The sequence below is a fragment of the Equus caballus genome, chromosome 20, assembly GCF_041296265.1.
Source record: "Equus caballus isolate H_3958 breed thoroughbred chromosome 20, TB-T2T, whole genome shotgun sequence".
Lineage (NCBI taxonomy): Eukaryota > Metazoa > Chordata > Mammalia > Perissodactyla > Equidae > Equus > Equus caballus.
This window is the reverse complement of record NC_091703.1, coordinates 27818090-27888193: the sequence shown is the minus strand read 5'-3', so window position 1 is coordinate 27888193 and position 70104 is coordinate 27818090. Positions and strand designations below refer to the sequence as shown.

The window sequence follows — 70104 nt, the reverse complement described above, 5'->3', positions numbered from 1 at the left end:
GCACTAGGAATTATAATCTGGAAATGTAGAATAATTCCCTACACGTGTTTGAGAGAGGTGAATCTCCCATGTTCTAAGTTTATTTTATTCTAGAAAAAAACCCTTAAATATTCCTAATTTTTAGCAAAACCTCCGACTAAAATACAGACCCATATATCACTAAATTTTTATGTAGTTTACTCCTATCTTTTTTATATCTCATCCCTCCCCAACCCCCAAGATAGGAATTTATATTTTACCTGAGTCAGTTCATTTTTTAACAATTAATTTAGAAATTGCAGTTGTCAGTATGAATCTCATCAAGAGCAACTGTGTCCAGTTGCATTTTGTTGTCAAATATTGCCATTTTGGTTGGAATATATTCCTTATATTAAAAAAATTTGCTTTAATATCATGTTTCTGGTGCAACTATGATAGAAAGAGCATGGGATCTAAGAGTGGGATGACTTATGATCTTGTCTTGATTCTTGTAGTAGCTGTAAGTATGGGCAATAAAACAATAGAACAAAGTTACCATGATTCTATAAGGAAGTCTTATTCCTAGACTCTGAGTTCCTTGAGAGCAAAGACTATGTCTTTCTGCATTTGCATTCTGTGCCAGAGACAGCAGTGTTCTCTAAATATTTCGTCTGCTCCCCTATATTTCTTAGAAGCCTGGTAGTTAGATAGAGTCACATGACTACTTCCAGTCAATTGTCTGCAAAGGAAGTGAGGAGACTGGCAGAAAGTGCTGATGGTTTCCGACAGTCTCCTGAGCTCAGGCCATTTAATTCTGCTTCCCAAAAAGTCATTTTCTGTCACCTAGAGATGAGCATCAGGGCACACTGCACGGACAGAGAAACGGGTGCAGACAGCATGCGGAGGTCTTGGAATCAAATTCTCCAGTTGTAATCATTTCACAATATATGTAAGTCAAACACACCTTAAACTTATACAGTGCTGTATGTCAATTATATCTCAATAAAACTGGAAAACAATTAAAACAATATATCATTAATTCACCCAAAAAAAAAAAATATCCAGAATGTTGTCTTAGCTTTCCACGCCAGGAATTTGTGCAAGAATTAGTGCCCTGGGAGAAGGCTTTGCTTGCTTATGAGGTTTTTTTTTTAATCTTTAGAAATAGAAAAAAGGGAGAGAAATGTACCGCTACAATGAACATTTCCCCAACAGGCCTGTAGTAAATAAACCTGGGCCCTGCAGGCAAAATTTTTTCGATCATACATGGGTGGGCCAGGGTTTTGCGACAGGGTGTTTCCGTAGTGTAGTGGTTATCACGTTCGCCTCACACGCGAAAGGTCCCCGGTTCGAAACCGGGCGGAAACAGGCCTTGTTTTTTTTCCCCCTGAAAAACATTTGCTTTCAGAGATTTCAACTTGATTTGTACCTACAAATAACAAAACTCACAAATCGTCGCACTTGCTCTTTAAAAGCAGGAGTTATCCTGAGAGACCCTCGCTGCTGCATCACTTCGCTGTTCACAAGGAAACAGCTCTTCCTCTTCTTTCTCCCCTCTGCCAGGTTCCCGCAGGACCTGTGAGGGTCCCCGGAAAAGCAGCAGGGGATAGAGATGAGCCGGCGCCGCGGGAATGGTTGCGCTCTTTGGAATCTGGATTTCTACACAAGACACGGCTTCACCTTGAAACCGGGCGGCAATGGCTACCCGGTGTCCGGTAAGGACATCAGCCGCCACCCCCAATTTATTTCTTGCCAGATAAGTATTTCCAACCCAAATCTACTGATCCCCCTCAATCGTGGGAAGATACGTTGCAGTGGCCTGTGTGGATAATGCGAAGCCCCGGGTCTCTGACGCGCGCCATTTCCCGGAGGCTCTCAGGCCGAGCTCCGCCTGGAACATGGTGCCGGGACACCGGTGGCGGCAGGTTTCGATCTGAGCCTCTGCGCTCTGGGAGACCTGGCCCCCGGACCGCGTGGGTCCCGACCTGCCCCGCGGGCCCGCGCGTCCCAGCTCCGGGCGCTCGCTCGTTCCTTCCGGGGCCGCCGCAGGCCCGGCGTCTGCCAGCGGCCGGGCGCGGTTCTCTGTTTACCCGCACGGCTCTCCCGGGTGGAGGAGCGGGGCGGGCCAGCAGTGTGGTGGGTGAGAATCGGCAGGAGGCCTAAACCGGGCTCTTGAAATAAACTTTGGCGGTTCTTTCTGCCGGACATTTCCAGCTATCGGTGTCCAGCTCAGCCGGAGGGGTGCCCGGCAGGCCAAGACCGTCCTGGGTGGGAGGAGGGGCGCGAGCTCGCTCTAGGTCTCCGGGAGCCCTTGTCCTGTCTAACTTTCAACACTGGGAGTTGCGTGCTAGGATGACCAACTTTTTAGCGAGCCAACCCGGCACGGAGCCATACCAGGCCAAACTAGCAAACAATCATATAACATAAAATGAATAATTACACACATACGTATTATTACTTTAACATAAAAATATGAAAAACAGGTGTTTATTTGAAATTATATTATTCTGTTTGCTATTCTGTTACATAAATGCTATTCTTTGATCCAAACAATAGGACTATTTAAAAGTGGCAATTAGTAATTAATAGTGGGACTAATTAAACAACTAATATAGGTCAGAAAAATATAGTAACATTTTTATAGTGTTTCTTTCTGTTTTCTGACAGAGAAACTTTTAAACTTTTTATTGGATATTTAAGTTTTCTAGATTATATTATTGTATATTCGGAAGATACATGCATGTAACATTTTTAAACAGGATGATAAATACAATAGGACAAATTAAACAAATTACCTATATTTAATAAAAAGTAACAATGACTTTTTTCTGCCAGATGATACAGTACTCTTTTTACTCGTCGTTTCCTTTTCCAGTGATATTTCTGTCAACTGCCTGCAGCTTTTAGAACATTTTTCTTTTCTTTAATGTAGTAGTACAACCAAATACAGTTAAAGTTCACTTTGACGTGCAGCTTTGCTGTTCTTGGTGTCAGTTCAGTGTGATGACATCAAATTAAATATCCTCTCAACAAAAGTGTTTGAGCATGAAATCCTCAGGATTTTACTTAAAAGCAACAGTAAGTTCTTAGATTGGTAGAATGACTCTCTAACTCTCCAGAAGTGTCCATCTACTTTACATCTTGTTTGGGTAAACCTGCTGTTTGTCAATCAGATCCTTTGCATCTATAAATTCATCATATCATGTTCATATCAAAAATGCACGTCATTTAAAAATATTCTATATTCCATAGCATATTGTATACTATTGTAGTTAAACCTCTTTTTCTGGGAAAAATGGTTTTAAAGCACAGAGGTAATTTAAACTTGTAAAATAAAAGTTGGATTCCAAATAAGTTACAGCTTTAGTAAAGAAATGAGAGAGTCCTATTTAACTTGATTGTTCTTTTCTGGTGATGTTTTTAAAAATATCAGTGGTGCCTGGTAGACTATTTGAAAATAGTCTTATTTCCAAAAATCGAGCCATTTTTTTCAGTGTACGATTCTTTTTGGCAATCTACACATAACTTGGAACAATTCTGGTGTAGTCAGTTCATCCTTTCCTAGTCTCCTAATGGCCTCTTCAGGGATCACCAGTTTTGGAAAAGGAGCATATTAATTTCTAGTTTACTGTAATTCTTTTCTACTTCTCTACTTTCTAATTCTCATCCTCAATGTATTTCTAAATTAGGGGAGGGCATTCTTCTTGTCCCATAATTTGAAAATATGATTTTATAGCAGGCCAACATTTTAAGGTCTTTCCTCTGGCCAATAGCAATGATAGCTATCCTGTAAGCACATGTTTAAAGAGGCCGTAGCCTTCTATTTCTATACAGTCAAAAAATCTCATTGTTTCTGTATATTTTGAGGAAACTGAAAAGTGACTCAAATCTTGAATTATGAAAGCTTCAATCATGGGTGAGTAAACCACACCCCTTTTTAGCATTGTTGTGTGCAAGATGTGCAGGACATTTAGCAGGTAGAATTTTTCATTTTCTTTGGTAAGAAATTTGTTATCTGAATTTACCAAAGTTTATATTTGTGCTGTCAGCTGAATATGCAGATAGATGAACAAAGTCTTGTTTTTATTTGGGCAAAAGATCATGAGATTAAAAGTGATGTAGGCCATTCTGACTAGTAAATCAGATAACTGATGACCTTTAACAGGGCTTGAAGGATGAGGAAAAATTTTTCTTGAGGAAAAAATTACTGAGGCCAGAAGGAGAAACACTTTAGCAAAGGTATACATCTTTGAATGTCTTGGCCTTATCTAGAAACTGTTTGGTAGGCTAAATATATTTACCAGCTATGATGGTTAATCTTATGTGTCACCTTGGATGGGCCATGGTGCCCAGATATTTGGTCAAACAGTATTCTAGTTGTTTCTGTGAGAGTGTTTTTGGGTGAGATTTGCATTTAAATTGGCGGATTGCCCTCCATAATGTGGGTGGGCCTGATACAATCAGTTGAAGGCTTGAATAGGAAAAAGGCTGATCTCCACTGAACAAGAAGGAATTCTGGCAGCGCACTGCCTTCACACTTCATCTGCAACATTAGTTCTTCCTAGTTCACCAGCATGCTGCCTTTGGACTCAAATAGCAAATTTTTCCTGAGGCACCAGTCTGCCAGCCTCTGCCATCAGAATTTGGACTCACCAAGCTGTTATAACTGCATAAGCCAGTTTGTTAAAATAAATCTCTTTCTGTATATAAACATCCTATTGGTTCTGTTTCTCTTGAGAAGGCTGACTAATGCACCAGTTATTATTTTAAAGTATTTAACTCTTCGAGAGTTAGTAAATAGCATCTACTGCAGTTTCAACAACAACGTTCTAGTCCAAGTGGTCTTTTAAAAAGCAGCCTTGATCCCCTTGTACATGCAAATAAGGGGTGTCCTTGGCAGCACATCACAGTTACCAATTAAGGGCACCCATCACTGAGCAACAGCATGTCTGGTATTGAGTGGTGGCAGCAACCTCTGTCACTGCGTCTGGGAGTTGGAAGTGGTTGTCCTTGCCCTGGTGGCCTTTGTAGAAAGCAGCATGGGAAAGGGTCCATAGAATATTCATATTCTTTTTTATTTATTGCAGTAACATTGGATTATAACATTATATAGCTTTCAGATGTACATTGTAATATATTTTGAATTCTGTGTAGATTACATCATGTTCACCACCCAAAAACTAATTATATTCCATCACCACACATGTGAGCCTAATCACCCCTTTTTCCCTATTCATATTCTTAAAGAGATCTAAGATCCAGAAAATCTAAGACATAAAGGAGGAAAAGACCAAGGGATTATTGCTGTTAGTAACTCTAATCTTTGCTCTAGAAACCTCATGTTTGCTTTCACAGGATATATACAAACAAATATAAATAAATATAGGATAATATGAACAGAATATATTTATAATATAAATATTAACATAATTTTGTATTAGAATATATATAATTTATATAAATATCCTTATTGAAGTCCAGTAATACAAATAATATAAATAATAAATGTAATATAATTAATATAAGTTTAAAAAATTATCAGAGTTTCTGGGAAGATGGAGTAAATGTCCTTATCCTTAGCCTTTCACTAAGTGCAACTAAAACCCCTGGACATTATATATAAAACAAACATAAAAGAATCTGAAAGGTGGAGTAAAGAAGGCAGACTGTCAGGGACCTTGGGACCAGAGGAATGACATGGTGGCAAGTTCCCTAGGTTTTTTTTTTGCCTCATATATCCTAGACTTGGAGCTAAATAAGCTAGAAAACTGAAACGCCAATGGAGGCACACAAAAATTCCCTAGGAAGAGCCACTGTGTACCAAAAGACCACCAAAGGGACAGCCTAGCAAGTCAGAAAAATTTTAGACAATAACTCCTCTCCTCCAGCCAAACACCACAGAAAAACTGTAGCACCCCCCACCGCCACCCCAGGCTAGCAGAGTCCAAGTGGGGAGCCAAGACTTCCACCCTCAGGAGGCTGTAACAACCAGGAGACCCAACACCCTTGTCTGGGAGGTGTCAGAGAAGGCCAAGTAGGAAGCCAGGACTTGTACCCCCATCCAGAATTGCCTCTCCCTCTGCTTTGCTGCTGGGTGGTGTTAGAGGAGGCCCTAGTGAAGAAGCAGGACTTTTGTCATGGCCTAGTGGTAACTGGGTCCTGCCTCCACCCATCTCTGTGTCAATGGAGACCACATAGAGAGCCGGAGTTCTCACCATCTTCCAGCAGCAATAAGGAGCTCCTCACCTCTTGTGTCCTGGAGGCTGAGTGGGGGATCCTGGACTTCTAACTCTACCTGGCAATTATGAGGAGATGCCTCCACTTCCCCTGGTGTTAGAGAAGGCCAGTTAAAACAGAGTTTAAATAAGAGCCAGAGTCTCATAAGACACAGGTTTCAAATGAAAATCACTTGTCAAATCGAAACTAGGAAAATCTCAAACCGAATAAAAAACAAATTCAACAGAGCCCAAGAGCAAGATGAAAGAGATGGTAGGATTATCTGACAAAGATTTTGAAGTAGCCATCACACAAATGCTTCAGTGAACAACTCTGAACGTGCTCAAAACAAAGGAAAAATAGACAGCCAAAGCAAAGAAACAGAATCAGAAAAAAAAGAAAGAAAAGAAAATGCAAAAGAGAACAAAATGAAAATTTTAGAATTGAAAAATTCAATAACCAAAATAAAATCTCAGAGCATGGACTCAACATCAGAATGGAGGGGAGAGAGGAAAGAATCAGTGAACAGGATGACAGAACAATAGAAATTACCCTTATGGCAGCCATAGCAAAGTAACACCTTCATACATTGCTGGTGGGAATGTAGCACAGCCACTCTGGAAAAGTTTGGCGTTTTCTTAAAAAAACTAAGCAGGAAGTCACCATGCAACCAGCAATTGGTCTCCTTGGCATTTATCTCTGATAAATGAAGTCTCATGTTCACATGAATAACTGGGTAGAGGAGGAAAAATAATTTCCCTCTACCCTTCTAGGTTCTTAGCTGAGACTCTTCTGTAATGAAGAGACGATTAAGAAAAGACATTAGCAAGAGAAGAATAATAAAAGATTAGCAAGATAAAAACAAAGAGAATTTTAATAACACGTATACCTCCTGTATACATGACAGATACCCAGGAAAACCGAGTAATACCCATGTATACAGGAGTTATACAAACAAAAGTTTAATAATACATATACCTCCTACATACATGGGAGTTACTGTGTTTTCCTGGGTATCTCCTACATATCTCTCTGGATTTTCTGTTTCTACTTCAGGTCTCAAAAACAAATTTATACAGTATCGTTGTTTCAATTGCTGTTAGCCTTTTATGGTGTTTTTTCCTCCTGTTTGTCTGTTTGGTATTGCCAAATGATCTCTATTCCTTAAAGATAGCACCTGGCTACTCCCTGTGCAAAACTTTCATAATAATCTAAATCTAAAATGCAGAAATTTTCACAACTGGGTCATATTCGATTCCACCTTTACTCTTTGATATCCTCTTTTGAATTCCTTACCTCATTCTTCTGCACTAGAATGGGGTTGGGGGAACCTGGGTTGCTCTGTCTTCATTCACAATCAACCTATTAGTCCTCTTTCCCTCTTTCTTTCAAAGTCACTACACTTTGTAGTGTTAAGGGAACCAGATCTAGTTACTGATGGCACATTTCATGTCTAGGTGCCAGGATTGCGTATCAAGTAAATGGGACATGAGTATTCATTTGCTATTCTGAATGATCATTTTTAGATTCAGATGTCTTGGACCTTTTGGGCCAAACACTTTTACCTAATTTTTTGTGAGCTTTGGATGAATGAGAGGAAGCAGCACGGCACTTTCAATTTCTGTTAAAGACGACAAGTTTTCCCCACCCCTGGGGCTTCAGAGAATTGAGTTCACAGGAGAGAATCCTAACGGGAATAGTAAATTTATATAAATTATAACAGACTTGTTCATTTTTCTTATTTTTTTCATGTTCTTTGGAAGTTAATGCTTAAATCTGTAGGAATTTGATCTAAGCCATCTGAAATTGTAAAGACACACTGGAAACCCTGTATAAAACCAATGTGAATTCATGTTATACTTTCTATTTTGAGATTGAAAGAAGAAATTGGCTATTCATTGTTGCATTTTCAAAAACTGGTTAAATGTCAAGTAACTTCAGAAGCAACAAAGAGGAGAAAAGTAGAAAAGAAATGGGAGGGTTGTAGGGTCCAACGGGAGAAAGAGCAAGCAGAGGGTGACAAGCAGAACGTGACTCAGGAATTAGCTGCTCTACGGGCCCCTGCCAGCACTGACACCTGCCTGCTGGAGGATCAGGCCGAGGCTGGAAGGAGCGCACCTCCGAGAGGCATGGTTTCCCACCTCCTTCTTCTCAGTGGTCCCACCTGGGTCTCAGCTCCTCTGCTCCTCTCCGATCCCGGCGTTTCTCCCGGTCCAGATAATGGCCCTGATTCCGGACTCGCCCTGGTGTTGACTTCCCTTCTCATTGATTTGGGGAAGTCTTGGTTCTTTTGGGATGCAGATGGGTCAGAGGGTCTCGAGAGGCGCTGGCCCCAGAGTCCTTTTGTCTCCGCAGACCCCAGCCCCGCACTCGGGTGCCACCACGTGTCCGATGACCGGCACTGCAGCTCCAGATCCGTAACTTTGCCGCGCGCGGAGGCTCGGGACGCGCAGCTGCAAACGCAGAGCCACGGTGACCGCGGAACCACCTCGAGCTCAGGCGGCGAGACGGTGCAAGTTCCTGGGTCCCCAGGACCCCGGGAAGAGCTGAGCAGCCCGGAGTGGTCTCCAGGAGCAGAGAATCCGCGTGCTGCGAGCGGAAGCCGAGTCTTCCGAGCCTTGCACTGTGGCAGCACCGTTTTCAGTTCCTTGATCCGCCCGCCGCCATCTCAAGCTTGGAGCAGCCTCGCGTTAGCCCCGGGCCCTTCTGGGAGTATTTGGAAAAAAATCCCGCTAGGGGACATTTATGAGTCTTCTTCCATGAGTTTGAGAAAGACTAAGTTTTCACAGGAAGAAACACGGTTCATCCATGGCAGCAGCTGGGATTTATCTTTTCCTTTTCTTTATAGAAAAAATATTTCTTGACTCTTTGCTAAGCCGAACACCAGCCAAATTTACTTGGTATAATTTTAAAAGCGGTAAGTAAAGCGGCCTTATTCATGTGGTGGCCGGTTAGCTCAGTTGGTTAGAGCGTGGTGCTAATAACGCCAAGGTCGCGGGTTCGATCCCCGTACGGGCCAGGGCTAACGATTTTGTTTCCTCTTTTCGAACACATCGCCTGTGGATACTGCTGTCTTGTATCCGGTTACAGATAGTCATTAAATCACAGAGCAGAGAGATTTGACTTGTAATTTTCTTTCTTTAAAAGAACGCACGAGAGTTAGGATGGAGAGCTTAAAAGAATAAATGAGGTAAGGTGGGTACATTTAGGGAAGGGGAAGTAAAATTAAAGACTGTCTTGCATCAGTCTGGAAAAAGCTTTAGGCAATGCTGTTTTCCTGTAATTTAAGCTTTTGAAAGAGAAATCAGTACTCTTGGTCATGGTAAATGGCTCAATTGGTCAGGGCGTTGCTTTTATAAAGTGTTAAGGTCGCAGATTCGATCCACTTACGGTGTACGCAAGGTGGTATTTAGTTTTTCTTTTTCTCGATGTGGGAATGTCTGAGGCCTGTGGTGTTGCCTCCCGCCAAACTTCAGACCAGCAACCGCGAATGCTCCACGGTAAAATGGAGCAATGGTCGGCCTTTGGGTTATATTTGACCGTTACCGTGGCACTGCCACTTACAAGTCATTTACAACTCGTCTAAATTTTTTTGAACTTGTATCATAAAAGTGTCGGATTTGAGATTTGAATGATGCAGGCGGGGTGCACGGTGGGATATAGGAGGGCAAGAGACCCTGGGGCCGCTCTCAGTCTAAGCGCCTCGCTCGCCCTGTCCTGTTCTTTTCTTGAAGTCCGGCCACTGGGTCTCCGTGTCCTAGCTCGAGCCTCCTAAACCTGTTTCTCTCCTCGCCCCTTGCGCTGTCCCTCAGGCTCCCAACATGGTTTTACTCTTTCTCTTGTTTGAAAGTACTGTTTTAGGTTACTATGAAAATGACATTAACGATATTGATTAAATAATTACGTCAGCGATGTCTCAAGCACAGTGCCAGGGACATAGTGGATGCTCACTAAATCCAAGAAGGTGGTACCCTCCTCTGTTTTGGTCAGTTCTGCATCCTTCACGTCAAGAACAGTGACTGGCTGAAAGTCAGCACCTAAATTTTTTTTTAATTAATAAAGGGAACCTGCTACTTCATTTTGTATTAAATAATATGCTTACGGATTTGAAGTACAAGAAGGACTCGACAGCCCGTTGCTGAAGATGAAGGGGGCCACCAGCCAGCGAATGCTGACATCCATTAGAAACTGAGAGTGACTCTGGCTGACAGCCTGCAAGGAAATGGAGACCTCAGTCCCACAACTGCATGGAACTGAATCTTGTGACAACCTGAATGAGTTTGGAAGCGAGTTCTCTCCTAGGGCCTCTAGTGAGGAGCCTGGCCCTGCCACACCTTCATGTCAGCCTGATGAGACTCGTTTCTTTGTTTGTGTTTGTTTTTTCTTGGGTAAGGTAATACATTCACATGGTCAGTAACCAAATGGGAATACAGTGAAGTTTCCCTCTCGCTCACATCCCCCATCTGTCCAGTTTTCAGCACTACCTCCTTTTCTGCCAGTTCTCAGCACCGTCTCCCGCATATAACTGCTATTCTTAGTTTTATATATATTCTCCCTGATTTTCTTTATGCATATAGATGAAAATACGAATATAAATTTTTTTCTTTCTAGTTACGTAAAATGTTACATTGTACACACTATTTTGTATCCTGTGTTTTTCGCTTTTTTTTTTTTGATGTATCTTGGAGATATCTAGTTTATCAGCACTTACAGAGTTTTCAAACAGCGTGTTTAATGTTATATTTATTATCTATACAGAAACAGAGCTTATTTTCAATTGAGTTGGTCCAGCTAGTGAGAAGTTGAAACTGAACTTTTAAATCCATCCCACCACTGAAGACAGAAAATATACAAGTAGGACCAGAGAGAGGGCAGGAAGATGGCAGCTTTAATTTTCTGTTATAGTGCGAATAAAACTTTTTTTTGTAAAACCGTATGACATTTCAAATAGTCCTAAAGTAGGGGCTCCAAAGTACATTGTTGATCAAAGGAAATTTGTATAGATTTGTTCAAAGATAATTTTCAGAAAAAGGTAGAACCATCACTCTCATGCAGATATTAAACTGAGCACATTGTTAGACAATAAGATATTTACAAAGGTTTCAGTTTACAAAAGTGAAATCTACTAAATTATTATGAGTAGGATCATAACATGGATCACTTAAGAGGAAAGAGAGCTTCTTTGTAGATCCAGAAAATAGAACACTGAAACAACATCAACAATTTTTCAAACAAAACCCACAGTCATCCCTCTGCAATTCATTCAGTCGTATGTAGTTAATTCTTGATCTGCTAGATCTTGGGTTAACAGCTGTAAGGGTAAATGAAAGTGATTTTCTCTATTTATACAGGGAAAACTGCTCCCCCCACCTCCCCCATTTTCCGTAGTGTTTCCTTGGATACATAGTGAATCTGAGTCCTTACATGAACTTTAGAACAGAGGTAAATATTTCTAGGGGTTAAGCCTAGTCTTCAGTTTCTACAAAACTGAAGTATTTCTAAGGTCATAGACCAAATAATCTCTAGATATGTAAATATTTACCTCCTGAATTAGCTCAGGGGTCTCTCATGAGAAGTACGGGAGGCTGTCATGAGGTACAGCCCTTTGCTTCTCGAGGAGATAAGAGAATGTTCTTTCTTCAGCTTTGCTGTAAAAAGTGACATTTTGTCATAATTTTGTCATCACTTTTATGCTACCTTATATACATGTAAATCTGTTAGTACTTACTTAATAAAGTGTGTTCTCTCTCTCTTCTATTGATAAGGAGGAATCTTTTTGATGGAAGAATTGATGGGAGAACTTAAAGCCATGCCATCAAGAGCCTGTTCCCGAGAGAACCTGGCATGGTAGTCTTTGTCTATGAAGCCCTGAGACAGTCTTCTTTGTTGAAGATGATGCACTCTGGCCCATAGCTGATTGCAAGTGCTTTCAGGGAAGCAGCAAAAGTAAAGCAAAATAAGTGTATATAGATGACAAAAGATTTAAAATAGCTGTGATTAATTTATTATAATTTTCAAAAGCGAAATATCTGATGCAAGTTCATACGAGGAATAATGCCATTAACAGGGAATTTTGGCTGTTTCTGTGGCATGCAAAACAAGATAACAAAGCCAATCCAAAATAAGTTTAGACAAAATAGCTATAGACATAATGATCAACTATATTTTCAAAGGAGACTGGTGGGGACCTGGAAATGGCCACCCCAAGATATGTCTCTTTGGCATCAGGATTATTTGAGGCTGATTGCTTTTGATAAACTGGGACAGGGAAGGAGGCTCTGAGGAGTGGAACTTGCTTGCTCTTTGTTAGGAGACATTTACATTGTAAAGGAAATCTCTATCTGTAAAGGTACCTCCCTCTCTGTAGCAGGAAGAAGAAAGGGGATGACCTTCTCTCTAGAAACTCTTAATCAATGCCAAAGGCAAGGACTTAAATCTGCATTTTGTTTACTTTACTTGTGTTTACATGATCGACTCCCCCTCCCAACGTTGGCATTTCTTTAAGGATTAAGCATCTTTCCTCAGGCTAGGAACTGATTGCTGCACTCACCTGTGACCACCCAGCTTGAGACAATAGAATTGCCTCCTGCTATGCCCTCTTGTGACTATTGTGGGAGGGACATTTCAATCACATGTGAAACACCCTGTTTGGGGGTATATAACCACTCTGTGCACCCCACTTCTTCGGTGCTCTTTCTTCCTTCAGGAAGTTTAGACAAAATAGCTATAGACATAATGACCATGTCTCCTCATAAAGCTTTGTTTAATTTTCTCTTGCTATTCTGTCTCATGTGAATTTAATTCATTCTCCGGCCAGACGAACCCACATTAGGTAGAGGAAAAGTCTTCCTCCCCTACACAGTGAACACTGCATCTAATTAATAAAAGTGGAGGAGCATAATTTTTACAGAGAAAAAATATCTTAAGACATAACATATAATAATCCTGAGACATAACATGCCTCAATTATGCAAACCATATAGTAAGAATACATCAAGAATATACTAATATGGAGCAGAAAGTTTCGGTAAGTCTGGAGTAGGTCCTACACATTTATATATTAATGAGACCCTGTAGGCAAGTGATGTAAATCCCTAGTTGAAATTCAGTGGCCCAGAAAACTCTAGCTTCAAATTAGTGAAGTAGAGTTGCAACCAAGTTAACATTTAAAAAAATAACTGAAATTATGACTGATACACGCTACTGCTGTCTAATATCAGGTAAAACATCCCCAGGAGTCATAAATAGGAAAATATTATGTGATGCGGGGTCGGTGAGCCGAGGAGTCGAAAGAAAGATTTCTTGGACTCTCAAGATCTGGCAGTAGTGCTCTTTTATTTAGAAAATAGTGTGGAATAGCATGCGGACAGCGCCCATGGGCAGTCAGAGCTGCTGCTGCTGCGTGGGGACAGGGCCCACGGGCAGGAGGAGCCACTGCTGCTGCCGTGGGCATGGGGATAGGACCCATGGGCAGGCAGAGCTGGTGCGTGGGGACAGGGCTCACGGGCAGTAAGAGCTGCTGCTGCTGCTGCTGCTGCGAGTTGAGGGTTAGGGCTAATTTTATAAGGCATGGGTATGTGAGTCATTTCTTTACAAGACAAAGGAAAGAACATGAAAAAAAGTTAAAATGGTATCAGTGCAGGTGGGGTCTGGTCATTGGGTGATCCCATGACTTTTAGACAAGAATCAAATTGGATTAAGTAACGGTCAGAAGCCACCACCCTAAATCAGTTACATGAGATTGCCAGACAGCAACCAACTTAAGTTCTTGCCTTCCCCATTAAGAGTTTCTAGGGACAAGGTCATCTCTCTTCTTCCTGGTACAGAGAGGGAGCCACCTTTTACAGATAGAGATTTACCTTACAATTGTAAATGTGTCCCAACAAGGGCAAGTTCCATTCCCCAGAGCCTCCTTCCCTGTCCCAGTTTATCGAAAGCAATCAGCCCCAAACAATCCTGATGCCAAAGAGACACATCCTGGGGTGGCCAATTTCAGGTCCCTACAAGGTCATCCCCCCTTCCTTCACAAATGCAAATGTCTCTCAAAAGGGCAAGCAAATTGCCATCCTCGGAGCCTGCTTCTCATCTGCAGTTTTCCTCATCATTATGGACAGTAAGAACAATGATAAATTTTTAGGGATTTCCCATTTGGTATGCAATTTCTGAAATATTTACATTAATAACATTGTATCCATGCAAGCAGATTTGACCTAGGGAAGACTAAGCTCTTCTGCTTTCCCTCCTCCTCCCTCTGCTTCCCTTTGCTTCTTTTTCTTCTTCCCCTTCTTTCCCTCCTTCTCTACCTTCTCCTTCTCCTTCTCCTCAGTTGTCTTCTGGTATCACTTCTGATTTGACAACTTTTCCTATGCAGCCCATCAACAGTAACATATCAAATAACCCTAATTCTTGCCAGCATCTCTCTTTTTGCAAGGTGAAAGAACAAATATTTATGATTTCCAGGGGCCTTCTGGGAAGTCTGAAGGACAGTTTTAGGTGCAAAATATATCTTGAAAGTTTTATTTTCCATTTAGGATTTGATTTGGGGTAGCCAAAAATTAAAAGTTGTCAGGACATTTGAATACTTAAGGTAGGACTTGGATCGTGATTTCTTGAGAAAACACTTGGCTACTTGTTTCAAAGTGACAATAAAATATTTTAAAACAAACATAGAAAGTAACATGATTGTAATGAACTTTAGCTCATTCCTGGTTGAGAAGCCTTTCCTTCAATAATTAGAGATGACAAGAGATTTTCACGTATTGAGGCACATGGGGTAACTCTTTGGGTTCAAAATTGATTTGGCTTGAACTAAAAAAGCCTGACTTATGGCCTATGAAACATACATTGTACATCTGCTTTAACCATTAGAGTAAAGAATGCACTCTCTTAAGATAAGAATGCATACTTCGCCTCCTACTCCAGACGGGTAAGGCTGTGATTAGTCCCTTTCTGGACATCAAGATCATGTTGACCTGCTATTGCAACTGAATACCTCTTTGAAACTTTGATGAAAATGTATCCTGAGTGTGTTTAATGTATGTTCTTTGTTCTAAAAATATATAAGACTGTACTGAAAACCATGCTTCTCTGGAACACTTTCTTAGGCTTTCCTGGGTTATAATCCTCACTCTGGCTCAAGTAAACTCACCTTATTTCTCTCATCTATAGAATGGTTACTGGTGAAATAAAACCCTGTCATACTGTAGGTATGTTTATAATGAAACAAGCATTCCAAGTTTGTATTTCTAGATATTAAAATCTTCAAGACATAGTCTAACCAACTGTTTATAATGTTTCTCAACAGCAGCATTCCAATTGAAAGAGCCATTTAAATACTAGTCTTCTGACAAGTGACTGCACTCCCACGTGAAATGATCGGCCCACTGGAGAATTAAAACAAGGAACAGCAGGCTCTTCAGATGTAATCCTGTGTTTCAGAAATGTTCTGCCAGTTCTGGAATGTAAATAAATAGATAAAGAAATAAGTACATCATTAAAAAATCATATTTCAGAATCTGATTTATAAATCCGTCTTTTTAAAAACCAAGGCAACTGCTAGTAAATGATCAGATAATCTTATTTTCAAATGTTTTTCCTTTTGCTTGAAGCCTTTTTGTTTGTTTGTTTTGGTCTATCTGTCTTGCTTTTTTGAATGTGTTTTAATCATTAACTTTCTGAGATTTCATGTGACTCCTCTATAAAAAACTTCACTGAATCTATGGTCTTGCAAAACTTTAAATGATGTTGGCACCATGTTCTGTCTCATCTTCTGTCATTCCTCCTTCCTTCCTTCCTTCCTCCTTCTTTCCTAAATATAACAGAAATAAAGGAGACAGTGTTCAACTTCCTTGTCCTTCAGCCATGCTGCGAGGGTAGCCCGGGGATGTATTAATAATGGAGGAAGCCTCCCTTCAATGTGTAGGCTGAGTTTGGAGCAACTGACAGGTGTTAGGCAGTCAGAGTTTGGCTCTGGATTTGTGTGGTCCACTTAATATTTCAGACAAGGGTTGTTTGGGGTGTCGATGAAAATAATCCACAACCAATCTATAAATGAAAATTTCGGTGAGTTTATTCTGAGCTGAAATATGAGGACCATGGCCCAGGGCCTTTCTTCCCAAAGGAAGAAAGGGCACCAAGGAAATGAGGTATACAGAGTGGTTAAATACCCCCATACAGGACGTTTCACATATGATTGAAATGTCCCTCCCACAATAGTCACAAGATTGCCCTGTCGGCACAGCGCTTGATGGACACAGCAGGTAGTGGGTCCACTATCTCAGAGGGCGTAGCAGGAGGCAAGCCTATTGTCTCAAGCTGGGTGGTCACAGGTGAGCTCAGCAATCAGTTCCTAACCTAAGGAAAGATGCTTAATCCTTAAGGGAATGCCAACGTTGGGAGGGGGAGGGAAGTTGCACCTTTATCTCAAGGGCCTTTGCTCTTGCCATAGGGAATATCTAAAGCAGATATACAATGCATGCTCAAGGGCCTCGGTCAGGCCCTTTTGGAAAGACAAGGTCAGGCCGAATTAGGTTTACACAAAATGGCTTCCTCATATACTCCAATATATCCTATTACTTGCCATTTTTATTTGTCAGGGGCCTATTGACAGGTATTTGAGAACACATTTGTTCCTCCATGACTGAGATTTTGGTACATATAGGGCAGGAATAACAGCATTTTAATATAGGATATATGGGTCTAAAGGTATTTTCAACATTCACTGTATTTAGTTTGAAAGGAGAGAATACTGCAGTATTAAAGTTATGTGAAACTTGTGACTGTAGGGGAGGAAAAATAATTTTCCCTCTACCCTTCTGAGTTCTTAGCTGAGATCCCTGTAATAAAATACAGGTTAACAAGAGAAAAACAAGCATAAGCTTATCAACATGTCATGTATACGTGGGAGATACCCAGGGAAAAATGACTTCACTCTCAGAGGTGGCTTAGAATTCCAGCTAATATAGCATCTTCAACAAAGAGCAATAAATTTGTGGAGAAATGACAGGACAAAGGAAAGCAGTTTTAGGCTTCCAAGGGTGGAAAGAAAGACAAGTTAGTAAAGTTTGTTATTTGGATTCCAGGCTGATAGGGTCTCAAGTTGTCTCTGGAGATTAACCTTTGTCCTTCCTGGTACAGAGGGAAGAAAGAAACTTTTTGTTAATTTATGTCCTGCTTTTAGGCAAATAGAGGGAGGGCATGTATACATGTATACACGGGAGAAACCCAGGCAAACTGAGTAACTCACCACAAGGAGAGAGGCTCTCATCTGAAATACTATCTTCAGCTAAAGACAAAGGAGGATGTTGGGGGTGGGGGGAGTCAGTTATGGGAGATTACCAGAAAAGCATAGTAAACAAGAGTAAGGTTATTATTGCAGAAGTAAGTCCTCATCTTCTGCATTCATAAGGGTTTCTAGAGATAAGGTCATGCCCCCTTTTTCCTGGTACAGAGAGGGAGTTACCTTTACAGATGGAGATTCCCCATACAATTGTAAATTTCTCTCACAAAGGGTAAATTCTACCTTTCGGAGCTTCTCCTAGGTCTGCAGTTTTTAAAAGTAGCCATCCTAAAATAATCCTCATGCCAAAGAGACACATTTTGGGGTGGCCAATTCTGATCTCCCACAACCACAATGTCACTTACGATTCAAGGAAGTGATAATCTATTTGTGATTTATTTCCTAAAAATGTCATTGAGCTCCAGTTTTTCCCCTTGCACTCAGTAGGTTCTACTGATGCGTAAATAAGACAGGTCTTAGGGATGTACATCCAAGCCCAACGTGGTGACAGTCTAAATTTCACCAGTACTCTCTTACTTGTTCTCAAGAGTAAAAATGAGTCTGACTCCAAACCAGATGCCATGGCTTATTAATTATTTGCCTGACACTGACAACCAAAATCCATCATTTTGCTGAAAATGTTGGCTGTGACAGGCTAAGAGATCTGAGACTGAACTTCCAAGACAATTTGAAAGTTACTCTCTATCTCCTACTGCAAGATAGTTTTTGCTCAATTCTTATCTTAGTCTTAACCCATCATCAGCAAATTCATCACTTTCTAGGAACTACAGAAAACTTATTTATTTTCCCCTTCATCCCAAACCCTCATATTGTGATGTAATTATCTGGCAAGAGACTACAATTGGAATAACAATTCAGTACAGGCTTTATCAGCTATATAAATTTCTGAAAGCATCTCCCACATATTTAGTGGCAACTACACTATTGAAAATACAAAACCAAACAGAGAAGGCCCCGCTGGGATTCGAACCCAGGATCTCCTGTTTACTAGACAGGCGCTTTGACCAGCTAAGCCACAGGGCCCACTTCTAGGACACTGGTCAATTATATCATATTTGTAAATTTTTCTGTGAAATGCAGCAATTCGCCAGAAATTTATTTGATTTTGTAGCAAAGAGAACACATCTCTGTTTCTGTACTCATATTAAAATGAAACTTCTACGTTTAAAAAATGCATTCTTCAATGCAAAGTTTTAAAAATGATTTCAAATTGAAGAGTTAAATTCCTATTTTGTGGTGACTATTGCCCTCTAGAGGAAATATTGGATATTGCAACACATTTTAAATTTGTTTCTCCGTTAATTTATTTTGTCCACAATTGTCATTACCGTATTTCAAGTACTTTTCTAGGTATTGGAGGTAGAACAGTGAACAAAATAGAAAAAAATTTCTTCCCTTACAGAATTTGTGTCTGGAGGGAGGTAAAGAAAGCAAGTTTTAAAAATTTGCCCCCCAAACCTCTAAACAAACAACAAGGGATGTAAGAATCTCACTACTGCCAGCTTACAAAGCCCACGGTGTTACCTTCTGAGCTAATTCACTGCACTTAAACAAGACTATCACGCTTCCTTCTATTTTATTTCACCTGGCACAAGAAAGCAAGCACAGATGAGGACACACTGACCCAGAGGAGATTTGCAGCCACCCTGCTTCGAACTTGCCCAAACTAGGCACTGTCAGGTGCCAAAGACAGTGGCTGTCTTCCAGAGACAGTTTGGGCCTCTACAGATTTGCTGCTTAGTGTGGAGTTCTTCAGGAGGAAACTTTGCTTCTGGCATAGTTTCTTTCTGCTCACTGATCCTCTGGGCTAAAACTGACTTGATTTCTGCCTTCATAGATTTTAAGTAAAACTGAGTGGAGGATACAGAGAGGTAAAGAGAAGACTAGGGTACAGTGTGATAACCCCCACAGGATGCTGTGGGAGTCTCTAATGGGCATGGAGTCGGGAGTGTCTTGGCAGAGTAAGATGCTCTCTCATTTGACAGGTTCCATGTCAGGTTGACAACGTAGAGGGGGTTGTGGCATGTTTGGCCTGAATACAGCTTAGCGTGGGTGAAGAACAGATCAGACCATCATCCTGAAATGTTTAAATAACTGCCTTGTGCTTTATGGGGAAGCATGAGGGCATATGCATTCGCTGAGCACCCACAAAGTGCAAGACCCTGGGGAGGTGAGACATCACTTAGGAGATCTCCTTGGGACAAATCTTCTGCATACCTGACTTCTTCTGGTCGTCCCCCAGCTCTTCCCTGCCAGTCTAGCCTGCACCTAATCTACCTGCTCTTTCTTACAAAACTTCAAGATTTATTTATTCCCTTTGTCCCCATGTCTTGCTGCCTTTCCTCTCTTTACGCAGGCAACTTTTCTAACTGGTTTACTGTGTATCATTTTGATCGTATGTATTTTTTGCAAAGTTGACATTTTTGTTCTGTGCACATATATTCATGATGTTTTTCCTATCTTCTGTCCCAGCGATGGACTCACAGGTTGCCTCCACTGTCCCATGGCACCTCCCCATCCATCCCCCGTGATGTACTTGTGTGGGAGTTTCATTGGGATATATATGTGGGAGCAGAATGACTAATTAATCCTAGTTTATTTTCCAGCCGACCCTCCCACCAGCACTGCATATCCCTTTATCTTCGTCCATGCTTAACATTATCCAGCTTTCTGCTTCATAATCTAATATGTGTAGAGTGATAAATCTCATTATTGTTTTTTTAAATTTGCATTTATGTTTTCTAAAGATTTTGAGCATCCGTTTATACATTGGTTAGCCATTTGAATTGCATCTTACATACATTGACTCTTTTCTTATCATTTGCTCATGTTCTTATTGAGATTGATGTATTTTTCACATTGATGTACAGGGAGTATATTGTAATTATTAGACTATTGTAAATTTTAGACCTTGCAATATTGTCTACCATTATGTTACTTGTCTATAGACTTGGTCAATAGAGGAATTTAATGGGAGATCTTTGATTTTGTTAAGGATTTATCTTTTTTTTTCCTCTTATGATTTCTACTTCTGAGGTTGTGCTTAAAGAGTCTTTCTCTATTACCAGGTTAAAAAACGTTTTCTTCTCTAAAAAGGAAAATATACAGATTTTCTTTTTCACATTTGAGATGTTGATCCATCTAGGTTTCTAGATAAGTGTATTGATTTTTTACATGGCAATCTATTGGAATTGTGTCTTTTAATGCCCAAAGTTTTGGTTTATAAGGGTCTCCAGGATGTGTGGGTGCTTATGTAGCATCCTACACTTCCTTTATCTTGGCCTCCTCACATTGTTATGTAATTATGTAATTAATAAAATTATATGTTTTCCTTGTTAGAATATATGTGCTCAAGGTCAGGGAGAACCCAGTTGTTCTTTAACATCCAGCACAAGTCATAGCATGTAAATAACATATTTTAAGAAAATAATTGTTTGAATTAAACTTTATGAATTTCCCGTCAGACAACAAATCGAATCAACAGATTTGTTTTTTGCTTATGTTCTTGTGAGCTTGGGCTGATGTTTCATGGACCTATGAAGTCAACCCTAGGCCCCCCAAACTGTAAACAAGTATTTTGGTTCTTATAAGAAAAAGATATGAGAACAAGGATCCTATGTTGCTGCAATGGGTGAATAGGTAAAGTTTTGAACTTAAAGTTTACAGGTTGCATATCTGTGTAGGTTCAATCCTTGCTTCTGGCACATGATCTTATCTTCTAATTTGTCTTTTTCAATAAGAGCTAGAAAACCTTCTTGTTGGTTTCAGAAAAACTCTGAGTTTCTGTTTTGTACTTGGGCTATTTTACTATTTTTCTCTCTTCTATAATCCTGCATCTTACCTTCAGAGCCTGGAAAAAAAATCCTAGTAGGCAGTGTTTAATAGGTGCCCAGTTGAGTCTTTCTGTCACGGTACTAGCTCACCATTGACTTGGTATAACCACCCCAAGTCCATCAGTTTCTAAGTCTACTGTAATTTGATTTTAAGGAAAAATAAAAACTGAGAAAACCTTGGACAACACAAAGGAACAACTAGGATTATGTGTCCTGCAAACAACCTCCTTGGCCTGGTGGCTCTCACCACCTTTCGAAAGGCTTCCAACTCTTCGCTAAGGCTCTGGAGAGCAGGGCCCAGAGTTTGAAGGAGACTTCACAGACCAATACTGTGTCAAGGGAGGAAGGGAGGGGAGAGAGACAGATGGTGCAGGGGAGGTAAAATTTCTTCTCTGCCCTCTTAGGGTGTCTGGATGTGCCTAAGACTTAAACTGACATAAAACAGATTAATATGAGAAAAACACACACATTTTATTAAGTTATTTTTGCGTGTACACGGGAGCCCTCACAAGAAAAATGATGACTCAAAGAAGCAGTTAGAGCTCACTGCTTACATACTAGGTTGGACAAACATTGTGAAAATGTGACAAGACAAAGGGGTTTGGGCTAGGGCAGTTAATTGTGGAAAAGTGACTAGGAAGATAAGGGTTAGCTCAACAAGATTTTTTTGTACAGATGTGTCTCAGCCTTGACTCCCTGTCTCTGGTGATAAGAAGGCATCCTTCCTCCTGGTACAGAGAGGGCACCTTTCACATGGGTATTTTATCTCCTGCCTTTGGGAAGAAAAATGAAGGTAAGAGTGCCCTTCTTGCATCTGCTGTTTACTTGAAAAAAAGGCACTTGAAGCCTTTAATTCAAAATAATCAACATACCAGAGGGGCATATTTTGGGGTGGCATGCTCTGAACCCCTACAATTGAACATTTATTGCCTCCCATTGTAATGCACAAATATCCTAAGCCTAACTTAGTGAGCAGTCCTCAATAGGCCAGCTCTGACCCAGCTGCAAATAAAGGAAGATCATGAGACTGCTGCTAATTTCGTTTATAATTCCTTTGAAATAAAGATACATTTATTTAGCACTTGTTATTTGCTAGGAACTACAACGTAAGATGCATCCACCCAGGGGTTTTTATTGTTGCACTGCTCTATCCGCAGCGCCGCGACAAGCGCTTGGCACGTGGCAGACGCTCAGAATAATCTTTGAATGAATGTATGAATACAGATTAGTCTAGAAGTGTTCAAAGGGGCACAAATCAAGAATATGGTTTTAGATAATTTTTTCTCGTGTGTTCACAGATGACTCTACTTGAGGATATTTCAACATTGTGCGTGAGTGAGATGCACTGGAAATGCCATTTAGTACCAGAGTCCCCTGTATTCAAACAAAATTACCTATCATTGAATCAGATAAACATTTTCTAGTATATTTGTCCAGGAACTTTTGTATTTGTGGCCATGCAGATATTTACCAGCTCACGGTTCCATAGTGTAGTGGTTATCACGTCTGCTTTACACGCAGAAGGTCCTGGGTTCGATCCCCAGTGGAACCAGTTACTGAGGCTTTTGTTTTCTTTGTTTTTTCTTCCCCCGTATGAAGGAAAACAGAGAGTTTTTTCTTTTTTTTTTTAAAAAAAATCATTATTTTAAAAAAATGTATGCTTCTGAGAGTGCTAACGGAAAAACAGAATTGATGATTCTCTCCCAGCTTTTCTTTGGGAGATCCTCTTTCATACATTGCTTAGCTCTGGGGCGCAGTGCAGCATCACGTTGTCGCAAAATCTGGTCTTGTTATTTCTGCTGCGTCTAGCCAACTGAAGAGTTAGGAAGAAGTAAGTTTCAATGAAGCCCCAGCGCTCGAGACTAAATATTTTCTCACCTCCGGAGTGCGAGAGCCTAATCCGCAAGAATTCCTTAAATTGTAAAACTGGGCGGAGAGGCGAGTACACCGTTTTAGCTCAAAAGGGAGTAGCCCTGGGCCTCAGATTAGGAACAACGCCAAAAAAGTGTGTGGTCAAATCTGAACAGAGGCTGGCTCCTCCAGTAATTTCCCAGTCCTTCGGGGGACTCACGTTCTTTCCCAGAAAGTCAAGCTCTCCCAGCTGCCGCCTGGAAGTTCTCAGGAAGAAGACTCCAGGTTTATTTTCCTAAGAGGATAAAACAGAGGTCTCTGGCATGGGAAGCATTTGAGAAGTTGTTGGTTGTGGTTCATTAATAAAAACAAGAGAAATATACGAAAACTTCAATCTTACACAGTGAGACTTCCCAGTCTTCTTCAACCACACTTCTGCTCACAATAAAGTGCCATCCAGAGGGTCAGAGCTTCCGATCAAATTTCCAGTATCCTGCTCTTAAGTATGAATAGAAAATCACCATACATCTGAAGAATATGTGAAAGAAAGGTAACAGAAAACAGAAACAGGAAGCAACTTGAGGAACAAAGGCTGCATAGGTAGAACAATGCTGAGAATAAATCAATATTAATATACTTGGAGAGATGGGAGACAACATTGCATACTGAGATAAAGAAAAGTGTATTCACACAAGGAAAGAGGCTATTTTTAAAGTAAAAATATATTATTAAAAATGAAAAATTCACTAAGTAGATCATAAAGTATAATAATATTCTGGAATATCAAGCGAAAAAAAATAGTGATGGAGAGAAAAAAACGAGTATATTAGAGAAAAAAATCTAGGATGTGCAACATCTAAATAATATTACTTCCAGAAATAAAGAATAAGGAAAATGCAAAGAAGATAAACATCAAAAAGACAGGTACATATAACAATACTAAACTAAACCAAAACCGAACCAAAAAAACAACTAGATAGGCAGGGATCACTAAGTCGTCAGTAAAAAGGATAAAAATGCTTTTATATTTAACTACTGGGGAAACAGACAAGAGCATAAAATATACTAGAGAGGGGAAAAAACAAGTCACAAAAAAGGATCAGTTAATGGAATAGCTGCCTTTTCAAGCTTGACACCAAAAGCTAGAAGACAGTGAAACAATAGCTTCAAATCTGAAAGAAGATGAAATATACTATGGAAATCGGTATGAAACCCAGGTATCCATCAAGTGTGAGTGAAAAGAGAGATATGTTCAAATATACATTGCTTCATAAAATTTACCTCCAGTACTCCCTTTCACAGGATCCACTGGAGGATATGTTCCACCAAAATGAAAAGGTAAGTCAAGAAATAGGAAGACTTGGCATATAGAAAGGATGAGATGCAAATATAACATAAGAGATGTGTGGAGAGATAAGCCAGGATGAGAGGAATATCATATACATGAAGTGTTAAGGGGAGCTAGACTAGACTTCAAGAGTTCAGAAATATCTGGGGAAGAATTCTCCAAGGAGATGAAGTTGAGAGAAACCTGGATGTGCATAAACATCCTGAAAGGAGATTTAAATAACTGGTGGATGAATTTGGAGTTGAAATAATAAGACCTATTGAAAATTGTGCAAATAAAAATAAGATTACTTATCCCATGTGGCAGGAGCAATAGTAGTTTGTTAGGATGGTTTGCAATTAGAAAATATCTGTAAGGATTGAAAAGGAATAAATAAGGAATCATTATTTGCAGATGATATATCTATAGAGAAAGTTGGACAATGAATAAATGTTTAAAATCAATAAATGAGTATAACACATTTGCTAGATACTGTTCATAATTTTAATTCAGAAATAGACAGAAAGTAGGGTTTTAAAAATTATACCTAAGAGTTAGTCTGACAAATTATGTACAATACTTACAGGGGGAGAATTATAAAATATTATGGAAAGACCCAAAAAAGCTCCTTCAATAAATGCAGACATACATCATATTAATGAGAACAAAAGTTCTACATAAAATAGTAATCCAAGGTTTCTTTAAAATAATACAAATATTGAATGAGATTTCAATCAAAATTCCGATAAATTCTAATACTTCGAAGAACTAGGGTAGTTTTAGCAAGCTGAATCATTTTAAAGAGAAGAAAAAGATGATAGAACTGCTTTCTCTTCTAAATATGAGATGTACTGTAAAGGATAGTAATTAATATGGATGGTATTTTTGCCGAGATAGAGAAATAAATCAATGGAACAGAATGGATAGCACAATATAGATCAAAGCAAATAATGAAACATCATAGCTGATATATAGCTGGCAGGGCAGATCAGAAGGCAAATATAGACTATTCATTAAGTATTGCTGGGTCAATTATACATATTAGAAGAAAATCCATACCTTACAATATACATAAAAATTAATTACAGGTGGATTACAGGCTGAAACGTGAAAAGCAAAGCTCTTAGACATTTCAGCTAAGGCAGTGGAGAGCTGTGGGGCAGAACCAACATGAATCACCATTTCTCTCTCTTCTCATTGAGACTGCTTTTACCTGTCCCACTCAGATCAGCGTTTGCTACTTCTCCTTTTCCAGCCTCTCTCCATAGGAGTCTGTCCTCCCCTGGGCCTCACACGTAGAGGAAAGACTGAGAAGGCTGGGAGATCCACAGCGATGAAGATGCCTTTGGAGGCCTATTGAAGTTGAGGTCAAGTTTTTATTCCTTAACTGAGAAAGGAGTTGCCTTTGATTTATCTTGATGTAGGCCATGAGCTTCTGCTCACTACCTAACTTATCACAAGGCCAGGACCTACACATTTTTCTACTTTCTTGACTCAAGTTCTTTGTGAGGTCTAGCTATTCCCTGACTTCTCACTGACAGGGAAGTGCTTTGGTAAGTTTTGCTAAAGCCTACCTAAGGACCTGGAGGAAAAACCTTTTGTTTCTCCTTTTGGAAAGCTTTCCAAAATATGAGCAGCCATTTTAACTTAAAGAAGGTGCCAGAGTGGTATGGATAGAGCCAGACTGCTGTACCCCAGGCAGAAATTAACATTCCCAAACTCCCCCCTAGTGTGCTCCTTGTGGATTTCTGCCAGTATTAGAGGAAAGTTTCTTTGGTGTAAATCTTTCCTTTTCCAGATTCCCTGACTTTTGTGGCCATTCTTCCTATGATCTGTCTTTCTCTAAGACCTCTGTGCCTTCCCCAAATTTATAGCCTACTATGGCAAACATTTTGGCCATCATTGGCTTTATAAATGGCCTAGCTGAAATCTTGAAATAAACCTTAATCCTGAGGACAGACAAAACTCTTCCTGCTATGGTTGTAATTAGTTTATCACTGTCAAAATAGCAGAGAACTACCATCAATTTAAATAGATGCCGAGTTTGGCACCAGCATTTGCAACATCTGTGTTTGCAACTGCACAAAGGTCTTCTTCCATGTAAGCAGCAATGCTATTTATTTAACAATAAGAACAATGGTTTATTTTGTCATATTTTTGGTTTGCACCTCACTGAGCTACTGCCATCATGCATATTACCCAATGAAGTCTTTAGAACAATTGTAGAATGTGGTAATTTTCCTTAACTTCCATTAAGAGGTGAGGATGATGAGGCACAGAGAAATTAAAGAAACAGATCATGAGTGCCATAGATATAGGAGGGCAGTTTTCTCTCTGCAACTGTGGTTAATAGGTTGTGTAGGATGCTCCCAGACCAATATTCATGCATTCATAAAAGGACATCTGGAAAATTTAAACTTTTTATCTCATAATTCCCCTGCTCAATTTACACCAGATTTGCTAGTGATGCTCACTCAAAGCTACGCAATCTAATTGTGAACCAGAGAACCTGATACATCTAATATAAACATGTGCTTGGCACTGAATACCATATGGTACATACCAAAAAGCTCTCTACTTTTTGAGCAAATCATAGAGTGTAGGTCTTCTTTACTCCTATCACTAAGGGCATTAACTCTCTTACTAAGAGGTAGCCTCTGGGCCATAGTCTATGGATTTCTGCTACTCAGGCCAGTAAGAATTGGAGAAAATGTGTTCTAGAGAATTGCAAGATCAAGATATTTGTCTCTGTTCCAAATCCACGTTTCTTCCTTCACTGTTGGCAAAAGAATTGACAGGAGCTGGTCCTTCTGGGTCAATGCTCTTCATCCCTGTCCTCACTCATGTAAAACTCAGTAGAAATGACATAGACAAAAGAGAAAATTGAGATAGACATGATACAAGTGAACATGAATGACATCTGTGAATGCTGTTAGACTACTGGGAAGCGGTCTCAGAGCTGAGCTGCTGGAGGAATGACATCTGAAGTATAAGACATTTCAGCTCCGTTACAATATCTCTGAAGCTTTGTTGGTGCGAGTTGCAGAATCCGTGTCAGGCAGACAGTTGGGGAAGGAATGCGGGCTATTTTAGTCCTAAGATGGGAAAGTTTTAGGAAGCCAAAGACGATATCTTTATGATGAAACTTCTAATAAGCTGCTAATAATATGAAAAAGAAGGCAGTGTTTTTTGAGCACTCACAATCCACAAGGTCCAGGGGAGATGAGGTGCCATTTATGTGATCTCAGTGCTGTGCTACGGCAGGAATAGCCTCATGGAAGCTCTTCTGGGGATCTGCTTGTCTGGAATCACCTTGCTGTGGTCCCCAGGTAGCATCAACTGCTTCTCCTTTCCAGCCATCTCCCCATCTCAGATCAGCTCTCCTCTACTCCCATCTTACCCAGTCCACTTGCCCCTTTCTAACTCTAGAAACTGAAAAGGCTAGAGATAGGGGCTACTTTTCTGAGCCATGACTTTGTTTTGCCCCAATAGTTCCTGCACTTTTCTCTCGATTATGAAAGTTTACAGTTTCTCATCACTGGCCCAGGCAGCGTACTTAGAAACGCACGATTCGTGATCAGTTCTTTGTGTGCGAGGAAAGACAGCCACAATAAACCTGGATCTGCATTTGAACAGTCATTTCTCGCATTTAAAAGGAAAAGTTTTCTACTTTTATTATCTCAATTTCTTCTTTGGGGCTTCCAGCTAGTGCCAACAGGACTGTTGGACTTGGGTATGGCTGAGAAGAGAAGCATTGGAAAGAGAAAAAAGAAAAACAAAAACCATAGACACTTTCTATTTGACTAGCTGGTGGGGGCAGGGTGATGAATATTTGTCTTTTTGGGTTCCGATTAGATTAGGAGTCCCTTCAATTTTGCATGGGTCTTTCGGAGACTGTTTCCACTGCAGTGTTGAAAAAAAGAAAAGTGCACATAAGACCTCAATCTTCTGCCGTGACTCGGATTCGAACCGAGGTTGCTGCGGCCACAACGCAGAGTACTAACCACTATACGATCACGGCAAGCCACTGAGAGCCACCTCTTCTGGTGCCCTACCTTTGCTCATTTCTCAGGAACGTCTGTTTTCGTCGTCTAAAGAAAACTGCACTTTGTCTTCCGTCCTCATTTAGAATTACCTACCCAGTTTACCGCCCTATTCTCTTCCTCCCATCTCCAATATTTTGCTTCTGGCAAATAAACCAAAGTGAACAAAAAATGTTTCACTACACGGAATTTTCCAAACCTGGTGGCTCCTCTCTGGGGTTGGTAACACTTGCGAACTCATAACTCTCACTTCCACTCCCAACCCAGGCATGTTTCTTGCTTAGTTTAAAAAAGCTTGGTCCTCAGACCTCTGGCAACAAAATGGAGAGTGCTGCTTCAAAGTGAACCTTCCTGGGTCCCATTTTTGGTAAAACCGGTCAGAATCTCCGGGTGCTTGGTGTGCAATCTGGCATCTTATCGCGTGCCAGAAGTGAGCCTCTGGTCCCGGGAACATATGCGGCTTGGTCCTGACCCATGTGTCTGTGAGAAGCCGGCACGGCGCGCCAGGGACTCAGCACGCCCACTCTGGACTGTCAGAAAATGCTCGGTGTCCTGGGGCGCTCAGACGGCGTTGAAATTTCTTTCTCCCTGTCTACCTAGGTTGCCAGAAGGGGGATAGGAGAACTTGCTTCTGTCTTGTGTGGCCCGGAAGCGCTCTGGGACACCCCCTCCCCCTGGAAGGCTACGCTGCGAACATGATCTCTAGAGTGAGGGTCCTGCGCGCGCTCTTTCCTTAGTATGGAGTGATTTCCTTTGTTCTCTTTTCCTGGTGAAATTTGATTCCTGCTTCAGCTCTCCACTTTAGCTTCAATTCATCGGGAAGCTTTTCCCGACTTCCCGTCTCCCCACAACACGTTCCTCCCAGTCTGGGTTAAATTTTGTTTTCTCTGTTCCGTGATCATTTTAAACTTTTCCTTCAATGTCCCTATATCGATTTCTTATGATATATTAGTTATTGGAATTATTTTTAATTAATGTCAGTCTTCTGCCCCCAACTCCCCTACTGTGCTCCACAGCCTATCACCACGGCTCCACATTTAGTAGGTTCTTTATGAATATCGTTTGGCCTCAGAATGAATGAACCGGCAGAGATTCCAAACCAATGCTTCAGGAAAGCAACTTCTCGCTACAGCCTGTGGCCACACACTGCAGACACAACTTTATTGCATGTGGAGGATGACGATCAGATTAGGGCAGGTGGTGGGAAAAGATCGAGAGAAACTTAAAGGAGTTCAGAATTATGTCAGCACCTGTCCACAGACAGCCTCTCAGTAGGGCCATTTTATGAGACTTTTTTTTTTTTTTTTAAATCTCCTTTCTTCTAGATTACACAAAGCCATCCTAATTGCTGGCAAGTTTGCTGAAGAATTACCTGCTTCCCAATATTAATTTTGTGATCAGGCAAGAGCGCTAGAGATTTTCCCAGTCTCAGGGACATGAGCTCAGTTAAGTTGAAGGAAAGGAAACACTGCCAGTGCAAGGACTGTAGGCTGCCTCTGTCTCAGGCCTGTTTGAGTGGGACCTCTCCTTCCTCTCCTTCCCTCAGGGACTTCCTCTCGTCCTATTTAGAAAGCTGCTGTGGACACAAGTGCTTTTTGGCATTTTCTGCTGGGATATTTTTTGGCAGTTGAGTTGACCTGCACGTGCTTCTCAGTAAGGAGACAGAGAAGCTAATCCTGTGTGCCAGTCCTTGGTGTGGCACAGGCCTAGAAAATGACCTCTTTTCTTTCACTTTTTATTTATTTATTTTTTTGAGGAAGACTGGCCCTGAGCTAACATCTGTGCCCATCTTCCTCTACTTTATATGTGGGACGCCTACCACGGGCATGGCTTGCCAAGCGGTGCCATGTTCACACCGGGATGGGAACCAGCAAACCCCCGGCCGCCGAAGTGGAATGTGCGAACTTAACCGCTGTACCACCAGGCCGGCCCAGCTTTTTATTTTTGAAGGGCTTTCTGAGGACTTTGTCTGGCACATTCATTACGGTGATTCCGAGTCATATAAGAGACAAGCTGGCATTGTCCAAACCACCAGCTCTACATTTACAATGCCGTGGACTCTTCTTCTGACTTTCCTCAACTTCCTGTAAGAAATTAGTTGAAAACCCTCTCTCCTACTCAAGGGTAAGCAACTCTTTCCTCTCTCTCTCTCTCCTATATTATAAAAAAAAAGATTTCTCTATAGAGTCTTTCCCAACAACATTCAAAGATGTTTTTATTTCTTTCATCTGAAAGAAACATTCTCTTGCTCCCATTATCCTTTCAGCTGACATTACTGTCCTTCAGTTTATACCCATATTTCCCCAAAGTGTCATCAAACGTATATCTTCTTTCTTTCATCTCATTGCTTTTATTTAATATATTTCAACTTACCTTTGCTTCCAACACTCCACTTAAACTTATCTTTTAAATTTCACTAATTGAAATTGCTCTATCTAGTACATTGTTAGTCTTCATCTTATTTGAATTTGCAGCAGCATGTGACACAGCTGATCACTCCCTTCTCCTGGAAATATTTCTTCATGTTGATTATAAGACACCACTCTGCAGATTTTTCTTCCATTTCATTAGCCCCTACTTCTCAGTTTTGTTTGCTGGTTTCTTCTTACTTCCTCAAGTCCTCAAGGCTCAGTCCTTGTTCTCTGTCTTCTCTTGCTTCCTTGGTGATTACACCTGGTTGCACCCATACTCTGAGATTTCAGCCAAGACCTCTACCCCAGACTCCAAACATGATACTCAACTTCGCAGGTGATAGCTCCTTCAGATGTCTAATAGACATTTCAAATTTAATATGTCTGAAACTGAATTCTTGATCTTTTCCTCAAACCTAAACTTTCTACTCCTCTCCATTTGGTACAAAAGTTGGATGGGTAACAGAGAATGAGAGTAGATTACTGCAAACTTAATCATATATTGAAACCAAATGCTCACTGTACCATCATATGTGATTCATGGGGGTTGGGGAGCAGCTCATCATGACTTCTGGTACCTGGTAAGCACTAAGAAATATTTTTCCTAATCTCGATTAGTAAATAAAACTAGAAATTGTTTGCTTTTAATTTAATTTTTTTTAAAGATTGGCACCTGAGCTAACAACTGTTGCCAATCTTTTTTTTTTTTTTCCTGCTTTATCTCCCCATAGCCCCTGGGTACATAGTTGCATATTTTTAGTTGTGGGTCCTTCTAGTTGTGGCACGTGGGACGTTGCCTCAATGTGACCTGATGAGTGGTGCCATGTCCGCACCCAGGATCTGAACCAGTGAAACCCTCGGCCACTGCAGCCGAGTGCGCAAACTTAACCACTGGGCCACGGGGCTGGCCCCCGAAATTGTTTGCTTTTAGATGGGAAATATATATATATACTTTTACTATTTGCCAAAGGGATCTGAAAATTGTTTTATCATAATGCACTCCAGAGGAATGTTGTTATCTTAGTGCCCTACAGAATATGATGCTGACGCATTACAATGACAACACTGTGGAAGCTGGTCCTGGTGAGCAGAAAATAGCAAATATACTAGATGTCTTAGTAAGAGATGTGAATCCCAGAGTTTAGAGATAAAAAACATGAAAGTTCAAGAGACTGCTGCAGAGAAGCTTATAGGGGTCTGGTGATGTGAGATATTTCCGAATATTCTCGCAAGAGTGAGAAACAAGTTGCTGCTCCTCAGAACTCCCACCTTCAGAAACTCAATGCTTGATAGGCCTCTTTGGATTTTGGAAGCAACATGTGTACTATATCTGGGTGTGCTTCGGTCACCAGCTGCCAGATAATTTGTAAGCCTGATGCTTTTTATTAGGGCCCCCTTTGAAGTGTAAATATCTTACCGCTTGGGCTTTGTAACACAGAAGAGCCATTGGCCTGGAGTTATCCATGGCAGACAGAAATGCTCTAAGGAGACTCTTGCAAAGCTCATGAAGAGCATCACACCTGGGGATTTGGAATAAGGCCATATTTTATTCTGATGACAACTATTCTTTCTTTGAAAAATAACTTCTAGCTTCTACTGGACCATTTTAGTTACTGAATGCCTGACGATGGGACACAAAGTAAACATGTGTCCCAGAATATTCACCAGAAACTGAGTATTCTGTGATCTACTGAATTATAAAAATGGATATGCACTGTGGCATTTCATTTTGAAATGAAATTCTATAGACACGACCAGATCTGAGATAGTCTGGAGAGTATGTGTAATGCCCAGACTCCTATGGTATTTGTTCTTACTGCTTTGTTATGTCTTATTCAACCGCTTTTTATGACCTCACAGTAAACTTCCTATGACTAGTTACCAGAGGATTAACAATCACGGGTCTGTTTTGATTGGCTTTGCAGAGCATTCTATAACCAGGTAGAATTGGATGGCTGTGCCCTACAAGCTACAATTCCACTTAAGAATAGGAGGCTGAGAGAGAGAGTAGTGAAGAGAAATCCTCCCCGTCAGCAGAACATTGGGTAGTACATCCATTCTCACGGGAGGGAATCTGGCCTGATGTAGGAAAAGCAAATCTATATGTATCTTTACTAATTTATGGACAGTGACTAATGAGTTATCCAGCTAGTCAAGGACAGGGAAAACAAGACTAGAAAATTAACATCATGAATATCTTGTGGAGTGTAATGTGAATAGACACAGATAGTGAATATATTTGAGTCATACCAAAATGCTCACAAGAGGGCTTCCCTCATGAGAAAGGCTCTCCCCTCAGGTGGAAATGATGACCTATCCTGTGAGGATCAGTCAACCTCTTTCCCCAGCCAACCAGTGATTGCAAAATTGTCTATGTACAAAGGAGTTCATAGTGGTGGAGATGAAGCCTATTGATGGGTTCAAATTATGGGATTACTAACACCAAGCTGATTGGGCTACCACCACTGCTGACCACTACTTGCCAACAAGAGAGGCCACTGCTACACCCCTTGCAGTATCATCTCCAGGGAACTATCAGCTGGCCACTAGTCAGTGAGTTGATTATACTGGACCCTTCTTTCATGGAGGAAGCACTAATTTTTCCTTACAGGGATGGACACATATTTAGGGTCTGGATTTGCTTTTCTTGCTTGTATGTTTTAACTCCTACCACCATCCGAGGACTTAGAGAATACCTTTCCCATCATCATGGTATCTCAAAAAATGCCTCTAAGCATGGCACATATTTTGCAGCAATGGCCGTGCATCCACGGGATCCACTGGTTTTAACGTGCACCTCATTACCTAGAAGCTACTGGCTTGATAGAATTGTGAGCGGCCTTCTGGAAGCCCAGTTATGTCACCAACTGGAAGATAGAATCTTCACATTTTTGTCTTAACAGGATATGGTATATGCCTTAAAAGAGTGACCAATATATGAAGCCATCTCCCCTGTATCTAGAATACACAGATCTGGGAATCAAGAGGTAAGAGTGGGAATGATTCTTCTCGTTATTACACCCAGGGATCCATCTGAAGAATTTTGTATCCTGTCCCTATGACCTTGAGCTCTGAGGGATTAAGAGTCTTCATGCCCAATAGAGAAATGTTTCCCTAGGGAACAGTGTCAGCTTTCAAACTAATTGATTAATTAATTGATTTCAATTAATTTGAAAGCTGAGAACTGTCTTTGGACATCTCAGTCTTTTCATGCCACTGAAGCAATAGGCAGAGAAGAGGGTTCCTCTTCTTTCTGGGATGATTGGCCCCAATTGCTGGGAAGTAATTGGGTTTTTGCTGTCCAATGGAGGCTAAGAAGATACTACTATAACCCACGGAAGTCTCTGAGTGTTGTTTGCCCACAACCCCTGGTCAATAAAAATTTGTGGCAAACTGATAAAGAAAAGACAACCAATGATGCAGATCCCACAGGAATAAAGGCACAAATTATACTGCCATATAAAGAATCCAGCCAAGGTGCTGACAGAGGTCTGGGTAATAAGGAATGAGTCCTTAGAAAAAGGAAACTATGATTACTAATTTAAGCCTCATGACCAGCTGTAGACGCAGAGTCCATAGAAGCTTTGTATTAACTGAATTTTCTCAGTTTTTATCCTAGTACCTTCTAGCAAGGTGATGACTAACTATCATTTTAGGTTTAAGGTGGGACTATGAACAAAGTGAAATCACCTCATGAACTGGCTGTGATTTCATGCATTTCATGTTGGAAATGTAAATTTTTCACCTGGTAAAAGGATAAGAGAAAATGCCAAAGGACAAAAGGAGTGGACTGGGCCAGATACGTATTAACCTTTGCCGGTTCAGATTCGCTCTCCCTCTCCTTCATCCTGTCCCCAGGAGGCTGGCCTATGTAGGAATTCAGTCCTTGCCTTCTGGCTTCTGGTTGGATTTGGCCAGTGGAAAGTAAAAGTAGATCTGAGAGAGGAAGGAGCTCTTTCTGTCTCAGATTCCATTTCCTCCCATTGCCCTTTTGGGCCTAGGTATGGTAACTGCCTACATAGGCTAGCATCAGGGCTGTCAAATGACAAAACTCAAACAATTTAGTAAGGAGTTTGATGTCCTTTATTTCAGGGAAAACAATCTGTGGATTGGGGGAGGCAGTGCCTCACAGAAGTGGAGTGCTCTTCCACAGGGATTTCGGGCAAGAGTGTGGTTTATAAAGTGTTAGAAGAGGCAACACAGAAACAGGGTGTGATTGGCTAGAAAGTCGGGGATTTCCTTATAAGGCAAAACAGTCCTAATTTCTAGGATAAGGTGAGCTAGCTAAAGCTGAGGTGGAGGATTGTGATTGGTGTATGCTAGGTTTCCTAACAGTGAGGCATTTCCAGTAAGTGCAGCTGACCTAGATTTAGATTTGTGACATGGGCCGGGTCACTGGGGTAGCCTCTATTTTGTGGGTCCAAATATATCAATTAACTTTATCAGGGCACCACACTATCCCTCGTGGTTTCCTAACTCCTTGCTCACTTTACAAGTAGCCTATTGAACAATAATCAAAGTACTCAATTTGAGTGAATATCCTTTTCCTGATGGAACACTGGCTGACATACCGACCTCTTCTAGCTTATGTGCTAGTGGAGTTTACAGACCTTAAACAAAAATAGAAAAGTTATTTGTTCTTAAAATATAATAATTGGCAGGGAGTTAAGACCCTGGTCTAGTAAAAGTGAATTGCTGTCAGCAGGCATAATGTGGATTAGGATTCAGGGAATACCTCACTGAAGAGATGCACTACTAGGAAAACTGAAGAATGAATTGGAGTTAGTCAAGGAAAGACGAGTTCAACAAACACTCTTGGCCTTGAAAATAGCAAATGCAAAGCTACTGAGGCAGGAAGAAGCATCACATGTTCTAGAAACAATGGTCTCTTGTGATTGGAGCATAATGAAAGGAGCGTGACAAATAAAAATGGCAAGCAATGGGATATATTGGAGAATATGAGGAAGCCATTTGGTATAGACCTAATTCGGCCTGACCTTGTCTTTCCAAAAGGGCCTGACCATGGCTGTTGAGCATGCATTGTATATCTGCTTTAGATTTTCCCTATGGCAAGAGCAAAGGCCCTTGAGGTAAAGGTGCAACTTCCCTGCCCCTCCCAACCTTGGTGTCTCCTTAAGGATTAAGCATCTTTCCTTAGGCTAGAAACTGATTGCTGCGCTCACCTGTGACCACCCAGCTCCAGACAATAGACTTGCCTCCTGCTACGCCCACGAAGATAGCAGACCCACTACCTGCTGTGTCCATCAAGTGCTGTGCCAACAGGGCAATCTTGTGACTATTGTGGGAGGGACATTTCAATCATATGTGAAACACCCTGTTTGGGGGTATATAACCACTCTGTGCACCCCACTTCTTCGGTGCCCTTTCTTCCTTTGGGAAGAAAGACCTCTGGCCATGGTCCTCAGATTTCAGCTCAGAATAAACTCACCCAAATTTTCATTTACAGATTGGTTATGGATTATTTTCCTTGACAAGCGAAACAGAGAAGTCCTGGAAGTAAAGAAGGTCAGGTACATGGGAAACACTTTGCTTTTTTTATATGTCTGTTTTCTTTCCCAAATTCATGCTTTCCTTTGTATCCTGAAGCCTAGAAGACTATAAATTACATTTCCCTGGTTCCTTTGCCAGCCATGTTCTGGTTAGTTTCAGCCACTGGGAAGCAATGGAAGAGAAATGAGAAGCCAGGAGGAAAGGAGAATCTACTCGCTTCTGGCAATAATGGTGGTGAGTCCATGAAGGTGGAACAGGGAGAGTTGATCACTGTAAAATAGTAATCCTTCCCCCTGGGGAAGGGAAAAAACAACTCTAATATTATCTCTTTATATCATCTAATTTACTGAAAGGACATTTTGGAGACTTACAGGAGCTGGTATATTCAGGAGAGGCTTCTAACTTATTTACCAGGAGTACCAGATCAAATCAGACAGGTCAACCCCTAAATACACTTTCTAATTCTAGTCTGATAATTTTATTAATTCATAAAGTTTTCAAGCAAAGTATGGACTGCACTGATTTCTCCTTGAAAATATCAGTTAGTTTAGCAATTCTGCTGTGAATGTAATAAGGTTAGTTTTTGATAGGTCAAACAATTTTAATTTACACCAGCAATTTTACCTACAAAGTTTTTTGTTTTATATTATTCCAAATGCTATCTGGGATCTTAAGTTCATTTACTGATTGCCAATTGTGAGTCTAGATATCAGTCAGTCGGTGAGCCTTGTAAACAGAACTCTTATCAAGGCTCAAACTAGCACACACAGAATCTAGATTCCATGATATGTGAAGCCATGTCAACTAAGTCAGCTGGATATAAAATTACATTCTTTTGTCCTTAGTCAAGCATTCTCATTACCCATTACCATATATATGTCTGAGATTTTGTCATTATTAATTATCAAAAGCATGCAGTAATTTTGGAGCGTAAACCTTTACTCCTTCGATTTGGCTTTACAATCGTTCCCTACAAACAATGCATGACAACAACTCCATCTAGTAATAGGTATGAAGATGATGGGGTGAAGGGTGGAATGTGAGGAAAAGTATGTGTTTTTAAGTGTGATCCTCATTTTCAGGAATCTTTCGTTATTCACTTTAAACTATTGTAAACACTATTTGAATAATTAAATCTACCTAGTTTTATTCTTTTTCATTTGGCATCTGTTAATGCAAATCTGATCACGAAACTCTCCTACTAAAATCTTTCAACATCTCCCTTTAGCATTCTCATCCAAGTTTTTACACACCTTAGACCAAAGTATACAAGACCAGGTAGTTAAGAGAAGACAGTCACGTGTGGGTTCTGTGTTGACGTAAATAATATCCTGAGTTATAACTTTCTGTCCTACAAATTGAGAACCTGATTGGATAAATAACACTGTCTTTTCTTGTCCATTCAGTTTGCGATGCTATAACAAATACCATAGGCTGGGTGGCTTAAACAACCAACATTTGTTTCTCACAGTTCTGGAGTCCGGGAAGTCCATCGTCAAGGTGCTGGCAGATTCAGTGTCTGGTGAAGACCTGCTTCCTGGTTTGTAGGTGCTACCATGTCTCTGTGTGCTCATGTGACTTCTTCTTTGTGGGCTCAAGGAATGGGGGTGGCTCTGGTCTCTTCCTCTTGTAAGGGCACTAGTCCCATCATGAGGATTTTACCCTTATGACCTCACCTCAACCCTCTTACCTCCCATAGGCCCCACTTCCAAATACCATCACATTGGGAGCTATTAGGATTTCAACATATTAATTTGAGGTTGGGGGACACAGATATACAGTCCATAGCATTTCTTTTCTAAACTGAAACAATACCCACCTCAAAGGGTTGTAAGAATTAAATAAATATATCCATATGTATCCATATAGAGCCCATAAGTGATCAGTACTGAATATTCTTCCATGTTTTCTTGAAAAGCTCATTCTCCTCTCCTTTGGGCCTCAACTATTGATTTTGAAGCCTTCACATTATAGTGCAAAGCTGGATTATTTCCCAGTATTGGATGAGTGAAGCAATTTGCTAGATCTGGAGGAGGGAGAGAAGGCCAGTGGAGAATCCTCTCATATTCCTTACAATTGTTTTATATCACCTTCCATTTGCTATGATTGAGGCATCTAAAGCTCTTACAGGAATATATAAAATTAGAAAAGGTTTTTAGAAAGTTTGCATGTTTTTTCATTTCTCTAAAAAGAAAACATCCCCTTTGAATTCCAGGATGAAAGTAAAGAAGCAGTATCAGCTGCGTATGCTAAAGTCAGTCTTAGAAATACCATCACAGACAGTACTCAACGTTGATATGTATATTTATGTTAATATGTGTCATAGACGTGGAAATGCAGTGCCTGGACCCCCATCAAGGGAAGACTTGCTGCCCAGCTGCAGAGAGCAGTTAGCAGGTAGGCAGCCCCTGTCGGCTCCGTCAGTGTTGGATTGAGTTTACATTCAAGGTCACTCCCTTCCCCTGGGCAGTTCACATAGGTGCAGAGCAAAGTAGGGATATACAGGCTGGTCCAGGGGCATTTTGCCCAATGTGGGGCAACTCTGACAGACTATATAGGCTCCAGAGCTCTGCACATGTTTGGTCTGTATCACAGTTTGACATTCTCCTCCATCCAATCCTAGTTCTCTTTCCCTTCACAGATGTTGGTCCCTAATAAACATCTTGCACCCCAAACTCCATTTCAGGATCTCTGTCCAGGGAACCCAATCTGTATCATTTGGTGACCATAATTTTTTTCCTGGGTCTCTTGCATGTTATTGTCATTCTATTCAGCAGGACTCTGCAAACAAAAACTAGGAGTAGCAAATAAGCCTGTGTGTACTGTATTATAAACCATGTCTTCTTAAATCTTTGTAAACTATGTGATAAAGTTAATACGAGTTGTATGGTGCCTTTTTTTTTTTTTTTAAGTGGGTTGGATTCCATAGCTTTTTATATCTAACTAATTTGTATTATCAAATGTAGTATCTCAGAGATCTGGATTGCTATTTCTTTTGATTATTAGTGCGTATTAATTTACACATCCTACAGTCATAAATTAGGGGTCTGTCCTTCTTCCTCCCTATTACCTGCTTTTATTTCATAGCCTTACGGGCCTTCTGTCTGTTCCCAAGAAATATCAAGCTCATTGTGTCTTAAAGCCTCTACATTTTCAGTTACCTCTACTTGGAATACTCCTCCCCTAACATGTGCTTGTCTCATTTGTTTTTTTCAATTTATGTAGGCCTCTGATCAGGACACACCTCTAAAGAGGTCATCTCCACTTACCCACTATCTAAAATAGTAATTCCTATTATGCTCTATAGTTTATCTCCTCTACTCATAGAATACGTTATCTGACCTTACACCACGTTTACATGTTTGTGTCCCGTCCCACCCACCCCTGTCCAAGCAGTACTTTACATGGAGGCAGATTCTTTTAGACTGCATTCCCTGTTTACACCTTGAACTACCAGAAGAGTGCATTAAATGAATGTGTTCCAAAGAAATAGGATCAAGAATATATCAATGTGACTTCATAAATCCTGGATATTTTTAGTCAAATTGTAACTCCCATTACAATAAAATCTAACTTGAAGATGAAAATTCCACGAGTAGAATTTTAAGAATTTCATCATTTGGTGAAAATTACTCTCGAGTTAAACCACACTATATTTAGGCTTATTATTAGAGTTGCTCCACCTCCTCCCGAGAAAAGAACCACTTCACACTTTGTATGGTTATAACCAAAAGCAAAAATACAGTAAATTGCGTGTACCAGCCTTGTCTCTGACAGGGTGGGTGGCTCTGAAAAGAGCCTTTGTTTTCCAGTGTTTCTAGCGAAGCTTCCTCCCCTTTATTTGGCTTTGTGGTGGCTCTCGGTCTTCTTGGGCAGCAGCACGGCCTGGATGTTGGGCAGCACACCGCCCTGCGCGATGGTCACTTTGCCCAGCAGTTTGTTGAGCTCCTCGTCGTTGCGGATGGCCAGCTGCAGGTGGCGCGGGATGATGCGCGTCTTCTTGTTGTCGCGGGCCGCGTTGCCCGCCAGCTCCAGGATCTCGGCCGTCAGGTACTCCAGCACCGCCGCCAGGTACACCGGCGCGCCGGCCCCGACCCGCTCGGCGTAGTTGCCCTTGCGGAGCAGGCGGTGCACTCGGCCCACGGGGAACTGCAGCCCGGCCCGAGAAGAGCGGGTCTTGGCCTTAGCGCGAGCTTTGCCTCCTTGCTTGCCTCGTCCAGACATAACGACCTCACCAGCCTCGCCTCAAGCAACTAACAAAATGAAAGTACAGGGGCAGCAGTTTTTATAACCCCTATTGGGCGCGAAAAAGAAGGTTTGTCATTGGTTAGGAGTGCAGATTCATTTTAACCAATGGATACGCGAGTTTGGAATTCTTGCATTCTGATTGGGCAGAACTAACATGACGTTTCTCCAAATAGCCACCAATCAAACATAGGACTTTAACGCATCACTTTTTGCATAAGAGGTTCTATATACAAAGGCCATTTAACGCTCAGCCTACGTTATTTCTCTGCCTCTTTTCTAGTAAGTTGTGTTTTCTCTCGACTATGCCGGAACCAGCTAAATCCGCTCCGGCCCCGAAGAAGGGCTCCAAGAAGGCGGTGACCAAGGCGCAGAAGAAGGACGGCAAGAAGCGCAAGCGCAGCCGCAAGGAGAGCTACTCGGTCTACGTGTACAAGGTGCTGAAGCAGGTCCACCCCGACACCGGCATCTCGTCCAAGGCCATGGGCATCATGAACTCGTTCGTCAACGACATCTTCGAGCGCATCGCGGGCGAGGCGTCGCGCCTGGCGCATTACAACAAGCGCTCGACCATCACCTCCAGGGAGATCCAGACGGCCGTGCGCCTGCTGCTGCCTGGGGAGCTGGCCAAGCACGCCGTGTCGGAGGGCACCAAGGCCGTCACCAAGTACACCAGCGCCAAGTAACTTTGTCAAGTAAGCGTCTTCAATCCCATCCCCAAAGGCTCTTTTAAGAGCCACTAAGTTGTCAACATTAGAGCTGTAAATACATGTTCGGATCTGGGTTTACGTAAAGCCGATTATCATGGGGTGGTTGAGGATTACATTATGCTGAAGAAAGGATGTGTACTCCTAACAGTCTCTGGCTAGAAAGAAATCAGATACACTGACAAAGTGTCTCCCTTATATAATCAAGAAAAGGGCAAGGCCGGAGATGTTAAACAAGTTTTTTTTTTTTCTTTCCCTGTGTGTGTGTGTGTGTAACACAAAGATTTCTGGCTTTGGCGCGAAAATAGATCCTTGAATCGCGTGGAAGCCGAGTACTTTCCAGTTGAAATCCTATTGGCCTTTTGTGTCACGTTTCCTTTTTCTCTCCACCATCGGAGTTCTAATCTGCGTTTACATACTTAAATTTGGTCTCTGAGCTAAAAGTGCAGCGTCTTAGCTGAGCAGTTACTTCATGTTCTTTTAGGTGATACGGTGTGATTAAAAAGATGAAGAATGACAGGAGGGGCGTTAAATAGAACAATGCCTTTTGTTCAGTTTTATTTAAATTTTGGCCTCTCCCACCCATTTGGGTTTAGGAGAATGCCAGACCACCAGAAGTAATAAATAGTCTGTAAGGCAAAGATGAGAAGTATAGTTTTTCTCCTGAGTAAAGAAATGGAATGGAGGAAACACAAACCAGATCTTAAATGACCAATTTACTAGTTTTTAAGTCAAATATATATGGCTAGAGGGGAAATAAGTGACAAAGAGATGGCATAATGAGGAAAAACAAGGGTACATTAATAAGAATTGGGATCTTGTGCCTCTAATTTGAGCAAATTAAACTCTTGTGCATTTGTTTACCTATTCCTCAAAGAATATTGAGCTGAACTTTGTGATTCCTTTCAGCTGTTAAATTCGCTGCTCTCCGGAGAAACAATGAGATGGGTGTGAGGAGAGGGAGAGAATAAACAACTTTCTCAGGCCCACAATCAAACCAATTGTAGAAGAGATTGAATAATGAAATTACATTGGGATAGCCACAGGCAGATCTTGTACCTGGCCTGACACATTTTCCCAAATTCTCCATTGTAGGATTAGGACCAGTACCTACTCTTTGTGATGGCTTCTCTATCTACTGAGAGAATGATTAAGAATATTACAGCTTTAGGTTATAGAATATAATATATTTGTGACTTGGTTATTTGACTTGGCTGTCAGTGCCTCTATTTTGCCATTTTAAAATGAGGATAATAAAACCTATCTCACAAGAATGTTACATGAGATAATCCATGTAAAGCATTTGGCACAGATTTGAATAAACTTTCAATATAATTTAGGTATTATTTTCTCTTCTGTCTCACTCTTTGCCTCTCGCAACACCTTGCAAATTTTAGGCATTCAGTTAATCATTTTTTAAGAGAATAGAAAGGTCAGTCTGTTATCAACTCGTTCAGAAAAGCCTTACTCTCAATTCAAGCCAAATGAGATAAGTATCATAGATTATTTTTTTTGTCCAGTTGATGCCTGAAGCTCTGTGGGGAATTGAGGGAGAGGGAAATAACTCCTATATGAAAAGGCAGCATTCACAAAAGTTATCAAAAACATAAATTCAACATTATTAAAATTAATTTTTGCGCATATGGATAGGAATAATGTTTAAAAACAAACCAATCCACAAGGTGACAGCCTATATTTGCCACATGCATATTCACAAAAGATTAAAAGCCAAAAAACTCCCAAAGAATACCTACAAATAATAAATAAATTCCAGGAAATAAAAAAATGAGCAAAGAATGGAAGGCAGTTTCCAGAAAGGGAAGAAAACTTAAACAGCAAAAAATTCCATTAAAAAAGCAACTTTATTAGAATCAGAGAAGTAAAACTTAAGAACGCCAATGGGATACTATTTAGAAAATCCTTAGATTGGCCAAAAATTTAGCAAATGTTGAAGTATGCAGTAACAATAACTGTCAAAGACTCCTGGTGGAATATGGGAGTGTAAAGTGAACATAAAACCCCAGAAAGCAAATTGTTCATTTCTTTTCACGCTGAATACGCATATACCCTATTACCAAGCAATTCGACTCCTAGATATGTAACTAGAGAAAGTGCACAGCTGTTTACAATGCCCATTGCAACACTGTTTGTAATTGGGTGAAAAGATAAACTAGAATTACACGTTTTGACATGGATATATTTCAAAAGCAAATGTAGAAAAAAAGTTTTATAAAGATATGTACAAAAATATACCTTTTAAAGTTTTTAAAACTTGCAAAATAATGCTATATTGCTTAAGGGTATGCACATCTAAAGTTAAAAAATAAAAAACATGGGAACAAACACCAAAATCAGGATCCTGGTTAATTCCGGGCTGGGGAAACAGCCATAGTACTGAGAGAGGAAGGAGACGCGGAGGGATTCAACTGTATTTGAATTAACTTTAGGTGGTAACATTTACTTCAAGTGGTGTGGTATTCTTTAGCGTCTGTTGTATACCCCATGTATTTACCCCCAGTGGAGCTCTCTGACATAGCTTTCTTAACCAAATACTACAAAATTTTCCTCAACGTCCCTGCACTGAGTGCAAGTTACTGCTCTGCTCAGACTCCTCACCCTGACATTAATATATATAAAGGACTGGAGAGAGGTTGCTAACGGTGGGCGAGACCCTCTAGGTCTCAGGCCTCTTCACTAACTTTTGGTTAGGCTAACGACCCAGATTTTATGAGGCTCCAGGCAGCTCCAACCTGCAGCCAGAGTAGTTGGCTAGCAGACTCTGCCTCCGCCTCGGAGAACCTTGGCCTGTGATCAGTTAATAATCGCCCTCTACACGCAACCCCACTGAGTTGACCTTATACAACCGCTCTAAAAAACTCATTAATAATGGCTTTATTAAGAAACTTCTTTGCAGGTAATCACTTCAGCCCAGCTCTTTCGGTGAAAACTTGGGGGCCCTAAAAAGGGCCTTTTTAGTAAATGACGAGGTTGCAAGTGCTTTTTATCTTAGCCGCCGAAGCCGTAGAGGGTGCGCCCCTGGCGCTTGAGCGCGTAGACCACGTCCATGGCGGTGACCGTCTTGCGCTTGGCGTGCTCGGTGTAGGTGACCGCGTCCCGGATCACATTCTCCAGGAAGACCTTGAGCACCCCGCGGGTCTCCTCGTAGATGAGACCGGAGATGCGCTTGACACCCCCACGCCGGGCCAGACGCCGGATGGCAGGCTTGGTGATGCCCTGGATGTTGTCCCGCAGCACCTTACGGTGGCGCTTGGCACCACCTTTACCCAGACCCTTTCCACCTTTGCCACGTCCAGACATCCTCAGGAAGTCAAGGAAGCAAGAAAATGAAGTCAGTTTTCGCAGCTCCCTTTTATACGTAACGTCTGCGGACCAGAGTGAAAACCGAAAGAGCTGTGGCGGGAAGTCCCTCTGGGTTGGGGGAGGGGACCTAAAAGGGAACACGCTAGCTTATGCTGATTCCTTTTGTTCTGTTTCAGTTAATTCTTTTAAACCCTCAAGACCTAGGCTTTCTCCTTCTTTTCTCATTTAATGTTTTGTGCCCCATCATAAAACTTTAACATTGTAGAGGATACATAAAAAGTAAAGAGAATAAAATATTCTGTTTTTATCTCTACATATATACAAGTATTTTCTTTCTCCAACAGTATTTTCATAACACCGTACCACTTTGGAAAGTTTTTCTCCTTCGTATACAGGGGAAATATACTCCATATACTAACTTCCTAGAAACAGAACAAGATGGAGAAATAGAGAATTTCTATGGAAGGAGAATGGAGAATAGAACAAGATGAACAAAATAGAGAATTTTAAGATCTTCCAGGTGTATTGCTAAATTCTCTTCCACCAAAAGTGTACCAATTTTCAGTATATCTTACTAATAAAGGACAGAACTATTTAAAAAAATTTAGCTCTATAATAATCCGGACTTGGCTTCTTGTATAGAGAATTAACTTTTAAAAAATTAACTAGCTGACTAATCAATATAACATAATAAATACTTTCTCCACTGATTTGAGGAGCTTAATTGATCATATATTGAATATTTCGCTTAAAATTGTTTCTTCAGTTTTTATTGTTCTGCTGATCAGTCTACGTGTAGTGCCGAAGCATTATAATTATTTGTAAGGTTGAAAAATAGTTTAGTATTTGGCAGTGAGTTCCTACCTCATAATTATTTTTTCAAAAAAGTTTTGCTATTATCACCATTATTCTTAAAATTACAAACCATTTTATCCAGTTGCAACAAAAAAATTCTTTTAGTACTCTCATCAAAACTGTGTTCAATCTATCACATTTATTAGGGTAAATTTATTATCTTTGAAATACTGTGTCCTCCTAATCTGAAAAATACTGGATCTCTCCGTCAATCCGGGTCTTTAGATCTATCTCAGTAGAGTTTTTTCTAGATAATATATAATTTAAAAAATTAAAATAATATTTTCATTAATTACAAGAGCAATTAATTTGTCATTAATGGGCAAGTGGAAAATTCAAATGCAGGGGAAAGAAAGTATACTTTTATCTTTCTAAGAAAATTTTCATTGAAAGAATGATTATATACAAACATTCTTGGTTGAATATACTTAATTTAAAAAATATATACAGACAATTTTACTATTGCTTAAATTCTGAGAAATTTTAATCACTTTTTCCAGCATTAGAATGTAATCCCCTTGTTGTTCAATTATTTTCTCACTATCCTTTATTTCAATGAGAGTTACTTTTAGCAATTTTGCATTACAGCATTTTCAAAGTATTTCACTTAAATTTCATAAAATAAAAATAATAAAATAAAGATATATTTTTATTAAAATATTTAAATTTTTTTCCTGTACTTCTGTTACAATAAAAGAAAACTTGTGAAACACCTTTGAAAAAAACAAAACTGATTCAACCAGCAAAAGCAGAATTCAGTGTATTTTATAGATGGATAGATAGCATAGGTTAATTCAACAAATTAGTTTAAGGTCAAAAACAAATTGAAAATAAGAGGCTTAATCCTCCCCGAGGGTCCCTCTCCTTTTCTTTTGCTCTTTCAGAATTTCCTTTTCTGCCCGTTTCAAATGTAGGTACATCATTTTAATGGCCAAATAGGCCCTTTGCCAGCCTCTTAACTCAGGAATGTTTCCTCAAGGACGTTAGAGCCCTTTCTTTGAAATGTAATCATCAAGGAAAATAGTGCTCTATTTTCCAGCTTCCTAAGGAGATAGACCTGACTTCAGCTGTTACCTGACTGCAAATTGCAAAACCTATGTAAAGTAATGAGTTGTATCCACTCAACTATATAAAAGAGTGAGATTTCTTTCTGTCTTTGCAATCTCTTAGAAGATTGCCTGTGATGAGCATGGTATACTGGCTTAACGCTTATTCCATATAAGCAAACTGACTTAATTATCAAGATAAACTTAGTTAAGATCAAAGTATTTTCCTTGAATCTTTATATTCTTTCACAGTTGAAGGCTAGCTGAATATGCCACCCCAAACTAGGCCTCTTTGTCATAAGGATTATTTTGAACTGATTGTTTTTGAGAAATGGCACACACATGAGAATCTCTGAAAACAGTAGAAGTTACCTGTTTCGAAGAGACATTTACATTTATAAAGGAAATCTCCATTTGTAAGTGTCTCTCTGTCCCAGGAAGAGAAGAATGACTCTAAATCACAAGAGGATCTTAATGGAGAAGGCACCTACTTTAATCTGCATAACAAACCTTATACTTATTTACTGTGCTTTTCCTGGTGACCTCTCATAACTGCCCTCCCCTGCCCTCCCCTGCAAGACACATACCTTCCTTTCTTTTGTCTTTAGCAGAAGATGGTGTATAAGGTGGTGGCCTGGGCCGTCTTGGGGAGTTTACTCATTTTTCCTGAGTCTCTCTCGTGTATACATGAGGTATACATGTCCATAAAATTTTGGTTGTTTTTCTATTGTTAATCTGTCTTTTATTACAGAGTCTCAGCCAAGAACTCAGAAGGGTAGAGGGAAAATTATTTTTTCCTCCCCTACACAGTGCACATCAAATCCAGCAGCAAACTTTATTAGTTACACTTGCAAAATACATCCTATCCCTATCTGTTGTCTACTGCCTCCAATTTAGGCCAAGCCACTATTCTCTCTCAAAAAGACTTCTGCAATATCTTCCTAACTTATATTCTTACTTCTAAACTTTGTAATCACTATACAGTTCCCTTAGTGAACTTTCAAAGAAATATAAATCAGGTTATGCCAGTCCTCTGTTCAAAACTCTTAGAGTGGACATTTAGAATGATTTGCAAAACTCATAGCATAGCATATAAAACTCTTCGTTATCTGACTTCTGCCTATCTCTGAACTCACTTTCTACCTTTGCTCCCTTCTTGATCTTCCTTAAACATTCTTGATCTTAAACTTTAACTTTCTTAAACTTTTTGATCTTGCTTAAACATTCCATACATACTATTGCCTCAAGTATTTGCATTATCTTCTTTGCTTAGAATCCTTTCCCTGAAAGAGCAACATGATTTACTACCTGCTTTTATACATGTCCTCTGCTCAATTGCCATCTGTTCAGAGTTCTTCTAGGGGAATTGTAGTGGGTTGAACAGTGTTTCCCCAAAATTTATATCTACCTGGATCCTCAGAATATCACTTTATTTAGAAATAGGGTCTTTGCAGATGTAATAAGAATCTTGAGATGAAATCATCCTGCTTTTAGAGTGGGCCCTAAATCTAATGCCTGTTCTCCTTATAAGAAGAGGAGAGGACACAGAGACACACAAGGAAGAAGGCTATGTGAAGATGGAGACAGAGATTGGAGATATGCTGCCACAAGCCAAGGATGGCCAAGAATTGCTGGCAACCGCCAGAAGCTGGAAGAGAGGTGTAGGGGAGGAAGACATTTTCTCTTCCCAAATGTGGGTTCGTCTAGCCGGAGAACGAATTAAATTCACATGAGACAGAATAGCAAGAGAAAATTAAACAAAGCTTTATGAGGAACCATGGCCTGGGGCCTTTCGCCCCGAAGGAAGAAAGGGCACCGAAGAAGTGGGGTGCACAGAGTGGTTATATACCCCCGAACAGGGTGTTTCACATGTGATTGAAATGTCCCTCCCACAATAGTCACAAGATTGCCCTGTCCGCACAGTGCTTGACGACACAGCAGGTAGTGGTCTGCTATCTCAGAGGGTGTGGCAGGAGGCAAGTCTATTGTCTTGAGCTGGGTGGTCACAGGTGAGCGCAGCAATCAGTTCCTAGCCTAAGGAAAGATGCTTAATCCTTAAAGAAATGCAACGTTGGGAGGGGGAGGGAAGTCAGTTGCAGAAGGTTACCAGACAAGCACAATAAAATGCAGATTTAAGTCCTTGCCTTTGGCATTGATTAAGAGTTTCTAGAGAGAAGGTCACCACCTTTCTTCTTCCTGGTACAAAGAGGGAGGCACGTTTACAGCAGAGCCTCCTTCCCTGTCCCACTTTATCAAAAGCAATCAACCTCAAATAATCCTGATGCCAAGGAGACATATCTTGGGGTGGCCGATTCCAGACAGCTACAGAGGCATGGAATGATTTCTCCCTCAAAGGCTCTAGAAGGAACCAACCCTGGTGATGTGGGGTCGGTGAGCCGAGGAGTCAAAAGAAAGATTTCTTGGACTCTCAAGATCTGGCAGTAGTGCTCTTTTATTTAGAGAATAGTGTGGAATAGCATGGAGATAGGACCCATGGGCAGTCAGGCTGCTGCGTGGGGTCAGGGCCCACAGGCAGGAGGAGGTGCTGCTGTCGCTGCTTCTGCTGCCATGGAGACAGGACCCATGGGCAGTCAGAGCTGCTGCTGGCATGGGGAGCTGTTGCTGCTGTGGGCATGAGGACACGACCCATGGGCAGGTAGAGCTGGTGCGTGGGGACAGGACCCACAGGCAGTCAGAGCTGCTGCTGCTGCTGCTGCTTCTGTTGCAAACGTGGGTGGAGAGTAAGGCTAAATTTAAGGCATAGGTATGTGAGCCATCTCTTTACAAGACAAAGAAAAGAACATGTAAAAAAGTTAAAATGGTATCAGTGCAGGTGGGGTCTGGTCATTGGGTGGTCCCGTGACCATGACTTTTAGATAAGAATCAAATCGGATTAAGTAAAGGTCAGAAGCCACCACCCTAAATCAGTTACATGAGGTTGCCAGACAGTAACCAACTTAAGTTCTTGCCTTCCCCACTAAGAGTTTCTGGAGACAAGGTTATCTCCCTTCCTCCTGGTGCGGAGGGGGAGGCATAGAGATTTCCTTCACAAATGCAAATCTCTCCATTAAAGGACAAGCAAACTCTGCTCCTCAGAGCCTGCTTCTCATCTGCAGTTTTAAAATTAACCATCCTAAAATAATGCACATCATAAACAATCCTCATCACCTGGTAGCATCTTCCTTTTGAATTTCTGGTCTCCAGAACTGAGAGAGAATAAATGTCTGTTGTTTAAAGCCATCCAGTTTGTGGTAAATTGTTACAAGCAGCCCCAGGAAATTAATACAGTCACCCAAAAGACAACACTCACAGCTGCTCCTGTCTCTCTATATCCTATGAACCTGATTTAGTTTTCCTTATAGCACTGATCACAACCTAAATTTTTTTTTTGAAGAGAAAGATTCACCCTGAGCTAACATCTGTTGCCAATCCTACTCTATTTTTTTCCTCCTCCCCAAAGCCCCAGTACATGGTTGTACATGCTAGTTGTAAGTTGTTCTAGTTCTTCTATGTGAGCTGCCACCACAGCATGGCTATCGACAGACAGGTGGTGTGGTTCCAAGAACTGGAAGGGAACTGGGCCGCCAAAGTGGTGAGTGCTGAACTTTAACCACTAAGCCATCAGGGCTGGCTCTAAAATTTAATATCTTTTATTTTTAAGCTTATTTTGTTTCTCGCTAGAATGTATATGCTATGAAGGCAAGGGAATTGTCTTGTTTACTGAAGGCAAGGAAATTGTCTTGTTTACTATGCATGCATAGTGTCTACTTCAGTATGTCCATTTGTTGAAGGAATGAATGACTCACCTTAAATAGGTAATATTTTTTCATTTTGTGTGGAATTTTGTAATTTGTTTATTAACCTCTTCATTGAAATTCATTTGTTTTCAAATTGATGCCACCATATTTTTTGAGTCTGAAATGCACATCTGTACACATTTCAGCATCTCTTAAGTACAAATATATCTTAAAATTGATGGCATGTTGAATATAGTCAGCATTTCTTTTTTTGTGTGTTTGTTTACTGATGCATAATGGTTTCTCTTACAATAGTAGGTGTTTTAGATGTGATGAATTCAGTTTTAAAACAATGTTGTAATCATCTTGAACACACGTCTTTGTGCATTTCCACCAAATAGTTATTTGGAGTAAATTCCTAGAGATGCATCTTAACCAAAGTTTCGATGGAGAATTTGGTCTCATTCTTTACCATCTGGTAAAGTTCAGCAGATTAGTGATTGCACTACTGGAGCAAAGTGGCAATATAAACTTTGAGTATTTATTTTGCATATTATTTCTAAAAACTGTCATTGTGGTCAGTGTCTTCCACATTTTGACCTCAGACATTGTTCCACATGAGAGAAATCCAAGCCTCATATTGATTTGGGTTGCAGCCCGCAAATGTTGATTAGGGACCAGAATCACTTTCTGCATGGGGCAAGTTTAGGCCCTCAGGGAGATAAACTGTCCCTGGGGGAGAAAAGGGAAAGGAGCAGAATCTAGCCAAGACATAGGAGAGGTAATCAGGCTAAAGGAAGGGCTGATAATTGTCCTGATAATTGACCTTCCCTTCTTATTCCTTCTCCCCTTTCCCTCCTAATCTCTACCACATCCGCCTGTTTTTCTTAATGCGTCTGCCCACCATCACGAAAGGTTCTCCTCTAGCCTGTCCATCTCAAAATGAATAGATGCCCAAACTGTCTGTAATGGATATATAAATGTCTACAAATATAAGAAAAAAGTTCAATTAAATTATTAACCTAGAACACTGGATTTAAAATGAAAAAAAAAAAACACCCTTAAAAGTATTGTAAAGACAGAGCTTTAATTTGCTTTAAAATTTTCCTTGGAAATATTCTCTGTGTATCATTTAAAAATATAATGTAGATTTCAGATTTCTAGTATTATAGACCTAATAGCATACATCAACAAAATATTAGTATTAGGTATTGAAGGGTAGCAGAATATACCAACCCAAAATATGCCGCTTTGGCATGAGGATTATTTTGAGCTGAAGGTATTTGAGATGAAGCAGATACAGGAAAAGCTCCTTGCCTTTCCCCTACAAAGATGTTCCTCTTCCCCTCCCTACCAGGAAGGACAAAAGTTAATCCCAGTAGACAACTTAGGACCTTTATCAGTGGAGAAGGCATCAACTTAAATCTGACTAACAGAATTTACCCCTGTTTTCCTGGTAACCTCCTCCTAACTGACTTCTCCACATCTTTTGTCTTTAGCTGAAGATGCTATTGAAGCTGGAGTTCTGAGGCACCTCCCAATTTACTCATTTTCCCCTGGGTATCTCCCATATATAAATAAGGTATATATATTAATAAACTTCTGCTTGTTTTTCTCTTGCAAATCTGTCTTTTATTACAGAGGTCTCAGCTAAAAACTCAGAAGAGGAAAAATTATTGGAAGAAAAACTAAAAAAAACTCAGAAGAGGAAAATTTTGGAAGAAAAATTATTTTTCTTTTTCTAATATCAGAAGACATATTTAAAGACAGAACAATTGAATAATGAATAAAATCATTTGGGTTTTTAAGCCTTTCCTTTTTTAAGGCCTACTATTTTAGAGGGGCCATTTCAGTGCCTATCAGTGTCAGATATTGTTGTCTGCATTTGTTTTTATTCTAAGAAGTCATATTTATACTGGGACTGGAAGTAGTTATATTTTAAGTACAAGAAATAGAAATAATAAAAGAATATAAATATTAATATGAGATATTAATAGACTATAAGTGCTTAAAAAATTCTGGACAGTAAGAGACAGTTTCAGGGAAAAATTTTAAGTTGAAAAGGAATGGGGTAAGTTGACCAAATTTTAGAGCAAGGGTTTTCAACCTCGGGTCCATATATTGCCACAATACCTCCAAGGATAAAAAACTGCCAGGGTGTGGATGGAGTGGGGTGGTGGTGGTGGTGGTAAGGGATATGTCCATGAATTTGGATGGAGAAAAATATATTTTAATTAACCTTTGACTGAACTTTGGCATTTTAGTTTATTATGAATTTAGGTCACAAACCTCAGTACCTGTTACTTTGTTACCCAACGGAAATCACAGATGTCTTATTTCTCATAACAATGAGTTATCCTGAACCATCATTTATACTCATTTAATTACTGATGGCATTTATTAAGCTCACCAAAAGACTGTATTCTGTAATGTGCTAACTATATAAGCACGTATGTCTTCTATCAAATTTATTTTAAAAAATACTTTGATAACTGTAATGTAATAATTTTCTTTTGCAATTTTTCCTTTTATACACTTAAAACATTCTGAGAAGGTTTTCCATAAATGTCACCACACAGTCAAAGGTGTCTATGATATTCAAGAAAAAAAAAGTACGCCTTTTTTTTCAGATGACATTGGTTAAAGGAGTTCAGTGAGCAGAGTAGGAGGCAAGATTGTGCAACCTAGGCAATAAACACCATTGGCAGGGGTATTCCTTATTTAGTTACAAAAACAACAGAAGTTACTTGTAATGTCACATTAAATAGCCCTTTTCCATAGATAACCATGTTAGATTTGCTGAGAGGCCTCAGTTTCTGTCAGGAGCCTCCAACACTTATAAACAGCCCCTTTGTGGAACCATACCCTAACCTCATTTATATTTTCCTTACCCCACACACATTTTTAAGTCTGTGAGGCAGAAGTTTAACAGCCTATGTGATTAGCAACTTTACATTTCAATGGCAATAGTTATGGTAAATATTTCCTCAAACGTCTTGATTGGTTCGGACTTTGTTAGAAATAACTACCTTGCCAAATTCTCCTTAGGCAACGGCTCTTCAGATTTTAGGCGCATCCCAAACACGAGAGATCTTTCCTGGGCTCCAGAATGGTGTCACACCTACAGATGTAATCCCAACATTTTACTCATTTCATTTAGCAAAACTAAAGGTGGCGGTGAGCGGAGTGGCTCACAGCATAAGTACTCTTTGGAAAAATGTATGTGGCTCTGACAGACAGCTTTGGGCGGGGTAGACTATGGTGTCATGAAGATCTCCGTTGATCTGTAGCGGGGCTGGATGCCCTTGAGCCCGATGGTGATGCGTTTGGCATCGATGATGCACAGATTGCTGTCTCTGCAGAGCCCCACTAGGTGGGCCTCGCACCCTTCCTCCACCGCTACCGAGACCGAGCTCTAGAAGTGCAGTTCGGTCTAAAGCCCTGCAGGATCTCGAGCACCAGTCGCTGAAATGGCGGCTTGCGGATCAGCAGGCTCGGTGGACTTGTGGTAGTCACGAATCTCGCGCAGGGCCACCGTGCTAGCCGGGTAGCAGGGGGGCTTTTTCACGCCGCCCGTGGCCGGCGCTCCCTTGCAGGCAGCCTTGGTGGTCAGCTGCTTGCTGCATCGTCTCCTAAATTCGAAGCAGGGCAGTACTTTTCTACCACATTTCAGAAACAGAGGAACATAACGGCTCCTTATGGACGCACGTCAACTAGATGTTTAAGCAAGAGATCTAATAGGTCTACTCACAATCACTTCAAATAACTTTTTAGGTGAGATACAAACCTTACTGTCCCTGCAGTTTTGCTTTTAATCAATGATGTTTTGCTTTCAAAAAGATAGTTGTGACTCAACTTTTCCCGGTAAATCTTACTTTCTCATCCAATGTAAAACAAGCGTTAAGTTCTTTTCCAGAAAAGATGGGTGGCTCTGAAAAGAGCCTTTGGTTTGGACTCGACTTATTCGACATACTGTAAACTAATCTAGGCCATTACTTGCCCTTGGCCTTGTGGTGGCTCTCGGTCTTCTTGGGCAGCAGCACGGCCTGGATGTTGGGCAGCACACCGCCCTGCGCGATGGTCACTTTGCCCAGCAGCTTGTTGAGCTCCTCGTCGTTGCGGATGGCCAGCTGCAGGTGGCGCGGGATGATGCGCGTCTTCTTGTTGTCGCGGGCCGCGTTGCCCGCCAGCTCCAGGATCTCGGCCGTCAGGTACTCCAGCACCGCCGCCAGATACACCGGCGCGCCGGCCCCGACCCGCTCGGCGTAGTTGCCCTTGCGGAGCAGGCGGTGCACTCGGCCCACGGGGAACTGCAGCCCGGCCCGAGAAGAGCGGGTCTTGGCCTTGGCACGAGCTTTGCCTCCCTGCTTGCCTCGTCCAGACATAATGATCTCTTCAACTTCACCTCAAACAACCAGCAAAGCAAAGGAACAAAGCAGCAGTTTTTATAAACCTTATTGGGCGCGAAAAAGAAGGTTTGTCATTGGTTAGGAGTGCAGATTCATTTTAACCAATGGATATGCGAGGTTGGAATTCTTGCATTCTGATTGGGCATAGCTAACTTCTGACGTTTTCCTGAATGGTCACCAATCACACACAAGACTTTATCACTTTATTTGCATAAGAGGTTCTATATAAAGAGGACACCTTGTGTTTACCTCACATTATTTTTCTTTTTTTCTGAGGCTTTTTGAGCTGTTCCTCATTATGCCTGAGCCAGCTAAGTCCGCTCCAGCCCCCAAAAAGGGCTCCAAAAAGGCTGTGACCAAGGCGCAGAAGAAGGACGGCAAGAAACGCAAGCGCAGCCGCAAGGAGAGCTACTCCATCTACGTGTACAAGGTGCTGAAGCAGGTCCACCCCGACACCGGCATCTCGTCCAAGGCCATGGGCATCATGAACTCGTTCGTCAACGACATCTTCGAGCGCATCGCGGGCGAGGCGTCGCGCCTGGCGCATTACAACAAGCGCTCGACCATCACCTCCAGGGAGATCCAGACGGCCGTGCGCCTGCTGCTGCCCGGGGAGCTGGCCAAGCACGCCGTGTCGGAGGGCACCAAGGCCGTCACCAAGTACACCAGCGCCAAGTAAACAGTGAGTTCGCTGTAAACTCAAACCTAACGGCTCTTTTAAGAGCCACCCATATGCTCAAAGACAGAGCTGGTGCTTGTTTTCCGTATATGCTGGGTATTTTTTGGTAGCTTATTACTGTATTTAGTCTGCGAACTAATTACTGAACAATATTTCAGGATCCTTCCTGTCGCGGTAAACTCGATATGCACTAGCAACAAAAATAACATTATGTGACCCTGGCAAAGCTCTAACTCTGTAAAGTAACATAACGCCCGGAGCTTACTGTCATTAGGAACTTCCTGCATTTCAGTAGGGCTGTGCCACCAGTTCTGGCAACTATTAGATTAAGTAACGATGGAAGAGAAAATTCTTCAGTTCGAAGCAAATTCAAATACTCCCCGGGCATCTGTCAGGGATAAGAGTTGGATTCGCGCCCCGGTGCAGAGGTTGCGCGGGCAGTTTGAATTTGCCCGCGGAGCGCCCGCCTTTCCTCTCCGCGTCCTGATTGGTTGCCGGGATCCGGGAAGCACTCGCAGGGCTGGGCGCGCGGAGGATTCCGCTTCCCGCCTTCCTCAGCCCAGCGCTCGTAGGCTCTTTCAGTAAACATTGTCGGGTAATCCATCCAGCTTTTCATTGTTTCCTTTTCTTTAGTGTTTTATCCCTTTCGGGAATGAGATTATTTCTTCTCGAAATTTTCGCTGGAGAGAAAGGAATTTGAAGGATGTAGTATTCAGTCTGAGAAATGCCAATGCTTTATTTCTAATTAGTATACTACTCTCCTTTTGCCGTACGTTCAGGTAATAGAAAATATTATAAGACGAAACGACTATTTCGGATCCAATGAAGTCACAGAAGCTTGAGGACATTTATCCCAGACTCTCTGAAACAAAATCACTTTCTATTTTAAAGTTCCTTTACTTAGTATTTTAAATCCTTTTTTTTTTTGGCTTTGCCTGGACCCAGTGAGGAGAAACAAATTCCGCGTCATTCAAGTTGTCATAAATGAGAACCAGTCATCCAACGAACAATGTTTCTGTAGATTGTAACTATTCAAAATTCTGTCTCTTTTAGGTAAAAAGCCATGACCTATAAAGCATTTGGAAGCTTCCACTATGGTTGTTTTGGGTTTAGGTAGTAATTTTAAATGAATTTAAATAGATAAATTACTACCTAATATAAGTAAAGCAGCTAATCTTAGCACAGTGATGTCTAAAACTGGATTTTGTTAAATGCAGTGTCGAATATACGCTTCTGCACTGACTCAGTTGACTCCATGACTGAAGTCCTGTCCACGTTTCCAGGCCCACTTCAATCTTACCTGCTTTCTGAAATTTCCTTTTTGGACCTTCTTCCGAGAGCTTGTCCAGCATTTGGAAGTGGCCTCCATATAGGTTCTCATATGTATCTACTTGAGTTGCTGCTGTTTGTTGTGCTTCCACATACAGAATGTACGCTCATTATGACATGAAAAATAAAGAAGTAAAGGAAGGAAGCTAAAAGTTCCTGTCCTTCACCGTCTCCATCCCACACTAATGATAACTGAGTCCCATAAATAAACAGAACATAAGGGATTTTTGTCATTTCTTATCTTATGTGTCACATGAGCCCCCTGATTCTCTCCATTAATCCACGTAATCAGATAATTTCTGAGCCAAATAGTTTTTTTTGTTGTTTCTTTGTCTTATAGGGTATAGGAATCAAATAAAACGCCAGAATTTGGGGGAAAATGAGAGAGATTGGGACAGAAGAGTCATAGGCAGTAGTCTATCCTCAGAAGACAATTCATAAAGACTAAAGTTTTGAAAACTACAAAGTTGAAAATGTCTCAGCCGATTCTCCTATTACTCAGAAAATTAAACTGCCTATGGGATAAACAAATCAGGTAAATAAATTAAATTTTCATCTTCTGGGTTATTTGCACCTTGATGGAGTACCCTTATGAATAAGACAAGGGTTTAATGATTTGCTTGAAAAACTAATTGCCATCAATTTAAAACATTGCTGATCAGCTTCTAAAGAATTGGTTCAAAGCTAAACTAACAGAGTATATCATTTTAAAAAATGTGCATTGTGATATATCTTATCACAAAATAAATACTCGTTGCTCAAAATACTTATAAGTAATTGCCAGGTCATCCCCAGAGATCACAAACCAAAATCATGCCTTGGGCATAGCCTTAGATGAGTGAGCTGTTTGTAAAGGACTTTTTTTCAAACTATGTCAAATGATTATATTTCCTTTTTCTACTGTACACATATATATTTTTTTAATCTACCATGGTTATTGCAATAAAGGCACTCATTCCTCTGGGAGTTAATAGAGACACACTGACGAAGTCTGTTGAAAGATTAGTGGTCCTATATGTAGAGGCCATGCAGATATCTATTCTTCAATTATAATATTATCTTTGATATGTTAAAGTTAATTTCATCATAACATACATTTTTGTTAATTTTGTTTTCAGTTTTTCATGATATATGGAAAATATCCAATTAGTAATAGCTATATTTGCAAACTCTCCATTGATTTGACTTATTTTAAGCTTTAATTTCAAACTGTCACTTCTCCTGATATTGTCCCCAAATTTTGGATATGCAGCTCTGTTTAGAGTTTGCATTGCATTAGGGCATATTTGCATGCTGCACATAAATGTAGAGGAGAATTTCTGAATTTTAATTAAAAACTATGGATTCCTGAGGAACTTATTTCACACATTGTTAATATTTTCTCTAGTCTTTGTAAATGTGTCTGTGCTCACTCACTGTTAAAACTGCACTATACACTTGACATTGGGAAACCAGATGAACATGTTTTTTGTGCTCCTTGCTGTTACTTGCACATTGTCAGATCTACAAAACTGTGAAGTATGAAGTACAAAACTATGAAGCACTTGATTATCAAGTGGAAGTGATATATACAAGACCCAGCCTGAGCAAGTGCTGAAGGAAGAAAATAATTGCTAGGGCAAGTAGCTCACACTCCAGTTATTTCTAGTTCTGAAACATAGTTATGCTTTTTATTTTTTAATACCATGTTATTTTTAATAGCATTTGTTTTTTAATGACATGTTATAAATAACATTTTTTAATAACATTTTTCCTATAAATTGTTCGCTGAGAAATACTTTCTAGGTTTGAAACCTGGCCCTGCCACTTAAAATTTGCATTGGCAAATTGCTTTAATTTCTCTGACTTTTTTTCTCTTTTTAAAAAGGGAATACAATAGCTTCTCATGAATTAACACTTTTAACATGCTTAGAACAATGTGCTGCATATAGTAAGCAATCAACATATGTGAGCTAATACTACTACTGACATCAATCATAACGGCAGTATTAGAAATAGTAATAATAATAACCACTCAGGAGTATCCATGAAAGATAGTTGGCAAGAGAGAAGAATTGCTGCCACTGGGAAGAATTGGGAGCATTGCATCTCATTGTTTACCTTTTCTGGAAGGAGAAATGATCTACGATATTGATCCAAACTGATTCATGTGCATGGTTAATGATTTGTCTAGATAGGCAAAGATTTGAAGGGGACAAAGCTGGAGGTTTGTTCGCAAGAAGTTTCGGGGGAGAGTGATGTGGATGAAATGCTCAGAAAGGTCCCAGAGTATAAGAAAAATATCCCATGTGAATGCTGACCAAAAGGCCCAGTCTCAGAGGAGACTGTCAATAATCAGGCATACAGCATCAACCATAGGGATGTCACTAACTCCCAACACCCTCGTTCCTGCACAAACAGTTTGTACACAAGGTGGCCAGGGTGGCAGTGGTAGAGGTCATGCATGGAGTCTACAGTACAGACCTAGCTCACCTAGGCTGACCTGGATGCTGAAACTGCTAAGTGTCCCATATGCTGGGACAAGTATTCTTGGATCCATTTTGTCATGGATGAGGCAGGGCTTTGTCTTCACTGAGATAGACACTTATTCTAGATTTGGATGTGCTTCACTTTCTCTCATGCTTTACTAGCAAGACTATCTATGGATTTATTGAATACTTTATACTCCATACCTCACAACACTATTTTTCACCCATTTCAACACTTTGTAGAGAAAAGGTAAGGCAATGCACAGATAACCATGGGGCTCCCTAGTCTTAATGTGTACCACATCCTTCATAAGCAGCAGGCTTATCCATAGGAAACTCAATTAAAGTGGCATCTAGGAGTTTGGCAAGTTATTGGAGTCCTCTTCAACTGGATGTTACATATGTGCTGAATAGTGACAAAAAATAGCCATAATTTTTCCCATTGCCAAAACACATTAGTTAAAGAACTAAGAGGTAGAAATGAAGTGATACCTCTATTACTCTTAATAACGAACTCAAAAAAGTTTCACTTTCCATCCTTGCATCTAAAGGTTCACTCTGCTGGGTTTATTTTTTATTTTTGGAAGTTTTAGTATCCAAACGAGTAATGCCTCTGTTAGTGGATACTGAGATGACTATTGAATCTGATTGATCTACCAAAAATGATTCCCTTTAACATAAAGTTAAAGCAATTTTAGTTAGATTCACTAGCTGGCTTAACAGAAGTGAGAAGTCCTGACTTAAGAGGTTTGGGCCTTTGAACTCCTCTGTTTCTCAGATTTTTATGTGTTTTTGTTTTCCTTCTCCCCTCTCACACTCTGCTTTTGAGGGAGATGAGCAGGCAGCTGGAACGGAGACAGTTCGAGTGTTCTTTAAAATGCTCCCATAAAAAATACACAATGAAAGCAGGTCAACTAAGTCTCAGACATATTCAAATACAAGTTAAACTATACTAATGTAAGTTACTGTGAAATTTATAAATACACAAAGTTTTTAATAATTTTTTAGGAATTGGTGAAATCATTCTTGGATAACTGAGTTGAGAAAAATTTTCAGCCTATCCATATTTCCTCTTTTGATAGTTCATGTATATATTTGACTAACCTAATCACTGTTTTTTCTTTCCTTCTCTGTTAGCATTTTATTTAGGGTGTCTTCGTGCTACATAACTCTTCCCAGTTACAGAATATATAGATGACCTCACAATAGAACTAGAAGAGAAATAGATCCTGGATTAGGAGCTATTTCCTGTAACTGAAAAGACTTTGCCTGCTCCTTAAGGTATGACTGAGACATGTATTGTATTAAGTGAGAAAATTATCATCATCTTCAGGGAGAAGCAATCTGTGGAAAAGAGTTTATTTTGGTTTTTGGCCATTGTTTATAGCCTTCAATGGCTATTTCTCAAATTACAAAAGTTAATTGAATTTTTTTTTTTTTGGTTCTCAAGTGACCCTTTATTGAAGTATTTTCCTTGGCTGTTCTTACCTAGCTGGGCATTGCACTGCACCACTGTTGATGTCATCTATGATGTCATGAGGGTGGTGGCCATCACCATTGCAGCCCACAGACTGGGCAGTCCACAGGATCTCTTTAATGGTTCCAGAGGGTTCTCTGGCCAACGACAGGTGCTGCATCAGTTGGGCAATGTTGACAATCCATCAAATGTGATATTTCCACTGCGCTTAATGGTTTTCTGCCTCTTCCCGTGTCTTACTGGTTCCTTGAGGGCTTTTTTTTTTTTATAAAGATTGGCACCTGAGTTAACAACTGTTGCCACTCTTTTTTTTTCTGCTTTTTCTCCCCAAATACCCCCAGTACATTGTTGTATATTTTAGTTGTGGGTCCTTCTGGTTGTGGCATGTGGGACGCTGCCTCAACGTGGCCTGAGAGCAGTGCCATGTCCGCACCCAGGATCCGACCAGGGAAACCCTGGGCTTCTGAAACAGAGTGTGGGAACTTAACCACTCGCCCATGGGGCCGGCCCCTCCTTGAGGGCTTTGGTGATAGGGCAGAGGCAGAAGGTACCACCTCAACCTGAGCCTGTTGGTTCTGAATCATCAGTTTCACTGTAATTCTCAGACCCTTCCAATCACCAGTTGCCTTGGTGATGTCATCACTAAGCTTTCTGGAGACAGACCCAGGGGGCCAATCTTGGGGGCCAGGGCAGACGGGCATCGACTTCCCCACCACCCCTGCACCTCAGGTACAGGACTTTGATCTTGTTGGCGTCGAACTTAGGCAGCGTGGTGGAGATGGCGGGTGTCGGATCACCCAGATTTGGGACGACAGAAGAAAGTTGCACCTTGACCTCCTCCAGCCAAAAGCTAATTAAATTTTTATATAACACAACAAACTTTTTCAAAAGTTATTAAATATATATAATATAGCCACATAATAGCTACAGTAAATATAATGGATCAAGAAGAAATCAAGTGACATAAGACTCATTTAAAGATATTAAATAGAGGCTGGCCTGGTGGTGTAGTGGTTAGGTTCATGTGCACCACTTCCTACACACTGCTCATCAAGCCATGCTGTGGCAGTGTCCCACATACAAAATAGAAGAAGATTGGCACAGATGTTATATTAGCAACAATTTTCGTCAAGCAAAAAGAGGAAAATTGGCAACAGATGCTGGCTCAGGGCCAATCTTCCTCACCAAAAAAATAAAGATATAATATGTTCATGGAAAGGAAATATTGAATAGTGTAAAAGTGTCAGATCTGCTACAATTGGTGTAATTATTCAAGGTGATTCCAGTCAACATCCTAACTTTAGTTTTGGAATTTGGAAGTTAATTCTAATATTTATTTGAAGATCAGGGTGGTAAAAATAAAAAATCCCAGGAACTCCTGATGAAGTAGATCATGATTTAGTGATAAAAAGACTCACGTAGCTATAATACTAGGTGGTGTTGCACAGAGATGGACACATTCACCAACTGAATTAAATAAAAAGCCAAGAATCACATCTAATTTTTTGTTGAACCACTAGAAATGAGAGAGGTGAGATATCAGATTAGGGAGAAAAGGTAGGCTGTTCAAAAATTTATCAGGGCAATTGTTTATCCACAGTGGGGAAAAACCCCTAAATGTAAAAGGAAAACCACTAAAATCTTTTAGAAGATAAGATAGGAATATATTATCTCACTGTAGGGAATGATTTATTAAACAAAAGTACAAATCATGATGAAAAAAGTGTTACACTTCATAAGAGGAACCATTTTCTTTTTAAGCTATTTCACAGCATGAATACTTCTCTGTTCTTTCTTCCTTAATTTAGGAAGGAGAAAATATTAGTGAATGTCAATTCAAAATGAGGAAAGGGTTAATAAATCTACTTTTACTGAAATCTGACCTTGACCTCACCTGAGGTCAGTTTCTAGTAGATTCAAACCTTCTTTTCTTCTCTCTTTCCTTCTGGTGCCTGATTCAGAATAATAAAAGTGTTAAGATGTCTTTTCCTATTTTGTCTCTAGATATGGGAAACAAGTTCTTTACTCATTTATTTTTGGGGGAAGATTGGCCCTGAGCTAACATCTGTTGCCAATCTTCCCCGCCCCCACTTGTTTTTTCCTCCCCAAAGCCCCAGTACATAGTTGTATATTGTAGCTGTAATTCATTCCACTTCCTCTATGTGGGATGCCTCCATGGCATGGCTTGATGAGTGGTGTGTAACTCTGCACCCAGGATCCGAACCCGCGAACCCCAGGCTGCGGAAGTGGAGCGTGCGAAGTTAACCACTTGGCAACAGGCCGGCCCCGAGTTATTATTTTTTTTATTGAACTAAGGAACTAAGATTTTCAGAATAAAAGAATTTCAATTATAAACTAAAGATGTTAAGGAAAACCCTTTTTGACTTAAATTTGAATGGAAAATATCAGTATTATCTTATTTTGTTTTTCTTTTTAGAAAACAGCTTTTCCCCCTTTAGCACTTTCCACAGAAAAAGTCTACAAGCAATGGCAATCCATAAGCAATTAGAATTTCCATCCTCCAGTTTATAGTTTCTCAAGTCCTTTTCCAAAGATCAAACTCAGCTATTTGGAGATTTGGTTAAATGTTACAAATTAAAATCAATTAAAGAGATAAAGCAACCAAATGCCATGTGTAGATCTAATGGAATCCCAGTTCCGGCAAAATCATTGTAAAAAAATATTTGAGACAATTGAGAATTTTTTTTTAAGTACTAGATATTGGATGATGTTACAAATCATTCTAAAATTTTCTTAGGTGTGCAAATCTTGTAGTTTGTTTGACTCTGTATCTGTTAGGATGTTTGTGAAGATATTCATAATTGAAATAACATGTTTGTGATTTCTTTCCACTGTCCTCGGCCCGCCCAAGGTAGACATGGGTAATGAAACAACATGCGCACGATGTCGGCAATTGTTGAAGCATGCGTGATGGACACTGGGAGGTATGTTATTCTACTCTGTGTACTTTTGCATATGCTTCAATAAGTCCATAATCCTTTCTCTGCCTCCCCCTCTCCCCATAAACCAAAACAGTTTTTTCAAAAGCCAGCCCAACTGACGAACATATTTCACTTTTGGTCAACAAAGGGTGGCACCGAGAGGAATCAAGCGTTGGCAGGGAGAAATTCCGGCGCTGAACTGAGGGAACAAGAAGAGAGGGCGTCTGCACGACGGAGGACTCAGCAGCAGTCCCTTCCTTCCATCCCACAGGCTGGAGTGGATTTAAGATGCACTATCGCCATCTTGTGGCCCATTAGGATAATGAACTAAAACTTTGTTTTGTGTTATGGTTTCTATCAGGCAGGCCATTGCTAGGGTTTAATAACTGCACATAAAGAATACAGTAAACAGTCCTGCTTCCAACCCGGTCCTCAACTGCCCAACTCCCCCGTCAATAACAAAGAACCATGTTTATTAGTTTCCTGTGTACGTTCTGGAATTTCTTTATACAAATGCAAATCTATAAATGTAGATTCTCTTTGCCCCACTTTAACTCAAATGGCCAATGGTTATGTTCCTTTCACGGTTCTTCCCTTTGCTTTTCTCGTTACCTAGCTTGAACCCTTTCCCGTTAGTAAGTAGAGTGGCTGGAACTTCTCAACAGGTGCACCTGAGCTAGTGACCTGAGGAGAGTAACCCAAGGCCAAATCTGCTCCTACACTGGGAACCCCAGAAAGGCAGCATCTTCCCTGAAAATAAGCCTGATGATCATCTTGGAGAAGAATGGTCTCAGTGGGCCTCTTCGAGGACCTGCCAGGGGCTGAGCCATGTCAGGACAACTGTGGGGTGGCTGATTTCCTGTTCCCTTCCTGGCATGGGAGCTCCATTCCTTGTAAGGAGAGACATTGAGGTCCTAACACCTAGTACTCATCCTGTCAGTGAGGCCTTCTTTGATTGTCATCTTTTTAATTGACCCACCCCATATGAATTTCCTGTTCCTACTTACTGCTCTATATTTCTTCATAATATGTATCAAGATATGACATGCTGTATATTTTACTTATTATTTTGCTTATTATCTTCATACCACTCTCCCCACTAGAATTGTAAATCCCTTGAGAGGAGTATTTTTCTGTTTTGGTCTATTTTGATCCCTACTGTATTTCCCAGCTTCTAGAACAGTGCTTGACACAGAATATATCTCTAAATAAATGAATGCAGTAATATTCCTTGGCTCCACTGTAGCCAAATGGGAGATCTCAAAGAATTTTCCTTATTTCCTTCATTGGATAAACCAGAAGATCAAAGACAAATTATCACCTCTTCCCACCATTCTCTGAGTGCTTCTTCTGGTTGAATTCCCAGTTTTCTCTCCCCCACAAAAAACCTTCGGTTTTGTTAAAACTCTTGATTGCTTCCTTTTCATAAATGTTTTTCATTAATGTTTATTGTTACATGCATCATTTTATTTTTATATAGCAAATAAGGCAATTGACATATTGTGCCACTTCAAGTTATTTTACTCTCTAAGTCAGGACCCTTTCATGAGGGAAGACACGCAGCCTAGTCAGCTTCAGGGGTTGTGGCTAACAAGAAATTGCAAATCCCCCTTCTCTGAGAGTGCTGCTTTCTGGATTTCTATTTCTCCCAGAAGAGCAACACTGGCATATAGGACTTTTCCACATGAGCCAACATGGCTTCTATTTCACCCCTGTGCTTTGAAGGACCAACACTGAAGAGGGGTGCTGTCGATGCCATTCCTTGCTCATCCAGCAGAAATAAGATAGGTGAGATATCAGGTTAGTAAGGAAAAGATAGGCTGTTCAAAAACTTATCAGAGGACTTGGTTAACCACGAGGAAAAAAAAATACCCCTAAATGTAAAAGGAAAACCACTAAGTTTGCTAGCAAGACTGAATCATATACAACTGGATAGAATCACAGAAACGATCCCATCATCTTTGCCATGTTCTATTGGCAAGTTAGAGGTCAAAATCACACTCAAGGGGAGAGTACAGACAAAGGCCTGAGGCACCAGCATGTGGGGCTCATGGGGGTCTGTCTACCACACACACAATATGGATAAATCTCAAAATAATTGTGCTGAATGAAATGAGTCAATCAAAATAGAGTACACACTGAATGCTATTTATACAAAACTTTGGAAAATGCAAATTAATATCTAGTGACAAAATGCAGATCAGTGGTCCTTTGGGGATGGTTACTGGATACAAAACAACATACAAATATCAATCTTATTTCTTTATATGAATATTTTGAAATGTAAATGAAATTCCTATCATCTGGAATAGATAGAAAATAATGATAATTAGGGAAATGTCTAATAACTACTTTCTCCTTTGATTGGATTTCCATTAAAAAGCCAATCAAAATAAGGCAGGAAATTCACCAGCCTATGTAAGACTCCAGGATTTGTGGGTGGTAATTTGCAGGTATAGTCCATCATCCAACATTTCGCTTGAGACTTATTTTTGTGTAAGAAGTACAAAAGGAGAAACAGTGTACTTAATGGTGAATACGAAAGACTTGATGTATGCAACAGTAGTTAGCATAATTTCATGAGGATGAAAAACATAGAAAACTATTTTTTGTGTTATGAAAGTGTAAGAAAACTTTCATTTGTGTTTATGAATTTCATTCTGAATCAAAAACACAAGAAAGAAATATTAATATGTATACATTTAAAATGTTTAACATAACAAGGATAGAAAACAAATGACAACTAGAAAATATTTGTATTATGTAAAACTGAAAAAGTCAATATTAATTATTTATAACAAATCTCCTAAAAAAATGCTAATACTATGTAGCCATAAAAATTTGTAGCTCCTTTTTTCCTAGCCCATACATCACTAGGTCAAAATAATTAATTTGCAATTTTGTAACCCCTGATAAAATGAAGGCTTCTTGAGTAGTGACGTAATTATTATCAGTCAGATGATGGTCAAAATGTGTTAAATACTCGTGTCTCCCTGTGGCTCTTCAGTTCATGGCTTTGATGCCACCTATTCTGGGATGTTTTTCCTGACTTCCTAGGATAAGGATCTCCTGTTTATGTACTCGTAGCCTCATCTGGATCTTCACTGCACACAGAAACATTATATTAAATAATTCTCTAATTACTTACCTAATATTTATCTTCCAGGAGAATATGTAACTCCCCTAAAGGCATGGACTCTATTCCCAACTCAGCAACAGGCCCCAGTGTCAGGGAAGCAGACACTTGGGAATATCATCCATTTCCTATACCCCATCACACTCAGGAACCAAATCAGGGGAGCTAAAGAAAGCAGTTCCCAATACTTTTTCTCTCATCATTTTCCTCTAGTCTGCTGGCTATAAGGATATGCTTCCTTTAGGGGTATAGATTTTTGTGGGTGTGTATGAAGGCAGTTGAATTCCAAAACCTGCTAGTCCTGGCAATACCTTCAAACTCTGTTCTACACTTGATGCCTTCTTGAGTGTCCATTTCTGAATGTTGAGAGTCACATATTAAACAATAGCAATTAGTACTATTCTCTAGTCTTTGAGAGTCTACAAATGATTTCATATCCATTATTGCACTTATTGCCTCAAAAATGGGTTGAGATAGGAACTCATATGACATGAGTGAGAGAGACTGAAGCTTCAGTATGAGGAGTATTAAGTTAAGCAAAGAGCATGGAGGGTCTTGAGAGTCAGCATAAGGAGTTGGATATTGATCTAAGTGACAGAGTAAAGTTGTGGCCAATGATGTACTTTTCTCTCTCTATTGTGTACATATACACACACATATAAATATATATAATAGGTGTGTACATTATAAGATAGTAATATCTATCACAATATATCAGGGTTTCACAATCTTAGCATTAATGACATTTTGTGCTGGAACATTATTTGTTGTTGGGGGCTGTCCTGTGCCTTGTAGGATGTTTGGCATCATGCCTGGTCTTTACCCACTAGATGGCTCCTCTCTGGTTGTGACAACCAAAGCTGTCTCCAGACATTGCCAAATATTCCCTGATGAGGTAAAATCACCCTCAAGTGAGAAACACTGCCACAGATCGTTTATTTATGAGACAGCCACACTAGTTGTGCAGGAGAAATCTCAGCCATAACTTGAAAGAACAGACATAAGGGCCAGAGGCCAGCAACCCCCTATATTTTTGTTCTGCTAAAGATCCAAGGAGTTTGGAGTGAACTTCGGGGAATGAGAATCTCTATGAGCAAGATCCAATGTGTTCATATTGTAGCAGCAGTACAATTCCGCTGATTAAAACATGTCCTATATCTACAGTGATTAAAGTGCATATGTCACAGAAAATTCTACCTGGAGTGACTAGATTATTGAGTCCTTGAGATGGAGAGATTGCTTCATAATGCTGTCAACAAATTCACTGAAAATAAAGCTTAGGTGTGTAGAGCAAAGGTGGTTCCTTCATTGTATACAGCAATTAATCTTCCCTTCTAGCACCCACCCACTCCATAATGCCAGAAATTAAAGATTCATTCTTGTCCAAAATGTTCAAAGTTACATTAACAGTGCGTTTCAGTGGAATATTTTCTCTTTCACATACAAACGTCTCATCTCAGTTTTACGTTCCTCTCACCACTATTTCTTTCCCTAAAATTGTGTGGAAGAATTTGGAGGTGAAGTGTTTGAGTTATGCTCCTCCTGGCACCCTTGGTATGAGAGATTGTCCTCACTGCAAACTGAACTTTCTGTATGGTCTAATGACCTGTACACACATGCAAATACTGCATCCCCTGATGTGAGGTCAACATTTCCTAATATGGCATTTCTGATGGCAGACCTGCTTCTCTTCAAATCAATATCCACATGATGAACTAACATCAGGCTTTCTATGACTGGTACATAAAAATAAATTGGTTTTAAATGTATTAGTAAGCAAAAGAATTTCAAAAATAACATCCTATATAATAGCATATTTAAATATACCATGTTTAATAACATAATTTAGATATTTAGATACAAATATCTACAACATATATAGTAAAATATGGGGTACATTTCTATAAGACAGTATTGAGATAAATTAGAGGAGATATAAGTAACCGAAGGGTATAATGTGCATGGTAAAATTCAATATTTTAAAGGTGTCTATTACGTTCAAATTGATTTGTAGATTGAAGCAATATTATCCAAAAGCACAGCAGCCTTCTTTTTGGTAGAAATTTACAAAATGACTCTAAAATGTATACGGAAATACAAAAAGGCAATATAGAACAGGCAAATCTTAAAGAGGAACAAGGGGTCAAGACTTATGACAAAGCAATGGTAAATAAGACAGTCGCATATTGTTGTAAAGTTAGATAATTGACAAATGGAGAGAATAGATAGCTGAAAAGCACCACACATATATGGGCATTTGATGTAGATGGTAAAGGTGATTTGACAGAGCAAAGGGGGAAAAGATGGTCTTTTCAACAAATGGTGTTTGGTCATTTGAATCCCAAAATGGCTATATTTATCTATAGATATACGATAGATCAACAAATAGATAGATATTTTGATTGATTTTTCTTTTCACTAAAAATAAATATTAGTTCTAGTGCATTGTAGATGGAAATATAAAAGGTAGAACAATATAACCTCCAAATGTTAATAAAGGAAAATATTTTTATGATTTCTAGGGAGAGATGATTTTGAAAACAAAACAAAAATACTAGTAAAACATTTGTACATATATAATACATAGGAAGCAAAAATGCATATATATGTATATATAATTTGGATTCATTAAAATTAAAATCTTTTGTTCATCAAGCTATCATTAGGGGGTTAAGAAGTTCAAAAAGAAAGTTATAGAGTAGGGGATGTGTTTGTAACACATGTAATAAGCAAAGAGCTTGTAGACAAAATATATAAAGGACTACTACAAATCAATAAGAAAAGGACAGGGAAGCAAAAAATGATCAAGCAATTTGAAGAGGCACTTCACAAAACGGAATGTCTAAGAGTGATGATGATCAATAAGAAAAGGACAGGGAAGCAAAAAATGATCAAGCAATTTGAAGAGGCACTTCACAAAACGGAATGTCTAAGAGTGATGATGATATGGAAAAAGCACTTAACTGAATTAGTAATCAGGTAATTACAGAATATACAGGCAATTTGAGCCCATTAACAGCCATGAAAATACTAAAATTATAACACCTGACCATATCAAATTTTGGAAAAAATGTGAAGCAACAGAAATTTATTTATGCTGCAGTTGCGCTGATACTATCTTTACAGAAATTCTTTTGAATTATCTAATTTAGTTGAGCATATGGATAACCTTGGAGTCAACATTTCACTTTTGCATATAGATTCAGTGCAGATGTGTACTACAAGATATGTAGAAAAAATCTCTAACAAAGTATTTTATAATAGCCAAGATTTGGAAAAAAGTCAATCAACAGTAGAATAGATA

The 70104-nt window shown here is 40.1% G+C and overlaps 6 protein-coding genes and 5 non-coding genes across 18 annotated transcripts; 6 read left to right on the top strand and 5 right to left on the bottom strand.

Moving 5' to 3' along the window:
• The first annotated feature begins 1253 nt into the window (after positions 1-1253).
• Positions 1254-1326, top strand: TRNAV-CAC (transfer RNA valine (anticodon CAC)). The gene has a single exon. It is a non-coding gene; the product is annotated as a tRNA-Val (tRNA).
• LOC138919599 (uncharacterized) lies at positions 1267-16018 on the top strand. 5 transcript variants are annotated; one of them, XM_070245050.1, is made up of 4 exons: positions 1682-2098; positions 8530-9091; positions 11940-12120; positions 15479-15688. In XM_070245050.1, the coding sequence occupies exons 1-2, from the start codon at positions 1789-1791 to the stop codon at positions 9036-9038; spliced, it is 819 nt and encodes a 272-aa protein (XP_070101151.1). In that variant the 5' UTR covers positions 1682-1788; the 3' UTR covers positions 9039-9091; positions 11940-12120; positions 15479-15688. The 5 variants fall into 5 exon arrangements, 3 of the variants coding, with proteins under 3 accessions (XP_070101151.1, XP_070101150.1, XP_070101152.1); XM_070245049.1 differs by lacking the exon at positions 11940-12120 and having other exon boundaries at positions 15479-16018; XM_070245051.1 differs by lacking the exon at positions 11940-12120 and having other exon boundaries at positions 15482-15688.
• On the top strand, positions 9120-9193 carry TRNAI-AAU (transfer RNA isoleucine (anticodon AAU)). Its single transcript has one exon. It is a non-coding gene; the product is annotated as a tRNA-Ile (tRNA).
• Positions 16019-18422: 2404 nt separating the features above from the next.
• TRNAT-AGU (transfer RNA threonine (anticodon AGU)) lies at positions 18423-18496 on the bottom strand. The gene has a single exon. It is a non-coding gene; the product is annotated as a tRNA-Thr (tRNA).
• A 4289-nt stretch (positions 18497-22785) lies between these two features.
• On the top strand, positions 22786-22858 carry TRNAV-UAC (transfer RNA valine (anticodon UAC)). Its single transcript has one exon. It is a non-coding gene; the product is annotated as a tRNA-Val (tRNA).
• Positions 22859-28433: 5575 nt separating this feature from the next.
• TRNAH-GUG (transfer RNA histidin (anticodon GUG)) lies at positions 28434-28505 on the bottom strand. Its single transcript has one exon. It is a non-coding gene; the product is annotated as a tRNA-His (tRNA).
• Positions 28506-39959: 11454 nt separating this feature from the next.
• H2AC12 (H2A clustered histone 12) lies at positions 39960-40673 on the bottom strand. Its single transcript, XM_005603632.4, has one exon. The coding sequence runs from the start codon at positions 40671-40673 to the stop codon at positions 40287-40289; it is 387 nt and encodes a 128-aa protein (XP_005603689.1). The 3' UTR covers positions 39960-40286.
• A 17-nt stretch (positions 40674-40690) lies between these two features.
• H2BC12 (H2B clustered histone 12) lies at positions 40691-51984 on the top strand. Of its 3 annotated transcripts, none has more exons than XM_070245060.1 (2): positions 40691-41389; positions 51860-51984. In XM_070245060.1, exon 1 carries the CDS (start codon positions 41000-41002, stop codon positions 41378-41380), a length of 381 nt encoding a protein of 126 aa, XP_070101161.1. In that variant the 5' UTR covers positions 40691-40999; the 3' UTR covers positions 41381-41389; positions 51860-51984. The 3 variants fall into 3 exon arrangements, with proteins under 3 accessions (XP_070101161.1, XP_070101160.1, XP_070101162.1); XM_070245059.1 differs by lacking the exon at positions 51860-51984 and adding an exon at positions 48155-49210 and having other exon boundaries at positions 40919-41389; XM_070245061.1 differs by lacking the exon at positions 51860-51984 and adding an exon at positions 48118-48632 and having other exon boundaries at positions 40922-41389.
• H4C9 (H4 clustered histone 9) lies at positions 44350-44779 on the bottom strand. The gene has a single exon (XM_023624155.2). It carries the CDS (start codon positions 44717-44719, stop codon positions 44408-44410), a length of 312 nt encoding a protein of 103 aa, XP_023479923.1. The 5' UTR covers positions 44720-44779; the 3' UTR covers positions 44350-44407.
• Positions 51429-54745, bottom strand: H2AC11 (H2A clustered histone 11). Its single transcript, XM_023624150.2, has one exon. It carries the CDS (start codon positions 54743-54745, stop codon positions 54353-54355), a length of 393 nt encoding a protein of 130 aa, XP_023479918.1. The 3' UTR covers positions 51429-54352.
• Positions 54746-55067: 322 nt separating this feature from the next.
• On the top strand, positions 55068-67991 carry H2BC11 (H2B clustered histone 11). 2 transcript variants are annotated; one of them, XM_070245058.1, is made up of 5 exons: positions 55068-55451; positions 57118-57312; positions 60383-60526; positions 63599-63667; positions 63813-67991. In XM_070245058.1, the coding sequence occupies exon 1, from the start codon at positions 55068-55070 to the stop codon at positions 55446-55448; it is 381 nt and encodes a 126-aa protein (XP_070101159.1). In that variant the 3' UTR covers positions 55449-55451; positions 57118-57312; positions 60383-60526; positions 63599-63667; positions 63813-67991. The 2 variants fall into 2 exon arrangements, with proteins under 2 accessions (XP_070101159.1, XP_070101158.1); XM_070245057.1 differs by having other exon boundaries at positions 63595-63667; positions 63813-65111.
• Positions 67992-70104: the final 2113 nt, after the last annotated feature.

Bases quoted from the DNA above. Each gene is read 5' to 3' on its own strand.
- LOC138919599 (XM_070245049.1), top strand. From the start codon at position 1,789: ATGCGAAGCCCCGGGTCTCTGACGCGCGCCATTTCCCGGAGGCTCTCA. The intron at 2,099-8,529 runs GTGAGAATCGGC...TTGTCTCCGCAG, and splicing joins GCGGGCCAGCAGTGTGGTGG to ACCCCAGCCCCGCACTCGGG.
- H2AC12 (XM_005603632.4), bottom strand. From the start codon at position 40,673: ATGTCTGGACGAGGCAAGCAAGGAGGCAAAGCTCGCGCTAAGGCCAAG.
- H2BC12 (XM_070245060.1), top strand. From the start codon at position 41,000: ATGCCGGAACCAGCTAAATCCGCTCCGGCCCCGAAGAAGGGCTCCAAG.
- H4C9 (XM_023624155.2), bottom strand. From the start codon at position 44,719: ATGTCTGGACGTGGCAAAGGTGGAAAGGGTCTGGGTAAAGGTGGTGCC.
- H2AC11 (XM_023624150.2), bottom strand. From the start codon at position 54,745: ATGTCTGGACGAGGCAAGCAGGGAGGCAAAGCTCGTGCCAAGGCCAAG.
- H2BC11 (XM_070245058.1), top strand. From the start codon at position 55,068: ATGCCTGAGCCAGCTAAGTCCGCTCCAGCCCCCAAAAAGGGCTCCAAA.